This window comes from Triticum aestivum, chromosome 7D, assembly GCF_018294505.1.
Source record: "Triticum aestivum cultivar Chinese Spring chromosome 7D, IWGSC CS RefSeq v2.1, whole genome shotgun sequence".
In the NCBI taxonomy this organism is placed as follows: Eukaryota; Viridiplantae; Streptophyta; class Magnoliopsida; order Poales; family Poaceae; genus Triticum; species Triticum aestivum.
The window spans coordinates 625,151,347-625,223,435 of record NC_057814.1 but is presented as its reverse complement, the minus strand read 5'-3'; the positions used below and the strand labels follow the sequence as shown (position 1 = coordinate 625,223,435).

The 72,089-nt window shown below is 43.9% G+C and overlaps 3 protein-coding genes across 8 annotated transcripts in view; all 3 read right to left on the bottom strand.

Moving 5' to 3' along the window:
- LOC123163800 (disease resistance protein Pik-2) overlaps nt 1–5,817 on the bottom strand; it is a 6,898-nt gene extending 1,081 nt beyond the window's left edge. The window contains exons 1-4 of the mRNA XM_044581185.1: nt 4,513–5,817; nt 2,965–3,003; nt 2,267–2,851; nt 1–1,332 (exon numbers count right to left, since the gene is read on the bottom strand). The exon at nt 1–1,332 is cut by the window's left edge and continues 1,081 nt beyond it. Of these exons, the coding sequence (XP_044437120.1) occupies nt 1–1,332; nt 2,267–2,851; nt 2,965–3,003; nt 4,513–5,658 (3,102 nt within the window). The 5' untranslated portion in view covers nt 5,659–5,817. The remainder of the gene's footprint in view (nt 1,333–2,266; nt 2,852–2,964; nt 3,004–4,512) is intronic.
- A 26,633-nt stretch (nt 5,818–32,450) lies between these two features.
- LOC123170275 (putative receptor-like protein kinase At4g00960) lies at nt 32,451–34,762 on the bottom strand. Of its 3 annotated transcripts, none has more exons than XM_044588109.1 (6): nt 34,257–34,762; nt 33,941–34,088; nt 33,619–33,844; nt 33,245–33,491; nt 32,986–33,130; nt 32,451–32,865 (listed from the first exon to the last, which is right to left on the bottom strand). In XM_044588109.1, the coding sequence occupies exons 2-6, from the start codon at nt 34,076–34,078 to the stop codon at nt 32,695–32,697; spliced, it is 927 nt and encodes a 308-aa protein (XP_044444044.1). In that variant the 5' UTR covers nt 34,079–34,088; nt 34,257–34,762; the 3' UTR covers nt 32,451–32,694. The 3 variants fall into 3 exon arrangements, with proteins under 3 accessions (XP_044444044.1, XP_044444043.1, XP_044444042.1); XM_044588108.1 differs by having other exon boundaries at nt 32,986–33,133; nt 33,941–34,080; nt 34,257–34,738; XM_044588107.1 differs by having other exon boundaries at nt 32,986–33,133; nt 34,257–34,736.
- Nucleotides 34,763–43,727: 8,965 nt separating this feature from the next.
- On the bottom strand, nt 43,728–57,015 carry LOC123168506 (uncharacterized). 4 transcript variants are annotated; one of them, XM_044586389.1, is made up of 23 exons: nt 56,881–57,015; nt 56,205–56,413; nt 55,844–56,105; nt 55,278–55,503; nt 54,995–55,166; nt 54,755–54,928; nt 53,806–54,078; nt 53,243–53,506; nt 52,991–53,101; nt 52,198–52,620; nt 51,428–51,643; nt 50,792–51,070; nt 48,945–49,337; nt 48,403–48,825; nt 46,361–46,384; nt 46,214–46,275; nt 46,070–46,121; nt 45,571–45,610; nt 45,164–45,489; nt 44,939–45,070; nt 44,713–44,858; nt 44,449–44,520; nt 43,728–44,309 (listed from the first exon to the last, which is right to left on the bottom strand). In XM_044586389.1, the coding sequence occupies exons 1-23, from the start codon at nt 56,891–56,893 to the stop codon at nt 44,135–44,137; spliced, it is 4,467 nt and encodes a 1,488-aa protein (XP_044442324.1). In that variant the 5' UTR covers nt 56,894–57,015; the 3' UTR covers nt 43,728–44,134. The 4 variants fall into 4 exon arrangements, 3 of the variants coding, with proteins under 3 accessions (XP_044442324.1, XP_044442326.1, XP_044442325.1); XR_006484389.1 differs by having other exon boundaries at nt 44,140–44,309; nt 45,009–45,070; XM_044586391.1 differs by lacking the exon at nt 52,991–53,101.
- Nucleotides 57,016–72,089: the final 15,074 nt, after the last annotated feature.

Genomic DNA, 72,089 nt, shown 5'->3' with positions numbered 1-72,089 from the left:
CAGTTCACCAATCTCTGTGGGCACCTCAACACTGATTGTAGGACGATGACATCTGCAGAACTCAGGCAACAAGCTGCAGCAGCCGGGTGAAACTGGTGGTTTCAAGCCCGTGGACTCAATCAATTCACCAATCTGTGTGGGCACCTCAGCACTGATTGTAGGACGATGACATCTGTAGAACTGAGGAAACCAGCTGCAGCAGCCGGATGAAACTGGTGGTTTCAAGCCCGTGGACTCAATCACTTCATCAATCTCTGTGGGCACCTCAACACTGATTGTAGGACGACGACATCTGCAAAACTCAGGCAACCAGCTGCAGCAGCCGGATGAAACTGGTGATTTCAAGCCCGTGGTCCCCGCACGAATGTACTGCAGTTTTTGTAACTTGGCGATCTTCCGTGGCAGGGTGGTTATTGAGGTGCCTCTCACATCGAGTGTCTGGAGCTGCCTCAGATGATGTAATGAACCTGGTAAATGTTTGATCTCACTGTGACCTCGCAACGAGAGGAACTTGAGGCGACGCAACCACTCCAGTATCTTGTCAAGATCACCATCATTTAAAGCCTCTGAATTCTCTAGATCAAGCACCCGAAGCATCTTCATACTTTCACAGATGAAGAATGACTTCCACACTCCAAACACTGTTAGTGACCGTAGCCTAGAGAAATCCATGGTCGCGAACACAATGCCATCTCTTTCCCAGTTATCCAATATGACAAGGTGACGCCCGGTGCGTTGGGTGGTTAGAGCACATTTGCCACCCAGTTCAAACACCAGATTCTCTTCCAAACGCCGTGACACGACGTACTCTCGGATGAAACCATTCACCTGGCACATAACCATCCTAACGATGTCCACACTGAATGCAGAGCTGTTGACTGATGATGACGACGATCTCTGCTGGATTATGCTCAGTTCAAGGAGTTCAGAGAAGTGCTTCTCCCCATTCTCCTCGGCAGATTCATTCTGGCTATCCCTGGAGTAGCCCTCTGCAATCCACCGCCTTACCAGTCGCCTCCGCCGAATGATTTGATCTTGAGGAAAAATGGACAAGTAGAAGATACATGGCTTGAGTGCATCGGGACAAGTACGGAAGTAAGATTGCATCCAGGAAAATAGATCTTGTAGATTGTCATACTCAGGATCGGTCTCCAGATGATGCATAAATCTTTCATTCAAAGAATGTATAGTTTCCTTCCTTTTGTTTGTCTTCGTGGCCAGTAACACAGCTATAGCAGATATTACTTTGGGAAGACCGCCACACTTTGAAATAAGATATTTTACACGCGCCTCTGGATCCTTCAAAGGGTATGGTGAACTCTTCTTAAGTACCTACACATATTGTTCAAACTATTAATTAGCTATATTAAGTGCGTAGTTAACATTAGGTGCAGACAGTTAGCATCAGGAGTACATAAAAGTGTGAGCCCTCTGCAAATACTCATGCTTCTACTCCAGATACTGTTGAGTACACATATAGTTATTCAATATCATGTATCAATGCCCAACTTAAAAATGCTAAAATGCCAGTTAAACAAATAAACCAGTAAAACAAGGAAAACTATCATCACTTAACTACTACAAGGACCATTCATATGATAGCAAACAGCTAACATTACCAAGAATATCATATGAGACAAGACTTTCAACATCCGTGTGCCCCTACACCCTCTATGAGCAGTAAATATAAAAAGAAATAAAAATACAAAAAAATCTGAAACTTTCGAACATCAAACATAATGAAACACTCGACATTATTGCAATGTTTCAGCCTCAAATATCATTCGAGGAGCCCTCACCTAAAAAAAACAAAATCAGTGTTCAAAGTTTATGTGCACTTCCGAGGAGTAATTTTATTTGTGAGGGCTGCTCGAGTGCTATTTGTGGCTGAAATTTGCAAGAACATCAAAAGTTCTATCATCTTTGATTCCACAAAGTTTCAGAGTTTTTTATTTTGTTTCATTTTTTTAATTTACTGTTCATGAGGGTGTAGGGGCTCCCGGGAGCTGTCACACCTTTCTCATATCATATGCATGGCGTGTGCTCTTCACACCATCTCCAAAACACAAATGACTGAACACTACAGCTACAATTCTTTAAAATCAATAAAACAACATCAATTTTGTGAATATATCATGAAGGGAACATTCTCTGGAGGCTTGATTTATCCGCAAATTAAAAGCAAACTATGGGAGACATATTTAATAAGGCTGACATATGCAATTAAAAGTAGATGGTAACACACACAGACATCAAAACACCGTACCTGGTTTTTGAAGAGATGAAAGGCGGCATCAGCTTCTAGAGCCTTGACATTAAACACGAGATCTTTATTATTTGTGCAATATTCGGCGATGGTTCGATCAGTTGTAATGACAATGACAACGCTCTTAAGATGTTTCGATACCAAGGCAGCTTGTATCATGTCCCAATCCTTTGTGGACCGGAGATCGTCAATAACAATGAGGCACCAACCTTTCTTCAGAAGACGGTGACACTCTTCAATAGGTTCTTTGTCAGAATGAAAATCTGAAAGTAAGGTCAGATACAAGTCCCTCATATTAAATGGATGGGATATATCCACCCAATAATAATCGTCATACTTGCCACCCTGAAGCTGAAGCACTGTGTCATAGAACAATTTCTTGACAAGGGCTGATTTCCCAACTTGAGCTATCCCCCATACGGACATAACTGGACGAGAGTTGACACGTGCCTCAGTTAAACATTTAACGAGTTCAGTCATTTGTGACTCGCGTCCAACAAGGCCATCATTCTTGTCCTTCCATTCCTTTGCTTCCTCCTGAAGTGACATGATTTTCTTGCCTTTATCTTCACCCCCATCAAAACCCTGTATACATGTGTAGAATGATATAAGGTGCCTTGGTATCCAAACATGCAGGAGCAATAGAGAGCCAGGAAAGGGCACAGTGAAAGGTTGGAGTAATTTTCTTGCTAGCTTACCATTGGGTTCTTGTCTTTATCACCATCCCCTTGAGAAGCCTGCGTGTTGGGTGAGAGAGATTAGCACGCAAATACTTTAGAGAAGGAAAGGGAATGTTAACAAAATTTTGTAGGTCATAAAGGGTGTGTGCAATGGGGGCATCTATCGCTTGGAGTATTTTTTAGCTAACTGAAGGGAGGTTTTTTTAGGGGTAGGGTAAGGGAGTCTTTAAAAAAAATTGTAAGTCATAAAGATCGTGTGCAATGAGGTGAAGTCACCTTTTTAAGGTTGTCACGTATATAGGATAACTAATGACTAGTAAGAGAGAAAAATAAAGAAAGATATATAAGTTCTCTCAGATAAGAGATGATCTTGTGAATTCAACCTGTGGTTGGATAGTTAGGAGGACAGTGGCATCCTTAACCCACCAGAGTTTAAATTCTAAACTTGACATTGGTGCTCGCATTTTTTTGGATTTATTCCAGTGCTTTCGGCGATGTGCCTTCAACGGAAGAATACGTTCTCATTGACTGCCAAGACGTCTGTGGCGACTTCGTCAATCTCAAGATGATGTCTTAGTTCGGTCACTCGAAGGTGCTCATAGGGGTAAGGTGTACATGTGTGCGTCCATAAGGGTGAGTGTATGCTTGTGTTTATGAGTGACTTTGATCGTACCGTGTTAAAAAACTAAATAAGAGATGATCTCACGTTGCTTAAGATAAGACGTTTTTTCCCTCAAAAAAAGATAAGGCGTTTTTGTCCATTATACGTGATAGTACTGATTTTCCTAAGGAGTTTTGTAAATTGATGATAGTACTAGTTTTCGATAGCATAAGATAGTCATCCGAACAATGCACTTCTCCCCCGCTGCTGCCATGTAATTCTCCCAAGTATTATTCCTCAGGAATTTTGTAAGCTGATAATAATACCGTTTGCGTCCTCCCTCTCGCTAAGCTTTTCCCCTCTCCCTCCTGCGGCGCTCCCGTGAGTGCCCGGGGGAAACCCTAGCCGCCCCCTCCTCCCCCTCAAGTCTTGTCCCTAGCAGCCATGGAGGCGCTGCTGGACAAAGGCCGGAGGGCGTTGGCGGCAGCAGGGCCTCCCTTCCCCTTCACCTACTCTTCTGCGGCTGGCGCAGGACAACCCGACTGGTGGAGGAGCTGCTCGATGGTGCGGCGGCGTGTGTCTCCTATGGCAGCGCGAGGGTGACTAGGGCGCTCGCGTGCAGCCCGGCGGCGTGTGTCTCGAATGGCAGCACCACGGTGACTAGGGCGCTAGCATGCAGCCCGGCGGCTACGACTGGCCACCACTCGAGCGGTGGCATGTGTGCTGGTCTGGGGTCAGATCCGCCCGGATCTTGCCATGATCGGCGGGCACTTATTTTGGGACGGAAGAAGTACCGCTAGCTAGTTATGATTTGTTTAGATATAGTTATTGCAGATAAAAGGTATTGGTTTTCTTTACTTGAATATGTATCTAGCGCAGTTCAGGTGTGATTACTCCTACTTGAAAAGGTATAAACACATAAGATTTGCAGCAAGTAATTAAGATTGTGTTTGTGGCTTAATTACCTTGTAGAGGGCACAAACAGAGTGCTTGTCCGAGAACTTTCGGAGCTCCACCACCTGGTATGAGTGACCAATGCACAAGGTTGCTATTTCGGATTGCTGAGTTGACACGATGATCCAGCTGCCATTTGTCATCTCAGGAAGGAATGCTCTGATAGCATCCCAATCTGCCATGTGTGACAGGCCTTCCAAGACGATGAGGTACCTCTTATCTCTGATTAGCTCCTCGAACTCACTGAAGAGATCTTCCTGAGCGGCCTCCATCTTCTTAAAGACATCCTTGCCTATGGTTGCTCTTTGTTCCATGCAAGAGGTTGCATGAAACTGAGCCATCATGTTGCGCATGAATTGGTGGGGACTGAAAGGATGCATCATTTTCACCCAGGAGCGGCATGGGAAGTCTTGGCATATATCTGGGTGGTTGTAGGCCTTCCTGATGATGGATGTCGTCCCATGGTCGCCGGCTGCACCCCAAACCGATATCACATGGAGTCCATTGTTGTCCTGCTTCTTGGTGATCAGCCGGGTGAGATCACTGACTCTTTGCTGCCTCTTGGTGGCGCCCCTTGCCTCGGCGAGCATGTCAGCCGCGGTCGCAGCGGCGGCGGATGCCACCGGCTCCTGCTGCACGTTGAAGGGTTTGGAGCCAGTGTCGCCGATGAGTTTGTAGCGCGCGTTCCTGGTGCTCACGTCCTCCACCCTCGCCTTGAGCTGCTCGATCTCGCTTGCCGCCTCGTCAAGCGGCAGTGGCAGCGCCATGCACCAGGACGGCACCATGTGCCACCACCACCTGCTCTTTTTATCGAGGTGGATGACGAGCTCGATGCAGTCTTCCACATCGTACGCCAGCTCGCGGATCTGCCTCACCCATGTTATCACCACCTTGTTCTCTAGGCGCTCCTCGTCCGCCACCTTGAGGAACGAGTGCATCATTTCAAACTCGCCGGTGATGAACACTAGGTTGCGCTGCGCGCTCTGCCGAAGCTTGGCTTCTTCTTCGATGGCCGCCTGGGCCTTGGTCAATGCCCCCTCCACCACTGACTTGGCCAACCCAACAACCAGGTCCGCCATGTCTCTTTCTCTCCTCAATGGGTGGTTGTTTTCTTGTGCGTGATATGCTAGTGCTGGACTTCCACATCGACTGGGCATTCTCTTAAAGGGGATCACTCAGACCGATGGATCATCCATGTGCCAAACTAAGCTGACATTGGACATTTGTTTACAAAGACTTGGGACTAAATTTTGAGGGCAAGTCTTCTTCCGCACAAGAGGGGAACGTAGCAGAAATTCAGAATTTTCCTACGTGTCACCAAGATCAATCTAGGAGATGCTAGCAACGAGAGGGGAGGAGTGCATCTACATACCCTTGTAGATTGCGACCGGAAGCGTTCAAGAGAACGGGGTTGATGTAGTCGTACTCGTCGTGATCCAAATCACCGATGATCCTAGAACCGAACGGACGGCACCTCCGCGTTCAACACACGTACGGAGCGGGGACGTCTCCTCCTTCTTGATCCAGCAAGGGGGGAGGAGAAGTTGATGGAGATCCAGCAGCACGACGGCGTGGTGGTGGAAGTAGCGGGATCCCGGCAGGGCTTCGCCAAGCGCAAGCGGGGAGGAAGAGGTGTCACGGGAGGGAGGGAGGCGCCAGGGCTTGGGGTGCTGCTCCCATGCGCCTCCCCACTATATATAGGGGTGGAGGGGGCTGGTTTCTTGCCCTCCAAGTCCATTGGGGCGTTGGCAAAGGTGGGGGAAAGAAATCCCATCATTTCCCTTCCCCACCGATTGTTATCCCCCTTTTTTAGGGATCTTGATCTTATCCCTTCGGGATATGATCTTATTCCTTCTAAGGTGGGATCTTGGTGCGCCTTGACCAGGGGTGTGGGGCCTTGCCCCCACTACCCACGTTCATGTGGGTCCCCCCATGCAGGTGGGCCCCACTTCGGAACCTTCTAGAACCTTCCCGGTACAATACCGAAAAATCCCGAACATTTTCCGGTGGCCAAAATAGGACTTCCCATATATAAATCTTTACCTCCGGACCATTCCGGAACTCCTCGTGACGTCCGGGATCTCATCCGGGACTCCGAACGACTTTCGGATTTCCGCATACTAATATCTCTACAACCCTAGCGTCACCGAACCTTAAGTGTGTAGACCCTACGGGTTCGGGAGACATGCAGACATGACCGAGACGACTCTCCGGTCAATAACCAACAGCGGGATCTGGATACCCATGTTGGCTCCCACATGTTCCACGATGATCTCATCGGATGAACCACGATGTCGAGGATTCAATCAATCCCGTATACAATTCCCTTTGTCAATCGGTACGTTACTTGCCCGAGATTCGATCGTCGGTATCCCAATACCTTGTTCAATCTCGTTACCGGCAAGTCACTTTACTCGTACCGTAATGCATGATCCCGTGACCAAACACTTGGTCACATTGAGCTCATTATGATGATGCATTACCGAGTGGGCCCAGAGATACCTCTCCGTCATACGGAGTGACAAATCCCAGTCTCGATTCGTGCCAACCCAACAGACACTTTCGGAGATACCTGTAGTGCACCTTTATAGCCACCCAGTTACGTTGTGACGTTTGGTACACCCAAAGCATTCCTACGGTATCCGGGAGTTGCACAATCTCATGGTCTAAGGAAATGATACTTGACATTAGAAAAGCTCTAGCAAACGAACTACACGATCTTGTGCTATGCTTAGGATTGGGTCTTGTCCATCACATCATTCTCCTAATGATGTGATCCCGTTATCAATGACATCCAATGTCCATGGTCAGGAAACCATAACCATCTATTGATCAACGAGCTAGTCAACTAGAGGCTTACTAGGGACATGTTGTGGTCTATGTATTCACACATGTATTACGGTTTCCAGTTAATACAATTATAGCATGAACAACAGACAATTATCATGAACAAGGAAATACAATAATAACCATTTTATTATTGCCTCTAGGGCATATTTCCAACAGTCTCCCACTTGCACTAGAGTCAATAATCTAGTTCACATCACCATGTGATTAACACTCAAAGTTCACTAGAGTCAATAATCTAGTCCACATCACCATGTGATTAACACTCAATGAGTTCTAGGGTTTGATCATGTTATGCTTACGAGAGAGGTTTTAGTCAACGGGTCTGCAACATTCAGATCCGTGTGTGCTTTACAAATCTCTATGTCATCTTGTAGATGTAGCTACCACGCGCTACTTGGAGCTATTCCAAATAACTGCTCTACTATACGAATCCGGTTTACTACTCAGAGTCATCCGGATTAGTGTCAAAGTTTGCATCGACGTAACCCTTTACGACGAACTGTTTTACCACCTCCATAATCGAGAAAATTCCTTAGTCCACTAGATACTAAGGATAAGTTCGACCGCTGTCATGTGATCCATTCCCGGATCACTATTGTACCCCTTGACTAACTCATGGCAAGGCACACTTCAGGTGCGGTACACAGCATAGCATACTGTAGAGCCTACGTCTAAAGCATAGGGGACGACCTTCGTCCTTTCTCTCTCTTCTGCCGTGGTCAGGTCTTGAGTCTTACTCAATACTCACACCTTGTAACACAGCCAAGAACTCCTTCTTTGCTGATCTATTTTGAACTCCTTCAAAATCTTGTCACGGTATGTATTCATTTGAAAGTACTATTAAGCGTTTTTGATCTATCCTTATAGATCTTGATGCTCAATGTTCAAGTAGCTTAATCCAGGTTTTCCATTAAAAACACTTTTCAAATAACCCTGGATGCTTTCCAGAAATTCTACATCATTTCTGATCAACAATATGTTAACAACATATACTCATCAAAAATTCTATAGTGCTCCCACTCACTTCTTTGGAAATACAAGTTTCTCATGAACCTTGTATAAACCCAAAATCTTTGATCATCTCATCAAAGCGTTCATTCCAACTCCGAGATGCTTACTCCAATCCTTAGAAGGATTGCTGGAGCTTTGCATACTTGTTAGCATCTTTCAGGATTGACAAAACCTTCTGGTTGTATCACATACAACCTTTCCTCAAGAAAATCGTCGAGGAAACAATGTTTTGACATCCTATCTGCAAGATTTCATAAATAATGCAGTAACTGCTAATATAATTCTAACAGACTCTTAGCATCGCTACGAGTGAGAAAGTCTCATCGCAGTCAACTCCTTGAACTTGCCGGAAAACATCTTAACGACAAGTCGAGCTTTCTTAATGGTGACACTTACCATCATTGTCTGTCTTCCCTTTAAAATCCATCTGTACCCAACAGCCTTACGACCATCAAGTAGTTCTTTCAAAGTCTATACTTTGTTTTCATACATGGATCCTCTCGGATTTTATGGCCTCAAGCCATTCGTCGGAATCCGGGCCCACCATCGCTTCTCCATAGCTCGTAGGTTCATTGTTGTCTAGCAACATGACTTCCAAGACAGGATTACGTACCACTCTGAAGTAGTACGCATCCTTGTCGTCCTATGAGGTTTGGTAGTGACTTGATCTGAAGTTTCATGATCACTATCATAAGCTTCCACTTCAATTGGTGTAGGTGCCACAGGAACAACTTCCTGTGCCCTGCTACACATTAGTTGAAGTGACGGTTCAATGACCTCATCAAGTCTCCACCATCCTCCCACTCAATTCTTTCGAGAGAAACTTTTCCTCGAGAAAGGACCCGTTTCTAGAAACAATCACTTTTGCTTCCAGATCTGAAATAGGAGGTATACCCAACTGTTTTGGGTATTCTATGAAGATGCATTTATCCGCTTTGGGTTCGAGCTTATCAGCCTGAAACTTTTTCACATAAGCGTCGCAGCCCCAAACTTTTAAGAACGACAGCTTAGGTTTCTCTAAACCATAGTTCATACGGTGTCGTCTCAACGGAATTGCGTGGTGCCCTATTTAAAGTGAATGCGGTTGTCTCTAATGCCTAACCCATAAACGATAGTTGTAATTCGATAAGAGACATCATGGTATGCACCATATCCAATAGGGTGCAGTTATGATGTTCGGACACACCATCACAATATGGTGTTCCAGGCGGTATTAGTCGTGAAACAATTTCCACAATTTCTTAATTGTGTGCCAAACTCGTAACTCAGATATTCATCTCTATGATCATATCACAGACATTTTATCCTCTTGTCACGACGATCTTCAACTTCACTCTGAAATTACTTGAACCTTTCAATAATTCAGACTTGTGTTTCATCAAGTAAATATTCTCAGCATCTACTCAAATCATCTGTGAAGTAAGAACATAACGATATCCACTGCGTGCCTCAGCACTCATTGGACTGCACACATCAAATGTATTACTTCCAACAAGTTGCTCTCTTGTTCCATCTTACTGAAAACGAGGCCTTTCAGTCATCTTGCCCATGTGGTATGATTTGCATGTCTCAAGTGATTCAAAATCAAGTGAGTCCAAATGATCCATCTGTATGGACTTTCTTCATGCATATATACTAATAGACATGGTTCGCATGTCTCAATCTTTTCAAAAACGAGTGAGTCCAAAGATCCATCAACATGGAGCTTCTTCATGCGTTTTATACCAATATGACTCAAGTGGCAGTGCCACAAGTATGTGGTACTATCATTACTATCTTATATCTTTTGGCATGAACATGTGTATCACTACGATCGAGATTCAATAAACCATTCATTTTAGGTGCAAGACCATTGAAGGTATTATTCAAATAGACAGAGTAACCATTATTCTCCTTTAATGAATAACCGTATTGCGATAAACATAATCCAATCATGTCTATGCTCAACGCAAACACCAAATAACAATTATTCAGGTTTAACCCCAATCTCGATGGTAGAGGGAGCATGCGATGCTTGATCACATCAACCTTGGAAACACTTCCAACACATATCGTCATCTCACCTTTAGCTAGTCTCCGTTTATTCCGCAGCTTTTATTTCGAGTTACTAACACTTAGCAACCGAACCGGTATCTAATACCCTGGTGCTACTAGGAGTACTAGTAAAGTACACATTAATATAATGTATATCCAATATACTTCTGTCGACCTTGCCAGCCTTCTCATCTACGAAGTATCTAGGGTAGTTCTGCTTCAGTGACCGTTCCCCTCATTTCAGAAGCACTTAGTCTCGGGTTTGGGTTCAACCTTGGGTTTCTTCACTAGAGCAGCAACTGATTTGCCGTTTCATGAAGTATCCCTTCTTGCCCTTGCCCTTCTAGAAACTAGTGGTTTTACTAACCATCAACAATTGATGCTCCTACTTGATTTCTACTTTCGCGGTGTCAAACATCGCGAGTTGCTCAAGGATCATCATGTCTATCCCTGATATGTTATAGTTCATCACGAAGCTCTAATAGCTTGGTGGCAGTGACTATGGAGAACCATCACTATCTCATCTGGAAGATTAACTCCCACTCGATTCAAGTGATTGTAGTACTCAGACAATCTGAGCACATGCTCAACGATTGAGCTTTTCTCCCTTAGTTTGCAGGCTTAAGAAACTTGTCAGAGGTCTCATACCTCTTGACGTGGGCACTAGTCTGAAATCCCAATTTCAGTCTTTGGAACATCTCATATGTTCTGCGACGTTTCAAAACCGTCTTTGGTGCCACAATTTTAAACCGTTCAACATTACGCACTGAACTATCACGTAGTCATCAAAACGTGTATGTCAGATGTTCGCAACATCCACAAACGACGCTCGAGGTTCAGCACACCGAGCGGTGCATTAAGGACATAAGCCTTCTGTGCAGCAATGAGGACAATCCTCAGTTTACGGACCCAGTCCGCATAATTGCTACTATCAACTTTCAACTAAATTTTCTCTAGGAACATATCTTAGTAGAACTAAAGCGTAAGCTACGACATTATTTGCAAAGACCTTTTGACTATGTTCATGATAATTAAGTTCATCTGATTATTTAATGAACTCCCACTTAGATAGACATCCCTCTAGTCATCTAAGTGATACATGATCCGAATCGACTAGGCCGTGTCCGATCATCACGTGAGACGGACTAGTCATCATCGGTGAACATCTCCATGTTGATCGTATCTACTATACGACTCATGTTCGACCTTTCGGTCTCTTGTGTTCCGAGGCCATGTCTGTACATGCTAGGCTCGTCAAGTCAACCTAAGTGTTTTGCTTGTGTTCCGAGGCCATGTCTGTACATGCTAGGCTCGTCAACACCCGTTGTATGCGAACGTTAGAATCTATCACACCCGATCATCACGTGGTGCTTCGAAACAACGAACCTTCGCAACGGTGCACAGTTAGGGGGAACACATCTCTTGAAATTTTAGTGAGGGATCATCTTATTTATGCTACCGTCGTTCTAAGCAAATAAGATGTAAACATGACAAACATCACATGCAAATCATAAAGTGACATGATATGGCCAATATCATCTTGCGCCTTTGATCTCCATCTTCGAGGCGCGGCATGATCACCTTCGTCACCGGCATGACACCATGATCTCCATCATCATGATCTCCATCATCGTGTCTTCATGAAGTTGTCTCGCCAACTATTACTTCTACTACTATGGCTAACGGTTAGCAATAAAGTAAAGTAATTACATGGCGTTTTCATTGACACGCAGGTCATACAATAAATTAAGACAACTCCTATGGCTCCTGCCGGTTGTCATACTCATCGACATGCAAGTCGTGATTCCTATTACAAGAACATGATCAATCTCATACATCACATATATAATTCATCACATCCTTTTGGCCATATCACATCACATAGCATACCCTGCAAAAACAAGTTAGACGTCTTCTAATTGTTGTTGCATGTTTTACGTGGCTGCTATGGGTTTCTAGCAAGAACGTTTCTTACCTACGCAAAAGCCACAACGGTGATATGCCAATTGCTATTTACCCTTCATAAGGACCCTTTTCATCGAATCTGATCCAACTAAAGTGGGAGAGACAGACACCCGCTAGCCACCTTATGCATCAAGTGCATGTCAGTCGGTGGAACCTGTCTCACGTAAGAGTACGTGTAAGGTCGGTCCGGGCCGCTTCATCCCACAATGCCGCCGAATCAAGATAAGACTAGTAACGGCAAGCAAATTGAACAAATCATCGCCCACAACTACTTTGTGTTCTACTCGTGCATAGAATCTACGCATAGACCTGGCTCATGATGCCACTGTTGGGGAACGTAGCAGAAATTCAAAATTTTCCTACGTGTCACCAAGATCAATCTAGGAGATGCTAGCAACGAGAGGGGAGGAGTGCATCTACATACCCTTGTAGATCGCGAGCGGAAGCGTTCAAGAGAACGGGGTTGATGGAGTCGTACTCGTCGTGATCCAAATCACCGATGATCCTAGCGCCGAACGGACGGCACCTCCGCGTTCAACACACGTACGGAGCGGGGACGTCTCCTCCTTCTTGATCCAGCAAGGGGGGAGGAGAAGTTGATGGAGATCCAGCAGCACGACGGCGTGGTGGTGGAAGTAGCGGGATCCCGGCAGGGCTTCGCCAAGCGCAAGCGGGGAGGAAGAGGTGTCACGGGAGGGAGGGAGGCGCCAGGGCTTGGGGTGCTGCTCCCATGCGCCTCCCCACTATATATAGGGGTGGAGGGGGCTGGTTTCTTGCCCTCCAAGTCCATTGGGGCGTTGGCAAAGGTGGGGGAAAGAAATCCCATCATTTCCCTTCCCCACCGATTGTTATCCCCCTTTTTAGGGATCTTGATCTTATCCCTTCGGGATATGATCTTATTCCTTCTAAGGTGGGATCTTGGTGCGCCTTGACCAGGGGTGTGGGGCCTTGCCCCCACTACCCACGTTCATGTGGGTCCCCCCATGCAGGTGGGCCCCACTTCGGAACCTTCTAGAACCTTCCCGGTACAATACCGAAAAATCCCGAACATTTTCCGGTGGCCAAAATAGGACTTCCCATATATAAATCTTTACCTCCGGACCATTTCGGAACTCCTGGTGACGTCCGGGATCTCATCCGGGACTCCGAACGACTTTCGGATTTCCGCATACTAATATCTCTACAACCCTAGCGTCACCGAACCTTAAGTGTGTAGACCCTACGGGTTCGGGAGACATGCAGACATGACCAAGACGACTCTCCGGTCAATAACCAACAGCGGGATCTGGATACCCATGTTGGCTCCCATATGTTCCACGATGATCTCATCGGATGAACCACGATGTCGAGGATTCAATCAATCCCATATACAATTCCCTTTGTCAATCGGTACGTTACTTGCCCGAGATTCGATCGTCGGTATCCCAATACCTTGTTCAATGTCGTTACCGGCAATTCACTTTACTCGTACCGTAATGCATCATCCCGTGACCAAACACTTGGTCACATTGAGCTCATTATGATGATGCATTACCGAGTGGGACCAGAGATACCTCTCCGTCATACGGAGTGACAAATCCTAGTCTCGATTCGTGCCAACCCAACAGACACTTTCGGAGATACCTGTAGTGCACCTTTATAGCCACCCAGTTACGTTGTGACGTTTGGTACACCCAAAGCATTCCTACGGAAATGATACTTGAAATTAGAAAAGCTCTAGCAAACGAACTACACGATCTTGTGCTATGCTTAGGATTGGGTCTTGTCCATCACATCATTCTCCTAATGATGTGATCCCGTTATCAATGACATCCAATGTCCATGGTCAGGAAACCATAACCATCTATTGATCAACGAGCTAGTCAACTAGAGGCTTACTAGGGACATGTTGTGGTCTATGTATTCACACATGTATTACGGTTTCCAGTTAATACAATTATAGCATGAACAACAGAGAATTATCATGAACAAGGAAATACAACAATAACCATTTTATTATTGCCTCTAGGGCATATTTCCAACACAAGGGCCGTCGGCATAGTTTCGGGTCCGGCGACCCCGTTCGTGACGTGCGGCTAACGGCGTCCGATCTATGCTGACGGCCGAGACGGGCGGCCGTCAGCATAGATGAGCGTGCACATCATCGATCCGAGGCGCACCGACCATCATCTATGCCGATAGCCGCCGTCGGTATAGATGCCACGTCATTGATCCGCGGCTCGCTGTCCATCTACCCCTGGCCGCAGCTATGTCGACGGTTTGCATTTCACATAGAACTTTTTATGTTTTTTTACGTATTATTATTTGATAAACTTACATGTAGCATGCATTAATATAAGCATAAATACCTTACTTTTCGATTTTATACGGAGGGGTGTGACCCCCCTCACGGACGGCGCCTCCGCCGGCCGATACCTGGAGGGGGGAAACAGCCGCATCGGGTCTATACGAAGAGGACGTTGCTCCCGGGTATTGTGGTGGCATGTCTGAAGAGGCGGCACGTGTCTCCGGGGTGCGGCCCACCTCACGGACGGCGCCGCCGCCGGCACCTGGAGGGGGAAAACAGTCGCGTCAGGTCTACACGGAGGGGATCTTGCTGTGGGTTTGGCTCGGATGTTGCTCCCAAGTTTCCTATGGGCTGACCTAACACAACCGGGTGGAGAGGTCCACTAGTCAAAGCCCGTCCGTGGAAAGTCAAAGGGCTAGATCTCGTGGTCAACCGCTCCAGTGTTAGGCGGGACGGGGGTCCTAGGGGGGTAGCAATGCCACCGGAGCGTCGTACCGGACCCTCATACATACGGGGTGGTGTGGTGGCATGTCTGAAGAGGCGGCACGCGTCTCCGGGGTGTGGCCCCTTCACAGACGGCGCCGCCGCCGGCACCTGGAGGGGGGAAACGGACGTGTCGGGTCTACACGGAGGGGATCTTGCTGTGGCTTTGGCCCGGATGTTGCTCCAAAGTGTTCCTATGGGCTGACCTAACACGACCGGGTGGATAGGTCCATAAGTCAAAGCCCGTTACATGGAAAGTCAAAGGGCTAGATCTCGTGGTCAACAGCTCCAGGGTTACGCGGGACGGGGGCCCTGGGGGGGGGGGGTAGCAATGCCACCGGAGCGTCGCATCAGGCCCTCATACATGCGGGGTGGTGTGGTGGCATGTCTGAAGAGGCGGCACGCGTCTCCGTGGTGTGGCCACCCTCACGGACGGCGCCACCGCCGTCACCTGGAGGGGGGGACGGACGCGTCGGGTCTACATGGAGGAGATCTTGTTGTGGGTTTGGCCCGGATGTTGCTCCAAAGTGTTCCTATGGGCTGACCTAACACAACCTAGTGGAGAGGTCCACTGGTCAAAGCCCGTGCGTGGAAAGTCAAAGGGCTAGATCTCGTGGTCAACCGCTGCACGGTTAGGCGGGACGGGGATCCTGGGGGGGGGGGGGTAGCTATGCCACTGGAGCATCGCACCGGGCCCTCATACATGTCGGGTGGTGTAGTGGCATGTCTGAAGAGGCGGCACACGTCTCCGAGGTGTGGCCCCCTCACGGACGGCGATGACACAGTAGTAGACGTTCTGCGGTAACGGTGCGGCGTGAATATTATTAAATACTCGGAGTGCGAGAAAGTCATGAGTTTTTTACACAACGTGGGAACATGTGCTATAGGACTGATGGTAATTTTTCATAATTTTTGGTGATGGAGAAGTATCTAAACACTTCCCTCTACGCGGATTGCCCTTTGCATGTCTACGACTGTGGCCGGCGGCCTCCGGGGGCTAGCATGCCGCCAATCTTGCGTGCGCGTCCTCTCACAAGTCTGGAAGTGTTGTGGCGGTTGCAAACGCCCGGTACGCGTCTCCGTGGTGTGGCCCCCCTCACGGACGGCGCCGCCGCGGGCACCTCGAGGGGGGAAACGGACACGTCGGGTCTACACAGAGGGGATCTTGCTGTGGGTTTGGCCCGGATGTTGCTCCCAGGTGTCCCTATGGGCTGACCTAACACAATCGGGTGGAGAAGTCCACTGTTCAAAGCCCGTCCGTGGAAAGTCAAAGGGCTAGATCTCGTGGTCAACTACTCCAGGGTTAGGAGGGACGGGGGTCCTGGGGTGTAGCAATGCCACCGGAGCGTCGCACCGGGTCCTCATACATGTGGGTGGTGTGGTGGCATGTCTGAAGAGGCGGCATGCGTCTCCGGGGTGTGGCCCCCCTCACGGACGGCGATGACATAGTAGTAGACATGGTCCAAGCCCATCGGTGGAAAGTCAAAGGGCTAGATCTCGTGGTCAACCGCCCCAAGGTTAGGCGGGACGGGGGGCCCGGGGGGGGGGGGGGGGTGGGTAGCAATGCCACCGGAGCGTCACACCGGGCCCTCATACATGTCGGGTGGTGTGGTGGCATGTCTGAAGAGCTGGCACGCGTCTCCGAGGTGTGGTCCCCCTCACGGACGGCGCCACCGCCGGCACCTGGAGGGGGAAAACGGACGCGTCAGGTCTACACGGAGGGGATCTTGCTGTGGGTTTGGCCCGGATGTTGCTCCCAGGTGTTCCTATGGGCTGACCTAACAGAACTGGGTGCAGAGGTCCACTGGTCAAAGCCCGTACGTGGAAAGTAAAAGGGCTAGATCTCGTGGTCAACCGCTCCAGGGTTAGGCGGGACGGGGGCCCTGGGGGGTAGCATTTGGAGGATCTCCTACGCTCGATTGGCGACTATCCATCATCACCACCATCTTCTTCACCAGGAAAGGACAACTGAGTATCTGGTATGGGCACACCCCTTGGCAACTGCCAAGCTTGGGGGAGGTGCCCCGGTATCGTATCACCATCACACTCCTATCTTTACCGTTTTTCTTAGTTCGATCCTTTTGGTAATATCTTCATCTAGTAGAATAAAGTTTCAGTATGATCTAGTTTTGAGTTTTGTTTTATGATCCCTCTATGTAATCGAGTACGTGAGCTATATATAATAAAGATTAGTGTTGAGTCAAGGGCTTGATTATCTTGCTATGATCTTGAGGGAATAAAAGAAAAAGGGGAAAGAATAAAAAGAAACAAAGAGATCATATTGATCTTATGGAGAGTAATGACTTCACATATAAAGAGTATGATGAATAAAAGTTGTTGAGAGGTGACAAACATAGTTTTGGTCATCGTTGCAATTAATAGGAAGTAATAAAGAAATAGAGGTTTTCACATATAAATATAATATCTTGGACATCTTTTATGATTGTGAGCACTCATTAAAATATGACATGCTAAAAGTCGATGTTGGACAAGGAAGACAACGTAATGGGTTATGTTTTCTTATATCCGAGATAAAGTATATTGTCATGGATCATCCAACATATTGAGCTTGCCTTTCCCCCTCATGCTAGCCAAATTCTTTGCACCAAGTAGAGATGCTACTTGTGCTTCCGAATATCCTTAAACCCAGTTTTGCCATGAGAGTCCACCATAGGTGCCTATGGATTGAGTAAGACCCTTCAAGTAAGTTGTCATTGTTGCATGCAATAAAAATTGCTTTCTAAATATGTATGATTTATTAGTGTGAGAGAAAATAAGCTTTATACGATCTTGTGATGTGGAAGTAATAAAAGCGACGGACTGCATAATAAAGGTCCATATCACAAGTGGCAATATAAAGTGATGTTCTTTTGCATTAAGATTTTGTTAATCCAACCATAAAAGCACGTGACAACCTCTGCTTCCCTCTGCGAAGGGCCTATCTTTTATATTTGTCTTATACATTATACAAGAGTCATGGTGATCTTTACCTTTTCTTTTTACATTTTATCCTTTGGCAAGCACATTATGTTGGAAAGATCCTAATATATATATCCAATTGGATGTAAGTTATCGTGAACTATTATTGTTGACATTACCCTTGAGGTAAAAGGTTGGGAGGCAACACTATAAGTCCCTATCTTTCTCTGTGTCCGATTAAAACTCCATACCCATAAGTATTGCGTGAGTGTTAGCAATTATGAAAGACTAAATGATAGTTGAGTATGTGGACTTGCTGAAAAGCTCTTATATTGACTCTTTCCGATGTTATGATAAATTGCAATTGCTTCAATGACCTAGATCATAATTTGTTAGTTTTCAATAAAGTTTGTGATTCATACTTGACATTGTGAATAGATTATTACTTTAGCATAAGAAACCATATGACAATATATATATGTTGCTGTTATAAAAATGATCATGATGCCCTCATGTCCGTATTTTATTTTATCGACACCTCTATCTTTAAACATGTGGACATATTTTTCGATATCGGCTTCCGCTTGAGGACAAGCGAGGTCTAAGCTTGGGGGAGTTGATACGCCCATTTTGCATCATGCTCGTATATCGATATTTATTGCATTATGGGCTGTTATTACACATTATGTTACAATACTTATGCCTATTCTCTCTTATTTTAAAAGGTTTACATGAAGAGGGAGAATGCCGGCAGCTGGAATTCTGCGCTGGAAAAGGAGCAAATATTAGAGACCTATTCTTCACAACTCCAAAAGTCCTCAAACTTCATGGAGGCATGTTTTGGAATTAATAAAAAATACTGACGAAAGAATCCACCAGAGGGGGCCCACACCCTGGACACGAGGGTGCGGGGCGCGCCCCCCTGTCTCGTGGGCCCCCTGGCAGGCCCCCGGTGCCCATCTTCTGATATATGAAGTCTTTCGTCCGAGAAAAAAATAGGAAGGAAGCTTTCGGGAGGATGCGCCGCCGTCTCGAGGCGGAACCTTGGCGGAACCAATCTAGGGCTCCGGCGGAGCTGTCTGCCGGGGAAACATCCCTCCGGGAGGGGGAAATCATCACCATCGTCATCACCTTCGATCCTCTTGTCGGGAGGGGGTCAATCTCCATCAACATCTTCACCAGTACCATCTCATCTCAAACCCTAGTTCATCTCTTGTATCCAATCTTTGTCCCAAAGCCTCAGATTGGTACATGTGGATTGCTAGTAGTGTTGATTACTCCTTGTAGTTGATGCTAGTTGGTTTATTCGGTGGAAGATTATATGTTCAGATTCTTAATGCATATTAATACCCCTCTGATTATGAACATGAATATCATTTGTGAGTAGTTACGTTTGTTCCTGAGGACATGGGACAAGTCTTGCTATAAGTAGTCATGTGAATTTGGTAGTAGTTCGATATTTTGATGAGATGTATGTTGTCTCTCCTCTAGTGGTGTTATGTGAACGTTGACTACATGACGCTTCACCATTATTTGGGCGTAGAGGAAGGCATTGGGAAGTAATAAGTAGATGATGGGTTGCTAGAGTGACAGAAGCTTAAACCCTAATTTATGCGTTGCTTCGTAAGGGGCTGATTTGGATCCATATGTTTCATAATATGGTTAGTTTACCTTAATTCTTCTTTTGTAGATGCGGATGCTTGTGAGAGTAGTTAATCATAAGTGGGATGCTTGTCCAAGGAAGGGCAGCACCCAAGCACCGGTCCACCCACATATCAAAATATCAAAGTAACGAACGCGAATCATATGAGCGTGATGAAAACTAGCTTGATGATAATTCCCATGTGTCCTCGGGAGCGCTTTCCTTTATATAAGAGTTTGTCCAGGCTTGTCCTTTGCTACAAAAAGGATTGGGCCATCTTGCTGCACCTTGTTTACTTTTGTTACTTGTTACCCATTACAAATTACCTTATCACGAAACTACCTGTTACCGATAATTTCAGTGCTTGCAAAGAAATTACCTTACTGAAAACCGCTTGTCATTTTCTTCTGCTCCTCGTTGGGTTCGACACTCTTACTTATCGAAAGGACTACGATAGATCCCCTATACTTGTGGGTCATCAGTCATCGAGCTGAACATGTGCTGAACGCGGAGGTGTCGTACGTTCGGTGCTTGGATCGGTTGGATCGCGAAGACGTTCGACTACATCAACCGCGTTACAAAACGCTTCCGCTTTCGGTCTACGAGGGTACGTGGGCACACTCTCCCTGCTCGTTGCTATGCATATCCTAGATAGATCTTACGTGATCGTAGGTAAAAAATTTAAATACTGCGTTCCCCAACAATACTTCCCCCTTATCTCCTTTCTTTCTAACTTTCTCACTTTATTTTCAGCATTGTCCACTTAGAAACAACCTAAATTTTGTAGGCATATAAGGCCTTTGTCGAGCATAGGAATCTCGAGGTGCAGGAGTACTTGCAACACTTTCATTCCTTCTAACCTTCTAGTTTGCTCGTTTAACTAACATCCAGGCTATGTTGGCGTCTTGGACTAACCGCACGGATCCACCACAAATGGGACCCCCACCACCACCTGCCGGAGAACCCCCACACGTGCCCACGTTCGATGAATGGGTGGCACTATGCAATGAGATTCTGGTTAGTACATTTTCCTAACTACTGACAAACTAGTTCTCGTTCATTCAACACTATCATATCATATTTACCGTTAGAATCTCTTGTCAAACATGTAGGGGACCGGTGGCTCGACTCCTGCTTCGTCGACCCCAGTCACTCCGATCTGGCAGAGTGGTGCTGGTCTTGGCGGTGGCTTTCTTGGCTGATGTGTTTCGACGATGATGATGTTGAGGATCTTTAGATGATGAACTTTAGTATCTTTAGATGATGAACTTGAGTATCTTTAGATGATGATGATGATCTTGAGTATCTCTATGATGATGAACTTGATGATGATCTATAGATCTGTCTTATTTCTGTGTGTATATGGATATTGTCATATATTCTTGTTTTAAATGCTGTCAAATTGAATTAAAACAGAAAAACAGAGCAAATAAAAAAAATAACACAGATCTATGCCGACGGCCTTGCCGTCTGCATAGCCATGCCCAGGAGCACCCAGCGGCTGCCACGTAGCAAATGTATGCCAACGGCCAGGCCATCGGCATACCTCTGCTGCCAGGAGCGCCCAGCGGCTGCCACGTGGCAGTGGTATGCCGACGGCCAGGCCGTCGGCATACCTTTGCCACGTGGCAGCCGCTGGTTTGTCAGTGTGTTTGACGGCGCCGTTGGTTGCCGTCAGGCAATAATCTCTGCCGATGGTGTATATATGCCCACGGCCTTACTATGCCAACGGTCTGACACAACTACGCTGACGTGATCTACGCCGACGGGTGTGTGCCGACGGTGGCCGTCGGCATAGACCTAAGCCGACGGCGGAGGGCCTATTCCGACGGCCGGCGGCCGGCGGCTTATGGGGGCAGTCCGGTAGTGCCTGAACGTCACGTAATGTCATCATATTGCAAGGTTTATGACGTACACATTGGCTCTGTACATGGTCGCCACATTATGAGCTTGTTAAATTTTGGTGCATCAGATCGATCCTGCGATCCGCCTTACCAGTTACATGGAGTCGGAGTGAATAGATGCTGCATAAGCACACCCACTGTAGGTGTTGATGTGTTGTGATCAAAGTTTTAAATAACACGCTAAGCCTCTTAGTGGCGGACCTCTTCTAAATGATATAGCGTGCTATTTAAAATGCATGCTCATGTGTTTGGATTAAAAACCCTTATCGGTGGACCTCTTTTAAATGCTATAGTGGTGCTATAGCGAGAATGGCGTTTTGGAGCCCGAGCTCCATAGAGCCCTTTATTTTTGAAAAATTCAAATTCAATTTTTTATGTTTCAAAAAAATCTGAAAAAAAATATGCGTGTATGTAAGGATGTAACCCACATGTGTGTAAAAATTCATGATAAAATACCTTAAGTTGCGACCTGTATAAAAAAGACAAATCCATGAAATGGGATGATGAATAGTATCATGTGTTAAACAGCCTCAGATTTGTCTTTTTTACACAGCCATCATTTCAACATATTTTGCCCTGAAAATTTACACACATGTGTGTTATGCCTTCATCTATATCCTGTGTTTTTTTTCAGAATTTTTTTAAACGTAAAAATATGAATTTTGATGAATTTTGAATTTTGAATCTGGAGGCCTCATTGGAGCTTGGTCACCAAAAGGGATTTCCGTGCTATAGTGCACTATTTAAAACCATGGTTATGATCGTATGTCGATCCACATCCACAACGTCGACGACTATGAAATTTGAACCGAAGGTCAGATGATTCAGAAAACTAGTGCTACTCACAACGGCCATCGAGGACATTTGCAAGAACGGTAGAAAAGCTCGGTGAATTCAAGGCACCCGGTTCTGGAGTACGTAGCTCAATGATCTTGTGTAACTAGACTCTCTGGTATGTACATATGGTAAGCTAGCTAACCCAAGGATCCAAAAATATCAAAGAGATAAGCATGCATCCGTGAGGGTGGCCCGACTGATTGGACCAAACACAAGCATCAACTATCAGTACACACATGTGACGAACCATGCATTATTGCATCTATAGTGGAGTATAAATTAATATCGTGACCGTTCAGAGTCGTCATTGAAAATTAATGAGTCAAACAAGCTTGATACTAGTGCAGATGTAACGTGCAGATACATATTCATTGCAACCAACGAGGCATTAGCTGTTCCAGGCTTCACGGTCTTGATGGGATCAGCAGACGATTTTTTAAGTCTGCCATGAATTCAGATCTGATCGAGGCGAATCTCACCGATGACTTCCGTGGCTCCACTATCATCCGTTGCAAGTATACATCACGAGTCATCCATTAGGAGGAGCACACACGTGTTGCATAAGCACAGACACGCTCTGTGAGAATGCATATGTAGCTGTTCTTTTTTTTCTTGAGTTGGCACGTATGTAGGTGTCGATGTGTTGTAATGGTAGGTGTGTCGCTATCCACAGCGTCGACGACTATGATATTTGAACCGAAGGTGGAATGGTTTGTACTACTAGTGCTAGTCCCAAGAGTACTCCCAAGGGTACTTGAGGAGATTGGCAAGCAGGGTAGAAAAGTTTGCTGAATTCCAAGGCACTCGGTTCTCGTAAGCATTACTATACTCAGTGGCGAAGCCTTCACCACTTCAAGCTGTATGCAGTCACTTGACCACACGACATCAAAACTCTTCAACTACAAGTAAAAATTGTGCAAATGATGGTATAGATTTTGTAAATTAATATGTATGTGACATCACAAGTTTAAATTGACATCGTATACTTGAATTCCTAGCTCCACTGACTATACTATCTGGTCTGAACGTATGGTAATTAAAACTGGCTAAGCTAACCCAAGGATTGATAGATCTCAAACTGATAAGCATGCATACGTGAGGGTTGGCCAATTGATTGGACCAATCATATAAGCAACAACTATCAGTACACATGTGACCAACCTTGCATTATTGCATGTATAGTATATGAATAAATATCATGACTGTTCAGACTCGTCATTGAAAATTATGCGCCAAACAAGCTTCATACTATTGTACACGTAACATGTAGATACATATTCATTGTAAAAACGAGGCACTAGCTGTTCCATGATTCACGGTCTCGATGGGATCGGCAGCCGATTAAATAAGTTTGTGATCGATCGATTGAGATCTTTAAATTGTTTTGTGTCTACGTCTCTGATCGGGGTGCATCTCACAGACGACTTTCGTAGCTCAACCATCATCCGTTAGGAGTATACATCGCGAGTAATCCATTAGGGAGGGTCTCAGCTCATGTGTTGTGGCGAATCTTGTTTCGAATATCCGAACTCGTACAACTACATCCTAACTAGAACACAGTTAATTACTCCCTCCAGTATTATTATTATTGTTCGCCTTGCCGAAATCCGTTTCAAGATTTCTCGCCATCAAAAAATCAAGTGTGGTAGTTGACATGTCTCCAGTGTGTAACTGCCCTTGCCTCTTTCGAGTCACTGCTCATACTTAAATATGAGAAGAATAACAGACGAAAAAAGTCATTATCATTAGTGTACGTTCTTGCCCATCAGGAGAAAAAATATGCTAGAATCATAAAAAAGAAGAAGATTGCACTATGAATATTTCAATACACATGAAGTTATGCAAAGTCATGTCAAATTTGTATCAGAATGCTAGTCATCAATCGCTTTTATTTTGACAAAAGGTAGATTTGGGTGACTGAAAATGAAGCATCAAAGGTATACATGCAAACACAGCTTCACATGTGGTCAAATAGGAGGAAGACGTTACTGGAGTTAAAGTCGGGGACGCGGCCGTCGCGATTTAGTAGAGGCTGTCAGCGTGGTGGAAGCGGCTGAGACAAGACACTGGAGCCAGGGAGTCAGGGAGACTATGGAGGTAAGGTTGGTGAGATAGGCAAAATCGGCGAGGGTGGACGAAGGGGTGTCGGGTACTGGTGGATGGTGAGGCCGCCAAGTTCGTGACGCTGGCTATCTCAGCCAGCGGGGAGAGGCATTGGCAGAGAGAGCATGATGGTGAGTCAGGTGTTAGGATGCCATGATGTTACACAACTCATCCCAAGAAATCCATGCCGGCGGCCGCTGGCTCCCATAGCCATCCAAGGTAGGTGCGGTGGAGTGGGCGAGGTCAGGGGGGATGCGGTGCTCGGCTACCAGGGGGAGTGGCAGGGTGTCGCTCGACGGCCACGAGAGAGTCGACGCTTCTGGTGCATAGGAAGGATGGATCTCAACCAGAAAGAGGAAGGAGAGAAGAAGATTTGGTTGTGCCAGATAGATGCGAGAGGATAAAGCGATAGGGTGGGACTTGCACATGTTCTAAAGTCCATGAGAAACATCTAGTCTAGTCTAAACCAATGAATTAGCGCGCTATAGCGAAATAGCGTCACCTTTAAATACACTATATGTATGCTATAGCGAGACACTATACATTGATCTATTTAGCGAGGCATTGCCCAGAACACTATAGCATGCTATTAGCGGTGCTGTAGCATTGCTATTATTTCATATTTATTTACTGGAGGCATTGCTCAAAATGCTATAGCGTGCTATTAGTGGTGCTATAGCGTGCTATTTCTTCAGTGGTCTAAACACACTACAAAATCGTGAGTAAATGTGTAAGAAAACAAAGAGTGAACCAGAGAAAAAAGGGGCACACATGTTGCTCATGTACACTAATTTATTTAGCGATGCATTACTCAGAATGCCATAGCATGCTATTAACGGCGCAATAGCGTGCTATGTTTTTAGTGATCTAAACACACTATAAAACTATAAAACTAAAAGTGAACTATGTTTAGAAAATTAAAAGTGAACCAGAGAAAAAATGGGACACGCATGTCGATCATGGAAGAGCTCGCGGGTGGTGCGCAAGCTTAGGCGCTTTAATTCTCTTATATGATAATTAAGCTATCTAACCAAAGGATTGAGAGATCTCAAACTGATAAGCAAGCATACGTGTGAGGGTGGCCCAATTGATTGGACCAGTCGCAAGCATCAACTATCAGTAAACATGTGACGAACCTTGCATTATTGCACCTATAGTATAAATTAATATCGTGACTGTTGATAGTCGTCACTAAAAATTAATGAGTCAAACAAGCTTGATAGTACTACTACTACTCCCTCCGTCTAGCTGAATAAGTCATCTTAGGTTGTGCACCGCAACCAAGGTAGAAGAGAAAACAAGAAAACCTAATTTTTGTTTGCTAATTAATAGCATTGCATGCAATGAACTGACCACTGCATGTCATATTTGGTAGTCTCAAGTCTCTAAAAGCACACACGCCCCATATCTCTTATTGGTTGATTTCTTTATTCATATCAAAAGATAATAAACGAGGTGAGAGTTAATGCATCGCGCCTAAGTGTTTTGGGATTATTTGGTTTTCGTAAGGTGACTTATACACCTAGAAGGAGGGAGGAGTGCAGATGTAACATGCAGATACATATTCATTGCAACGAGCGATGCATTAGGCTGGTCATAATGGCAAGTATCATATACTAGTATCATGCATATGATACTAGTGTATAATACTAACTTCATAGTGCATAGTAGCATATGTTAGTATCATAGATCATTTCATTTATTACCATGCACGGCACATAGTAGCACAATATTTAATATGATACGGTATCATGATATGATACTCAACTCTCTTTTTTTTATTTAATTCTACGCCACCTCATCCAATTTGCCAACTAGTTGGCATTCATGATACTACCTATGATACTTCCATTACGACCAGCCTTAGCTGTTCCACGCTTCATGGTCACGATGGGATCAGCCGACGATTGATAGATCAAGATCTCATTGAGTCAAATCTCACAGACGACTTTCGTAGCTCAACTAGTAGTACTCGCAAGGGTGCTTGAGTACATACAAACCAGAGATAATAGTTATACTACACAGGTGGAGAATCAAGTGCCATGGAATTCACCGAGATTTTCTACCGTGCTTGCAGATGTCCTCACGCACTCTTGGGAGTAGCACTAGTTGTACAAACCATTTGACCTTCGGTTCAAATCTTATAGTGGTCGGTGCTGTGGACTGCAGTACAGCTTACCATCACAACACGTAACACCTACATATGTGCCAACTCAAGAAAATACCTACATATGTGTTCTCACAAAGCATGTGCATGCTTATGTAACATGTGTGTGCTCCTCCTAACGGATGACTCACTCGTATCGTAGTTGAGTAGCGAAAGTCCTCTGTGAGATTTCTGCTACTAACCCAATGAAGGATAGATCTCAAATTGATAAGCATGGATACGTGAGGCTTGCCCAATTGATTCGACCAATCACAAGCACTATTGCATTTATAGTACCGCATCTAGACAAATCTTATACAAGAATTTTGGGACGGAGAAAGTATAAATTAATATCATGACCATTCGGTGTCATCATTGAAATTTAATGAGTCAAACAAGCTTAATACTAGTTTAGAGGTAACATGAATATACATATTCATATCAACTAACAAGGCACTAGACTATCCATAGTGGGAGTAACATAGATGGTAACATCACACATATGTAGATAAAATAGATGATTTGGCAAATAATTAATGAAGAAAGAGAGGCATGTGGTGAGTGCGGCGTTTCTGCTCCCGGGCTCAGCTGCACTTGCGCTGACGAAAAAAATCAAAACAAATACTAGAAAAATTCAAAAAATTACAATTTTTTTGGGTGGTAGATAATTTGATGCGTGAGGTTCGCTGTAAATTTCAACTCATTTGGACATTTGAGCAGCTCTCTGCAAAAAAGACAAAATCTGGGTCTGTAAAAAAGTTTACTGTTCACGCACTGTTTTGACCCAATTTGTCTTTTTTGCTGAGAGCTGCTCAGATACCCAAATGAGTTGAAATTTGGAGCGACCCTCACGCATCAAATTATATACCACACACACAAAAATTGGATTTATTTGAATTTTTGTAGTATTTTTTTAAAAAAAATTCTGACCGGGAGCAGATGAGCCTGGGCACCGATTTGGATTTTCGGGCATGTGGTAACATAGCTAGTTACTCATAGTATGAGTAACATCACACATATTATGATAAGATGAGTTTACAACCTAATAAATGAAGTATTACATGACACCATACATATGTTACTCCACATTATAAAGGTAGTAACATAGAGTAGTAACAGATGCATTATTAGTCTAAGTTACCCACCACTGTGGCTAGTCTTAGCTGTTCCACGTTTCACGGTCTCGGTGGGATCAGTAGACAATTAATTAAGTCTGCAATCAATCAGATCTGATCGATGTGAATCTCACATACGACTTTCGTAGCTCAACTATCATCCGTTACGAGTATACAGTGCGAGTAATCCGTTAGCACGCAAATGTTGCATAAGCACACACACTCTATGTGACAACACATATGTAGGTGTTTTTCTTTCCTTTCTTGAGTTGGCGAATATGTAGCTGTTGACGTGTTGTGATGGTAGGTAGTACCACGAACCACAGCGTCAATGACTATGAGATTTGAACCGAAGGTCTGATTGTTCGTACAACTAGAGCCCCTCATTTGAATGCACGGTAGAAGAACTCGGTGAATTCCTGGCTGCTCAGTCCTCGAGTACGTATGCTTTAGCTCTTTATGTACTACGTCCCTAAGCTTCTTAGGGGTAAAAAGCCTCACAATAAATTGAGGTGTCCAATTGAAATTGGATCACCCGATTTTAACCAAGTCAATAATTTTTCAAAGCTTTCGTTCAATTATTTATATTATATATACTATGCTTCTTAATTTTTAAGTCCTCGCAATTAATTGAGATCTTCAGTTTAGAACTTCATCATCAGATTTTGGCCGGGTCAATAATTTCTCAAAGAGCTCTTTCATTTAATTATTTTAATTCATCATATTTCCTAATTTCGAAGCTCTTTTGTTCGATTGAAATATTTAATTTTGAATTTGGTTTACGATTTTGATTGGGCCAACGATTTTTCGAATCAATCAACACCAACCGGCTAGAAAAATATATCAATCTCGTGCACCCTCTTACCACCTAGAAAAAAGAAGCGCCACCATGTAATCACACTATAGCATCAATATAGTACCTATAACCACCAACGCAGAAATTTAGCCACAAAAATATGAGTTGATTCACGCATAACACAGAATCACACCATGAAAGGCCCATCAAATAATCGCATTATGAATAAACATGAAACACACCCATCGTCTCCCCCATCCGCCAAACTAAATATTCCATCAGTTTCAAAATACAATGGGTATTAGTCTTTGGAAATTTGACCAAGTTTAGAGCCAAAAATATCGACATCCACAATATTAAGCCAAAAAAAATATGAAATTTATTTCATGATGAATCTAATAACATCAATTGGATAATACAAATTTTGATATATTTCTTCATAAATTTGATCAAACCTAAAAAGATTAGACTTTTAAAAAAAAGTAATACACCTTATATTTTAAAACAAAATGAGTATTTTTTTAAATCTCAACAACACCAACGGCGCAGCAAAGCGCACCCATCCTTCTAGCTTGTAACTATACTATTTGGTCTGTATGTACGGTAATTAAGCTAGCTACCCCAAGAATCGATAGATCTCAAACCGATAAGCATGAATACATGAGGAGGGGGGTCGCCGGATCCACGCGTGTGGTTAGTTTTAGGCCAAAGTAGCGTAGTTAATAGACTGTTTATCGTCTTGGTTTCGGCAGCGGTGGCGACGCTGAATAAAATTTCTTCAGATCCTACTCCGATGAGACGATTGGTCCTATGGTTGGTGGTGGATTTGGAATCAAGTCTGTTCTATTAAGGATGGTGTGGCGGCGGCGGCATCCTCATGGTGGACATGTGTCCACGGGCTCCGCCATTGCGACGGATTTTGCTCCAGCGTCGGCGCGGAGCTTGGGAGGTAGTCCAAGAGCGGATGCAGATTGTGGTATGCATCGACGACATCTGGAAGATGGAACGAGTGTTGGGTTCATGGTTGATGGATGGTAGGTGTGATTTCATCCTTCGGCATCTTAGCCGTGGTGGGGTGTCAGATCTGGAGTTTGATGGCGTGTCCGGGGTGTTGCCCCGGTCTGTTTCGTTCAATGGCAATGGATTCACTTTTGGGGAGCCACCTTGAAGATCCTCAAAGGTGCATATCAGTGATGGAACCGTATCGAGCTCGGGTGAGAAGATAATTTATCATTATATTCTTCGGTGGCTGCTGTGGTGGTGCTGGAGACAGGTGATAGTTCTATCATGTTGGTCCTTACGTAACTTGTATTTTAATCTTTATTATATGAATGAGACACGTATTACCATGAAAAAAATTCTCAAACCGATAAGCATACATACGTGTGGGTGGCCCAATGATTGGACCAATCAGAAGAGCATCGGCTATCAGTACACATGTGACCTTGCATGATTGCATTTATACAATATAAATTAATATCATGACCGTTCAGAGTTGTCATTGAAATTAATGGGTGAATCAAGCTTGATACTACTCAGACCTTTTCCAATGCAATGATGCTTAGATAAGGTGCTAAGTGCATTAAATGGCTTAGCAACTCAAGTCCCCAGTGTATAGGTGCTTAGTTTTTTGTTGCTAAAGCTTGCTTCATTTAATTAGCTAGACTCAAAATTGTCTTTTCATCTAAGGCTGGTCATAGTGGGGAGTAACTTAGACTAGTAACATGCATATGTTACTAGTCTATGTTACTACCTCTATAGTGCATAGTATCATACATTAGTATCATAGGTGGTCTCATTTATTGCCATGCATGACACATAGTAGCACCACATTTATTATGTTACGGTATCTACCTATGTTACTATAACCATCTCTCTCTTCTTTAATTGCCTGCCACATAAGCATGTTCGCGAGTCCCAAGTACATGATACTACTTATGTTACCCCACTATGGCCAGCCTAAGTATACGCGCTTAGCACCATTTCTTTCTGGGGTCACCAAACTAGTCTCTCTCTTCTTAATTAACCTGCCACATCAGACTTTATACCTATGTGGCAGGCTTAGCACCTGTACATAGTGGAGTATTAGGAGAGGCCTCATAGTGAAGATGTAACATGCAGATTAATTATGTCTGTCATTAATCTCAATCTGTAGATTGTTGTTTTATTTCTATGTCTGACTGAGACACATATCACAGACAACTTGTGCAAATACATCCTAACTAAAACGTAAATAATTACTCCCCCAATATCATCACTCGCCTTGGCAAAATCCGTTTCAAGATCCCCCAACGTAGTTGTTGCCATGTCTCAAGTCTGTCTCATCCCTTATCTCTTTCATGTTGATTCTCTACACGCTATACTTCAATGTGAGTGAAATCACAGAAGAAAAAAGGCATATGATCATTAGAGGTACGTTCTTGCCCAGGAGTAAAAAGACGATAGAATCATTAAAAATATTGTTTTATAGACATTTCAACACACATCAAGTTATGCAAATTCATGTTAAATTTGTATCTAAATGTTTCAGTCATCGATCGCTTTTATTCTGATAAATGGTGAATTTTGTTGAGTTGAAATGAAGAATCAAGGGGTAAGAACACAAAAAGCACATATCTTGTCTCTTCATGAATAGGATGCACAAAACCAATGCCAACTCATGCACACGCACGCGCGCGCACACAAAGAATCACACCCACAAATTGTAGAGTCATAGAAAACCTGTAATTGCGCCTAAGCGACTGAAAAGGAAAAACTCTGAAGCGGATCAAAGCAAGGATCTAAGGATTACAACAATGACCATCCGCACAGACCATCTATTGACGTCACAAACACAACGAGAAAGGTTCTCCAGTAGCAACCTCTCCAACAAGGGGACGACGCTCAAGCGCCGCCGTCACCGGATCCAACCTGCAAAGGCCAGATCGTGGGATTTCACCCAGAAGATCTGGTCCAAGCAACTCTGAGAAATGCCTTAAGCACAGTAACCAACTAAGGTCAAATCTAGGTTTTTCACACTGAATATCAGGAACATTTACTCGAGAAGCACCACCAAATTGAAGTCATCCCTTGTTCTCATCATGACTTTCTGCTATCTGAAAAACTACATGTGTTGCATAATCTTGACATGAGATGCCATGCAAGTGAAGACCGCACTAGTGCGGAAACCCTTATAGAGGAACTGTCTTAGTGGTGTGCCCCAAAAAGGTCATGCCACTGATATTCGCCTAATGTACCAGTGGCATGCCAAGCTACTGACACGCCACCGATGGAGGGGAGAACAAAGAGGGGAGCAGTGAATTTGAAGTGGGGATCGAGTGTCTAACACCACTATCGCTAGAGGATCAGAGAGAATGAGAAGAGTTGGAGTGACGTACCTAATGCCAAGCAACATGGCACATAGTTGGAATGGAGGGACCATGTGCTTCGTGCCATAGTTCATGAATGTAGGTTAAGAAAAACACGTCTGATTTCACATCACATATACTTTTTTTTTCTGATCTTGTGCCATCTCTTGCATCGATCACGTTATGCTTTTGGGCCCTCGGTCCCTTCCACAAACCTGCAATTTTGGGTCCCCAAGTTGTTTGCGCATGATGTTTGTTGGTCCGTATGCAAAGAGGGGTCTTCATAGACCTGATCTGCAGTAGTGGGTGTTGTACAAGAGGATGTGTTCATTTATTTGAAGACCCCTCATTTATTTCAATTTAATATACACTTGATATATTAATAAAACTGCTCATTTCCGCAGCAAAATTAAACAGTATGGTAGTTATAGCTTCAACTATGCTCTGAAAACCGGCATCCTTATTCCAAACTCACGTTCAATGGGGAAATACTGAAACACACCATAGTCGTAGTTCAAATGTAAGTATGTGCCAGTTTGTTTTTTATAACTATAAAATGATACAAACATAACTGAACATGGCATGTTTTTTTTAGGGCATATACCAGTACAGATTTAATATACACAAGAGTCTATTCGATAAAGGATTTCTGAAATGTGGCCTTCAAATAATGTGCCAAGTGCCTTCTCCGCATTTTCCTGAAACAAAATCAACCCAAAACAGGCCTCTCTTTGCTTCAATACCTCTTGTTTTTTCAGATTGTGTTGAGCCTGTCAACAATTACATCTATGGAAGGCCTATTTTTCTGATCAATCTGCATGCACTCTAGCCCTGTTTTTATGCATGTATGTACTTGATGGAGGCATTCTGAATCAAGCGATGAGTACACGGATGCTATGTGCTCTGCTGTCCACCTTTTCCGTATCTGTGTACAGAATTAGAACTATGATTATTCATGGTGATAATATACAAACCATAAATGTACGTAACATAAGCCTCTAAGTTTCATCTTCAAAAGTAAACATTAAATAATTTATCTTCTTACATCTTTAATGTATATCCTTGAGGCCTTGTCCAGATTGTCGTTGTTCTCCTCTCTTGTGGTGATTTGGATCATCATTACCCCCAAACTATATATGTCTATTGAGACCGACATGCCAGTGCTGTTTAGATATTCTGGAGCCATGTATCTACTGAATGTCATTAACACGGAGAGTTAATATGAATTACTTAGGAGAGATGGAACTTTAATTTGCAGTAATAAAGGAACAAAGTAATAGTGTCAAAATTCATGATTAGCTTACGGTGATTCCTCTTTGTAGTATTTGATCCGATCTTCGCTAAAGATTCTGGAGAGTCCAAGATTGGCAATTTTGGGCACCATTGCTCTATCCAACCATATATTATTCAGGTTAAGATCCATATGGGTAATGGGATCCTCTAACTTGTGTAGATAAAGTAAACCCTGGCAAACCCCCTTGACTATTTTGAAACATGTGTCCCAGTTGGTACTGGGATCAGCCGAATTGGAGCCATCTGTTGCTTTGGGCCCTGTACATATGAGTGTAAAAGCTAAAGGAATTAGAAGATAAATAATGCAAACACGTCCAAATTCCAAACTCCAAGTTACGCAAACATCAAGGAATTAAGAAAAGTATTGACAGTGTGTGTTAGGTACCAAAAAGATGCTGTTGAAGGCTCTCATTAGGATCAAAGTCATAGCAGAGTAACCTTTCTGTAGTGATCTGTAGTGTTTGATTGCAGAACCCAATCAACTCTACGATATTTTCATGTTTAATCTCATAAACACTCTGAACCTTATTCTCAAAATCCTCAGGTGGGATTTCCGCGCTTTGCTCAAGTTTTTTCACCGCAATCTCTTTGTCAGTATCTGGCAGAGTTCCCTGTTTAATCTCGTAACAAATACTGCGTATTAGCATCTGTTCGATCATCATACTTTTGAAAAAACAAAAAAAAATATGAGAAAAAAAAGATCGAACCTTATAAACTGGTCCAAATGGATCTTTACAGAATATTCGGGAGAAGTTATTCGTAATTCCTTCCAGAGACTGAAATGAAAATATCTTTGGTAGTTCGGGGCTGGAGCTGCTCCCTTCGGTTATCTCTCCAGTTGCCATTTCTGATGATCTAAGAAAGTAAGGGAGATGTGAAGGAGCAGCCTACTATTGGATTTGCTACTTCTTCTCATTAGCAAAACACGGCAGTTGTTTTAAAACAGGATCCTAAAATAAGTATGGGATATTTTACGAATCAACATCTGAAAACAACCAGATCTTGGACAAACTAATCACGAACCTTGAGATCTAGGAAGAATGACCGTAACCAAGCTGGGAAGAGAAGACACCCGTCCGCGCCTGCCTGTGCAGCTTCTTAAAATTAGGGGCTAAACCATGTGTGTGTGTGTGTGTGTGTGTGTGTGCGCGCGCGCGTGAGAGAGAGAGAGAGAGAGAGAGAGAGAGCAAGAAGATTAGTGCCTCGAGGAGGGCTTAGAGAGAGAGAGAGAGAGAGAGAGAGAGAGAGAGAGAGAGAGAGAGAGGAAGAAGATTAAACTGCCTTGAGAGAGGAAGAAGATCACACACACACACACACACACAGAGGAGAGAGAGGGGCGGAAGAAGGGAGGGGGAGGAAATTTGGGTGCCTGTAGACATAAATACATACAGGTAGCAGCCCAAGGAAATGACCATCGACCGCGTGGATTAGTCGATCTATAGATAAAGAAAATATATACCCACAAGCTGGTGTCCATGTGTGATGAGGTACATGCGTATGGTTAACTATTAGCTCTTGATTTTTGCCAACTTGCCATCAACTGGGTGATGTACTGGAGGAGATAGAGGGGCATATATAAAGAACTAAATAAGCTGTCAATTAACCTGGTCACACCAATCAAAATTAAAGAAATAAACTAACGATTGCATTATTGCAGCAAGTTGTACGTATGCGAGTAGGAAATTAAGATGACCAGATGGATCGCAGATAATAAAACTCTCATAAAGTACTAATAGCACAAGGACGCTCTCTTAAACCTAATTCCAAGCCTAGATTGGATCGCGCTGGCAATCATGGAGACTAACTACGAAGACTTTTCCAGGAGAGAGGTGGCAAACCTGTCCATTATTTCATAAATCATATGAACTGGCAGTCATGTTGATTCATCTGTACTACTTGTTGTCTGCATGCGAGGTAATCTACCGGCACAGTACTTGACCAGCTTACTCTAACCTCACCGGAGCTGGTGGCTGCGGCGGCGGAAATTAGCCGAAGCACGCTGCACGCAGCTCGCCGAGTCTTCGTTTTCTTATTCACGCATGAGCAGGGGAGCAACGAACTGAAGGAAGTACATGGTAGCGAAAAAGATCGGTTGTGACCAGCTATGTCACGGATATCTAGCCGCAAGAAAAAAACACTTTCTGATTCATCTCACGGATGGAGACAAATAAATTTGCTTGACAGGAGGAACATATTGCCACTAAGTGGCAAGATTGACTGGCTCCAGCTGGTCAGCGGATCTGCCTCGAATATAGCATATAGATCCTTTGGTAACAACCTTAATTTGTTAGAAACATCACCAGGGGGAAGAGTTTCCCCACCTGAATTTTCATTGAATGAGGGCAGAGAGCAATCATTAATTAGTAGGAGAAAAAGAAACCGAGTTACTTTGTAAAGACTTGGTGAACAATTAATAAAATGGTTGTATGCATCGCCGTGATGCAGAGGTCAGGGATCATCCTCCTTTTCGCAAAAAAGCCTACGTCATGATACTTTTGCTCGGGTATTTTGAGTTTGTTTGACGACAGAGTGAGGTTCTATAGAGTGTTAATTATTACTCCCTCCGTCCCATAATATAAGAACGTTTTTGACACTAGTGTAGTGTTAAAAACGTTCTTATATTTTGGGACAGAGGGAGTACATCACTACAAGGAGCCTGTGTTGCATGATCACCGGTGAATTCATGGCATCCAAAAATTTTCAAGCCCATCCATCCGCCCCGTCCCTACCGTCGCTCCCTCAAGCAACATGAGGGAAAACCCAGCCACCGTCAGGGCCTCCCCTTCCCCATGCTCCTCCCTCGCCGCAGCCAGAGGGCGCGACCAGGCGGAGCCCGATCGGCGGGTAGCGGTGGCGTGGATCGATCGTCTCTTGTGTGGTGGACTTGGGACGTGGGTCGGGCCTGCTGGTCCGGAGTGCATTGGGCAACGTGGGGTGGAGCGTGCTCAGGGATCAACGGCGCCAACCTTCACGGCGGCCAGACGCGCGGGTGCCGCGGGCTACGGTCAGCCGGCTAGATCGTGGCTGTGGAGGCTGCTCCTCGCGGCAGTGGTGACGGCAATGTCTCTCTATCCGGCCTGGCCTTCCAACGACGCGATGGTGGATTCGTAGTACGTGATAGCTCCCCCGTCGTATAGAAGCCATCGATGCATCTGATGAAAGCAAGGGTGTCCACTCCATAGTGTGTCGCATTGGAATCATGGCCTGAAGTGTCGTATACATAGTACTCCCTCTGTCCGGAAATACTTGTCATAGATATGGATGTATATAGATGTATTTTAGTTTTATATATATCCATTTTCATTCATTTCGATGACAAGTAATTCCGGACGGAGGGAGTAGTTTCATATTAATATTTAGAAGAAGTTCCCAATAAGATTATTTTTGCATCATATGCCTTATATTTTGCTAGTCAACCCGGAAGGAGGAAGTACAAAGCATCACTAGGGAAGCCAGGCCAAACGGGGTCGCGACACCCCCTTGCAAAACTGCAAAAAGAATTTGACTACAAATATTTCTTTCCCAGCCCATCAATTGGTAATTCTCTTCTCCAACCTAGTTATTATGTATGTTGGTTTTAGAGGGGTGCCCTTATGTATGTCTCGCTGGAAGCAAGAAAGTGGGCAGCCTCGCGTCCGGGGAGCTTCACATGGCCCAGCCCAGCCGCGCGGGAAGCTCCAGCCAAGTTCTTATGTTTTTATCTTCTGTTTTCTGTTCTCCTGTTTTCTTTACTTTTTTACTTTTGTTTGTACTTCAAAATATTCTATATATATGTATTACAAAATACACTCTATAAAAACATTTGAAAAATATTTACCAAGCATTTGGAAAATGTTTAATATGTATAGAGAAAATATTTATCACGTATACAATTCTTTTTATAAAAATTTGATCTACTCAAAAAAAATATTAATCAAGCATACGAAAAAATGATGAACAAGTATTTGAAAAATATTAATCAAGCATTTGAAAAATGTTAAAGTGTTTATAAAACAATGTTGACCATGTATTAAAAAATGATGAATTTTTTATGATGTATATAAAAATGTTAATCAACCATTTGAAAAAAATGTTGAAAAAGTAATTTAAAATGTTAACCAAGCATTTAAAAAATGTTAAATGCGTATAGGGAGAGTGTTGACCATGTACTAAAGAAATGATGAATTTTTGGGATCATGTATATAAAAATGTTCATGCAGCATTTAAAAAAAATGTTGAACAAGTATTTTAAAAATCTTAATCAAGCATTTGGAAATGTTAAAAATGTATAAAAAAAATGTACACCATGTATTTAAAAATCTTAAATTTATATTGTAAGAATGTTAAATGTGTATTCAAAATATGTTGTTGGCATATAAGAAAAATGTAGAATGAAACCAAAAGAAAGAGAGAACACAAAAAATAAAACCCAAAAAGATACAAAATAATCCAAAGAAAAAATTAAAAAATAACGAAACAAATGCAAAAAAGAATGAAAAAAATGGAGAAAAAAGGAAACAAAATAAAAACAACGAAAAAGGAAGAAAAGAGAAAACTAATGAGAAGAGAGAAAAACGGAGAAAAAAAATACTGGAACAAGGAGAAGAAACAGTGGAAAACCCGGTTTGTTTTGACTTAAGAACCACCGCCCTACTTGTCCATCACAAACGCGATCCAAGCCCAGTGGTTAGTCGCACTTCCAGTCAACCAGGAGAGCTCGATTGTTGTACGAGCAGCTTCATGAACTTGATGCTTTGCTCTAGATTGATCTCTCTGTGCGAAAACTCTGCACAATTTGCAATCAATGAAAACAGATCGAATGTGTACTTACCCTCTTTTTTGCGGAAGTCTGAACTGCACCGGACTGTCTCGTGCTGATGCGCACAACCGCCAAGATGACAAGTCGACGACTGCTGGTGAGCCGAATTGTCAAAGGATGAAAGGAGCAGGATTTACTCTATTGCCATGTTGTATCATGTGAGTTGCGTCCATCTTCATGCATATTCTGCTTTTTATTTGAAAATTGCCCCCCCCCCCCCCCCCCCCCCCCCCCCCTCATTGCTTGTCAGGCTCTGCCACTCCTAAGCATTAACTGCGTATAATTGATTGGAACAAGTTTTCAAAAGTAGTTGAGCCGTGTAAGTCTGCACTTTGTAGACCTCGATCATAGACTAATTAGTTAGTCTTGACGCCATCAATGGATCGAAACCACAAACGTTTTGTTGTGGACCATCTTTTTTTTTTTAGAATGAAGGCTCGCGAAGAGCCCGGCTTTGAATTAACAAAGCTATCAACCGGCCAGGAATTACAAACAAACACCAAACCACATCAGCCCAACGATACAAGGGAGCACTCTAGGAAGCTTACAACTCAACGCAGCGCACAAGCACGAAAGGAAAATACAACCGAACCCATTGCTTGTACTAGCCGAAGACAGCAGCAAAACAGATAACAAAGGTAGCGACCGACAGAGCAGGATGAAGACCTGCTAGAACAGAGTGTGGGCATGAACTGGGCTGACTCCCAGGATGATGAAAACCAGGCGTCTTCCTCCTCTCGCGCCGCAGAGGGCCCCTTCCCTCTCGCCTTGGATCGAAAGGCATCGAACCAGCAGACCTGAGAAGCGCTCACCCTAGAGCAGAAGCGATGGCAACCTCGGGGCCAGGAGCAACCGCAGAGCACAACACCATGGACGATGGGCACACAACATCCACTATACCGCCGCTACCAAGGACACCAGTAGACTGCCGGAAAGCCACCGGGAGCAGCTGCTGAAGAAAGGCAGCAAGGACATCAAGGAAGACCGCAGAACGTCGAGGAGCAAGACCCGTCGGCCGTTGAAGAAGAGCACCGGGAGCCCACAGCCGGGGCCGTGTTGCTAATGCTGGGACGGGGAACCCCATCCCCTACCGCCGGATCGAAGGTGCCGTACCACCAGCCTTGAGGCAAACACGCCACAACCAGTGGGTACCACCCTTGAGGGGAACGGGGACAATGCCGGCCATGCAAATCCCGACGAAATCGCCGCCGCCGGACAACCAGAGCCGCCCAAAGCTCGGACCTTTGACACACCTCACCCGAACACGAGCCCTCCCCAGGCGGCACCTCCAAGGAGGAGCACGACACGAAACGTGCCGTTGCCGCCCAGTCCTAGCCGGATTTTGGGCTTTCATCCGGGAGGGGGAACGAGGGTGGAGAGGGGAGGACCTCGGCGGCACCTCCAGGGAGGAAGAACGGCGCCAAAGGCATCGCTGCCGCCGGGCCGGACAAACCAACCAAACGGTTTCCCGTGGTCCCACACCTCACCACCGAGCACACATCATCTCCAGATCCGGCGCACGAGACGCAAGCAACAGGGGACGACGGTGCAGAGGGAGTCAAGGAGGAGGGAGCCAAACCTCAGATCCGGCGAGGAGGGGAACAACTCCGCGCCGCAGCCAGCCCCCGCCGGCGGCTCACCACCCGCGTGGTCGAGCCATCCGGCCAGAAGCACCCGCAGCCGGCGCCAGCCGAGAGGACGCCGCTGCCTCGCCAAACAGGGCCGCCGCCCCAGATCCGAAGACCTCCGCCATGGACGAGGCGCCAGAGGCCTCGCCGCCACCTTCCCCGGCGTCCGCTGGCGATTTCCGGGCGAGACCCTCAGGTGGCGGCGAGGGAGAACGGGGAAAAGGGGTGGCGGCGTGGGGGGAACCCTAGTCGCCACCCGAGTCGCCCAGGACGACAACGCGGGGGCAGGTGGGGGGCAAGTGGACCATCTTTCGGAAAGGAGGATTATCCCTAGGCTCTGCATCAAGCGTTGCACACAGCCATCTATATATATCATAGTAATATCTTATGACAAACACAAGGTCAGGGGTGCGTGCTGTGCCCGGCAATCAGCTGGCTGGTCTACACTCTAAAGATTAAAATTAAGCAAGAGGATGCGTCGTGCAGATCTCTATGTTCTACGTGGCATCTGCAGGTTGACATCGATTGTTAAACTGATGTTTGAGTTGGCTGTGAAGTTCTAACCCTGATAATTCTCATATCAGGACGCCCTTCAATGAGCAAGCTAGATATTCAAACCCACAGTTGCTAAGCTGGTGGAGGACATGTTTGGTTTCAGCCTGTTTCGTGGCTTTTGGTTGGTTTGCCCCTGCGTGGGTAATAGACTCTCTTGCTCCTGCGCAAGCGATGAACAGTTGATAGGATAGATGTTGGTGTTGTCGGATATTTATCCTACAGTGGGTGTTTCGACGATGAGCACCAGCTGCAATGGGTTTTCTGATGCGTTGAACTCGCTTCCCCTTTCCCGTCTCCTTATTTCTGGTTTGGACAGTTGTATTTTCATTATTCAGTTAATAGAAAGGAGTTATGTCTGGTTCAAAAAGAATATTCAAACCCGGGACAGCGAAGGGAATGGCTCTGGTCTAATGGTACTTGGACGACAAAAACTATATATTTGAATATCCTGTTCTGCTCCTTTGGACAAACTGTAGCAAGCTGTCGATGATAAAAAAATGATTACTTATTTTGCTGTCAGGTTTAGCTAGCTGTAAACTACACAGGTAGATGGAAAATATCAAAAATGAAATTTTCCATGTCTACGGTCATCTACCAGAGAGCAATCGGTCATCTGCCAGAGAGGAATCCCTGGTACAGAGATGTTGGAATAAAACGCTAATCTAAGATATAGACGACACATTGAGGGACGATATTTGTTAATGAGATTCACTGATATGGCTACCTCCTCGGGACAATGACTACGGGTGCTTCTCCCCAACATACGCAATACCGGTCATCCGGACACCGGTACAAGCCGTCGGCTCCCCCGGGTACCTCTGCTATCAAGTTATCATGGGTTACAACGTGTGGTGCCCCTTGATATATAAGAGGTTTAGGATACGACATGTCCGATTTTACACGACTCGATGTTGGAATTAGGGTCGGACTAGGAGGAGTAGCCGATTAGGACTTGTAGTCTGCTAGGATAGCTAGCATGTAATCCTAAGTACCCCTGTAATCCTTGTAACCCAGATCTATAGAAGTGCATGCTCTAGCCAATGTAACCAAAAGATCGATCTGATGGAAGAGACTAAGCAGCACATTATAGGTCAACACTTCCGCTCCCTCAGGCCTAAATGTGGACCGAAAGTGAGCTACAATTTAATTGCGTCAGCCAGGTCTTGAACTCAAGACCTCTTGGCTCTGATACCATGTAGAAGTGCATGCTCTAACCAATGCAATCAAAAGACCGATCTTATGAAACAGGCTATGCAGCACATTATACGTCAATACTCCCCCTCATGTGTGACTCCCTCAAGCCTAAACGTGGACAGAAAGTCGGCTGCAATTTAACTGCGCTAGCTGGGTGTTGAGCTCAAGACCTTTTGCCTCCGATACCATATAGACGGAAAAGATTGCAATACAATAGACGTACCTATTGCTATCCATCGGCGCCTCGTATTGTTTCGTGTGTGTGTGAGTACCCAGCGAAATCAATCGATCAAGTACGTCTAGCTAGCTTCTACGTGAGCAAATCTCCTGTAGATCAATCAACCAGGCTGCTTGCTTGGTTAGCACGTGCGCGTCAACTCCTCAGCTAGCTCGTGTCATCTCGACGAATAAGTCTTCGTAGAGCATTTAACAAAAAACTACCACATTTTGAGAAACCTTGCCTACAAACTATCATTTTACAAAATTGTGCCGAAAACTGTTACTTTTTGACTAATCTTGACTAAAAACTATCATGTCGGCAAAATGCCTGATTCGCCTCTTCTAAACGCCTTTCTGACAGGATGGGCCCATCTGTCAGCATCAATCTTCTTCCTCCTCCTCCTCCTCCTCTCTCTCTGCCATTTCTTCGAACACCTCATATGCACTCCGCGCTTTTCTGCATTGCGACGCCCCGGCGAAGCACCTCTCCGGCACTGGTCTCCCAGTCCATGGCGTACACGAGGTGCAAAGGCGGGGGCGTCGGTCGGCAAGGCCGAGCGGGGGGTGGCGAGGCCTTGGCACGATGGCGGCCGCCATAGCCGTGGTGAGCAGGCGGCTCGGCTAGGAAGGAGGGCGGCGCAGGTGGCGGGGCTCGCCGGCCGGCGGGGCAGAACGGCGGGTGAGGTGGGCTGGGCGGAGCGGCGGGTGGCGCGGGCGGCGGACGGAGCACACGCTAGCGGCGGACGGCGCACACGCTCGCGGCGGCGGCGGCGGCTATGCGCACCGCTGCGCACGCGCACAAGCTAGCATGCAAAGCCCGCATGCTAGCACACCCGCAATGCTCCATTGGCCGGCTAGCTAGCACGCGACGCTGGCTTCGACTGATGGCGCGGTGGCGTTGCTCGCCGGCCGGCGGTGGGGCGGGCGCAGCGCGTGGCTCGCGTGCATCTCCCGCACGGCACGGCCTGGGAGTTTGACCACTGTGCCATGTCAGCGCCTACGTGTGGGTCAGCCCTGTCATAATCATGTTTAATTTCAGCAAACTACTATGAGGCAGAAATTAGTGTTTCAGGGAAAAAATTAGTCAAAAAGTGATAGTTTTTGGCACAAATTTATAAAATAGTACTCCCTTCGTCTCATAATGTAAAACGTTTTTTGACACTAGTGTAGTGGCATAAAACGTCTTACATTATGAGATGGAGGGAGTAGTTTATAGGCACTGTTTCACGAAATGTGGTAGTTTTTTGTTAAATACTCGTCTTCGTACGTACAGTCTACGTACAGCCGGAAAGTAGTGCTCCGGTTCGACAACTGTGTGATAGCTCTTAACGGAAAGTAATCGTTTACGAGCACGTATGAAGTTTGGGCCACCATCATACCTAATCACATCAATTATAATTTCAAGTCCACATAACCTTTTGCGTACATAATATTCGACGCAAATATAACAAGAGATGCATATTTCCCTCAAGAATAAAGAACCCAGAGAAGCCAATTTCAAAGATGAAAGCAACATAAAGAAAAGGACGGGTGAAACCATCGCAACTCTCATCACAGCCAATGGTGCAACTGCGGAACGGGCCGAGGGACCAAGCGGACCTAGGACGAACCCCGATTGTCCTCACTGAATGTGCAATATTCTCTCAAATAGCTTTTTATGTTTAGAATACCATTTGCTGGAATAGCTGCTACTCTTGCATCAATTTCAAAGTGTTTCCAATTGTTTTGGACCTTGCATCAGGTCTGGAGGATGTGCGGTGTCGTTGCGTGTGACCTGCAAAGATCTCAGTAGAACCTTAGAACACCAGTGCTTGGTTCATCAGCCCCCATACGGAGGATGAGAGGTCGAAGAACTTTAAAACTCCAAAAATGGAAGAGTAGTAGCCATTTAGTCGAGTAATGGCGAGTGATCGAACTTGCGAAAGTCCAATACCTTCTGGTCTAGTTGCATATGTTGCACTGTGGAATTGAATGGGACTGACGACTGACCTTGTTAGAAAACCATACTGCCCATTCAGAATGATCTATTACAGTGATAAAATTATCATCTCTGGACTTTGATGTAATAATAATATCATCCACTGTGTGATGCACTGCAAATTACAGTAATATACATCGTTACGATAGTCCAAAGAAATCAATGAAACTAATAATTTACACATTATACATTGGACTGTCGACTGTCGAGCAGCAGAGAGCAACTCTCAAGCAACAACACCACCTAGCCAGATCATTTTTCTGCTCTCAAGCTCTAACTACTCCCTGCAGCTTAGTCGTGCGTACCAAGAGTTAATCTTGGCGATAGAGTTGCCTTGTTGCGCTCCAAGCACTCAACCATCCAAATCTTCAGATCTCAGAATACCTGAGAATATCAGGTGCTATGGGAGGGAGCATTCTCCCATGCTCCAGGAGCTTATGACCCGTTGGATCTGAGGTCCAATGGTAATCTCAGGTGGTCCCACAAATTTGCAAAAAGACTGTCAGAAGTCCCGTACATCATGTTGGTGTCAGCATTTTTTAGCTTTTTCTTTCTTTCTTGCATGCATGCTCTCCACGTTTGTATCCAACAGGATTTCCCAATCTGCTGCTGATACAGACTCCTCACTCTTGCCCTCGCCACCACCATGTTCTTCATCGCCAATTTCAATCACTGATAGTGCATCGTTATGTGCAACCGCGACCCTAGCAGATAAAGGAGCATGCGCTTTAGTACTTGTCCGGCATCAGAGGGAACAAGAACATGGATATAGCTAGGCAGGCAGTATGTGATGATGATCTGTAGGCAGTAGAAATAATAACAAGAACAGCAAATGCTAGTTACCTTCGCGACCCTGCCAAACATGCCAGACCTTCGACCCTTTCACGGCCATGAATGTTCAGTACCCTCTTGAGCCTGGGGAATATGAAGCACTCACTAATTTACCATAAATGTTAACCAAATCACAAGGGAAACATGTTTGGTATGTGAGAGCTTGCCAAATAGTTGTCTATCGTAACATTTTGTAATACACAATCTATGATAGTATTAGTTGTAATGAGATGTAGGGCATGTGCTTGTTTCGTAAGGGCATACTTTGGTAATTACCTGAAATTAACGGAGCACCACAAATAAACATGACCGTCTTCTGTACCTGCTATTAGAACGGGAAGATTGGGATGGGAGACGACGGAAAGAACTGCGGATCTATGCGGTAGTGTACGAGCACACTCATTCTTCTGCATGTCCCATATCTTTATTTGAAAAACAAGGCATGCATATTAGAACGCTATGTGTGTATTGTATTAATCTACATCTCAAAGAAATAGCAGACTTTGGCGGTCTTGTCCAAAGAGCCAGTAACCAAATACTTCCGACTGTCACATGTGAAGAAATCTAGGCACCTCACGTTATGCGAATGCCCAGACAGACTATACTTGTATTTGGTAGAATCAAGACTCCAAACCTGAACACCAATCATAAGAGCCTTCAATCAAGGTATAGTAGAAAAGGAAACGTACTCCATCTTAGAAAGAATGAAGAGAGAGAGAAAGTAAACCTGTATTGTGTGATCCTTCAAACTATCAGTAAAACTAACAAAACTGTTGGGGTCCTCTGAGTTAAATGTGACTCCACAAACATAGCCCCAGTGTTCTTCAAATGTTCGTATGCACTTCCAGTCCCAGTCCCAAAGCCTTATTCGTGCACGAGATCCTGACAGCACATACGGCTGGGTCGGATGAATGGCTAGCGAACGAACACCAAGATTGTGAGCTTTGAAACTCGTGATTTTTTCCATTTTATTTTCATACTCGTACACATGAACAAAACCATCACTTGACCCAGCCAGAAACCATCTCTTTCGAGTAATGAATTTAACACAAACTGCAGTGAGAATGATCAACTAATTAGCATATCAGTGCACCGCAGGAGACACATGTGTTAACAAATAAGTCTGAAGGATACCTATTTGCGAGCTTGAGGCTTCAACCGAACCTACCGATTCCTGTTGATATATAAAATACAAATAAGCCATTTGTTAGTCTAAGGTGAATAAAAGAAGAGAAAAGAATGGTATATTTGCCAATACAAATTTGGGCTTTTTGTGAAGACCCTTTACATTTACCCAGGGTATTGAAATACTACCACGAGAAAAGAGATATATGGTGTAACGGTTTTTCTGGCTTTTGGTGAGAACTTTAATAATATGTTATGTTATGGCTTTCCCCACAAAATAAGGAAAAATGTTACGGCTCCTGTCGACCATCACCAAATTTAGGCAATGGTATTTGGTAATCTCTGTCCTGCGTATTCGAGAAAAAAAATCGGTATTTGGCAATCAACAGATGTTCATATGTACTAACTGCTGCATGTATCTTTTCGATGGAGATGCCAGGAGGCAATAAAACTCTTCTGTCATCTATAAAAGAAAACTACTAACTGATCACATAATACAGTAACATACCTGTAGGCCATAATTCTGCATGTGAACATACCCAAATGAACCTGTTACAATTCTGTATGAGAAGAAGATGAGAACGCATCCAATGCACTAACTTGAAAAATGAGGTTTAAACATTCAAATGCCCATATTATGATATGCACTCACAATGGTTCTGTCTGATTTGCATCCATGGAATGGAGCGAATCTGTATCCTCCACCGATATGATCTGACCAAATGAAGTTCTTGTCAGCACTACAGGAACCACCTTCAAAATGGATCTAGGGATGAGAAGTAAAAAAAAACCAACATACCTTTATTAGAGGGAGGGTTGCGTGCTGCATCATCAATGCATGAAAAAGAAGAGAAACAAAAGGAAGCATCAGTACAGTACAACTCATCAATGAAGGAGCATTATTCTAATGTCACAATGCAATTGGACCCATAAATGGATTTTGCTGGGATCTCTGCCCTGACCATTTTGAGTCATCTATGTGATATAATGTAACTAAGGACTTCTCTCAGTTAGCATGGCACAATTTGAAATAGTATGAGTCACTTCTGGTACAACAAGAATTGGTTATGTTATTTTGTTGTTGTAAAAGATTTATTCAAGAAGGACTTCAATATTTCAAGAAATTATATTTTTTATTACAAACTTCCCAGACCATTTTTTTTCATGGGCTCACGGCTCAGTAATTATTGCCCAGCCATTTAATCATAACCTATCCTTCACGTATGCATGCTATATATGTTCCATACGTACTGCTGAAACATTCCGTTTCAGTAGGTAAAACAGAATGTTTTTTTTTGGAACGAAGGCTCAAGGGGGAGCCCGGCTTTGAATTAACAAAGCCATCAACCGGCCAGGAATACAACCAAAGCAATACAAACTCGAACAAACAAAAAAAACAAGAACACGGCAAGATACAAGGGTGCTGGTAGGCAGCTCTCAAAACCTCACTCACTACAGCTAGTAAGATAGCACAAGATAAGCACAAGCTGAAGCACGCGAGGCCCTCATCCACACAAGAATCACCAGGGAAGAAGAAATGGGGCTCTGGGAAGCGCCCGCTGTCGAGGATAGGCTATGTCGGCACCAAACAACCAAGGCCCTGGAACAACATCTTCATCCATTCCCACTGTCGAAGGAGGCCCCTGCCTCCTCGCCTGGCTCGAAAGGCGCCGAACCGTCGACATATGGGGTTGCTCACCCTAGAACATGGACGGAAGGATGCAACCAGAAGGAGTAGGAACAGAGCACACCCTACATGACTAAGAAACTTCACCAGAGACACCGCATCACCGCTGCCCACTGACGACCTCTGGAGAGGAGAAAGATGCCGGTCCGACAACAACAGGGTGTCCAGGGAGGAAGGAGCAACGATGCTGCCGGCTTCGCCACTGGGGCCACACTGTCACCGCCGCCCGACAACCACCACGCCGCAGTGCCCATAGTCCAAAAAGCATCCAAGGCGACGACTTCACGAAGCAAACGGCGCCAGGAGCACCGTCGCCGCCCAACAAAGTTCGGGTTTTCACCCGGGATGCTAAGGGAAGGGGAGGGTGGAGCAAAAGACCTGAATGGCGCCTCCAAGAAGGGGAACGGCGTCCATGGACGTCGCCGCCATGGATTTCTCCCGGTCAAGGCTCCACACCACCAACACCGCATCCAGCTCCAGGCACCGGAGAACCAAGTCGACCCGGTCCAGATCTGACGCGGTGGAGCACGCAGGGCAGCAGAAGGGGAAAGGGGCGGCCAGATCTGGAGCCGCAAGAGGCCAGAAGCCCCACCGCCGGCGCCGCGGATCTCGTCCGTCGGAGAGCTTGCTGCCCGCGCAGCCAAGCCCACCGGACCACACCCGCGCCACCACCAGCCAAGGAGACGGTGGCGCCTCACCGAACGAGGCCGCCGCCCCGGATACCGACACCCCCCGCTGGAGAAACGGAGCAGCAGAGGCCCCGCCGCCACCTTCCTTGGCCACGCCCCGGGCATGCCCGGCGGATGCCTCTGGCGGCGGTGAGGAGGGAGGGGAGGAAGGGGGGAGGCGGCGGGGGCTAGGGTTGTCGCCCTCGAGCCGCCCGAGAGGGGCGACGCGAGGGGGGCGTAAAACAGAATGTAAGAGACCATGTTCTGTAGCATCCTAAATACCGATCAGTTTTGGTAGTCTGGCGACTGGCAGCATAGATGAGGCGATAAGACATAGACTCACAGCAGTAAAAATTCCAACCTTTCTAGTGCATTACATCACATGGTATGCACAGTTTCAGCCAAACAAGGTTGAACACCCCTAGTAATCCATACTTCACTTATCCCAACTGAGCAGAAAATAAGTGTTTACTTGAAAAAACTGACCTCGAATGTCGTCTCTCCTTGTGAGGCACAAACAGCTTTCAATGACACCTTGTGCACCGTATTCCCTAACTCGTTGACGTCCTTAAAACGTTCTTTGCAAATGTATTTGGCATCACTACATAATGAATCATCACCAATTGTACTGCTCTGCAGGATTAAATCTATGGTTCTTTCTTCTGGTAGGTTTTTGTGTTTATTGATTGTCACAACGAGAGTGTAAGTGGACCTCGGGGCAACAATTCCATACAAGGGCAGACATAAGAAAGATGACTTGTTATCGCTCTTCTCCTTGAGCACAAATACCAAATTTTCAACTGTGTTGTTTGTTAGTTCGAGTGAGCATGGGATCAACTTGTTGGGTTGGAAGCTAAAGTGGAGCTCAAGTGGGCAGACGTCAAGAATGGTGCTGGAGCCTGGGATTACCTGTAAGAAAAGAGATCATGTAGTTGCCCATTCTGACATTCGACTTGCTTAATTTGCTGCCATATTGTTACTGTTATTGCAACGTTATTTAGAACAGACAAGTCTTATTAGCATCTCACCTCAGTCTCAGTGGTTGTGTCATGTGCCGAGTGTGTCTCATTAGAATCCTTTGCCCCCTCTGGATAATTTCCATTGCCTATGTTTGATTCACACAAAATCACCGGGGCAACCGGCGACGATGGTGCTTGATGCCGCTGCACCTGCTGGTTGTTGGGCAGAGGACATACCCTGACCCACCGCCGGAGACCCGGGGCGCCCACCACCCCTGCTTGCCCCCATTGTAGGTCTGACAAAACCTCATCGGACGTCACCTCACCCACCAATTTACCATCTGTCTTGTTGATGAACAGGTCTTCAGTCACACTATGGGGTGCGAGATCCTTGCTCGCAGTACTTACAACCAACTTGTTTGTGCACTGCCTATCCAATGGAAACTCTTCACAGGCTTCCACCTATATACAAAAAAAAACATAAATGGAGAGACTTTAAATAAAATCACTTAATTAAATTTATTCTTGTTGATTTCACATTTCATGAATCTTGATCTTTTCATTAAGAAAAAGCATATAAGACAGTTTGATCTACATGCACCACGACTGCTATAGTGTATTAAGTTTGTATTTAAAATATTTTCAATTATATAGAACTTGTGTGGTTAACATCGGATGAAGTTCCTATTCATGCATGTTTAATTCTTGAGGTAATTGCTTTTCCTTACAAGTAACTTACTTGATTTTTCTTCAACTGCAAGTTGATTTGTTTTTTTTAAATTATAAGAAAAATGGATATGCTTGTATACACTACACCCGCACACACGCACAAACACCCTAAACATACCAAGAACTGAGGGAAACTAGGATACATTATGAATGACACAAATTGCAGAAGGTGCATAGAATAAAATGGAATACCTTTACAAGTTAGTATTTTTATTTGATAAAAGTATATTTTTCATCCCTCAAGTTTGCCAAAATTCTACATTGGGCTCGTCAAGAATTTTCGCGCGACAATCGGTCCCTCAAGTCTCAAAACCAGGCAAGTTTTGCCCAAAATCAGATTTGAGTAGAAAATTGGACATGTGGAAGCGGTTTTCTCTCTCTTCCATAATGACATGATGAGGCTGCCCCCGCCCACCGCCGCCACCTTGTCGGCGAAGCCGTTGGGGATCTTCAATGTCTCCAACACTCTCACGGCCCACGGGAATAGCACCGCTATTATAATGGCCCTCGACCACCTCGGACATCTACATCGGCCTCAGCACAACAATTCTGCAAAAGGAGACACGGGCGATGGAGCCGAACGACATGCATCCATGAAATGAACTCCACATGCATAACGACGGGTTCTTGTCGATGTAGTACACAGAGGGGGAGGTGAGGGTGACACAGTGAGTTCGCGCCAGTTGGAGCCTCGTCAGCGTCGTCGAGGGGAGGGGATGGGCGGCGGCTCTCTCCTCTGTCACCGGCAGTGTTGCATATCAAAGGGAGGGGCTGTGATGCGGCCCTCTCTAGGTTCGTCGGCGCCGACCAGCATGGCCACCTGCGCAGACAAATCTGAGGCGTGCTGGTGTCGGCTCACCACCACGGCGGATCTGCCACTGGCGAAAGGAGCGCGGCCAGCGGCACAAATGGATGGTTTGGTGGGGGTATGGTGCCGGCGGTGGCGCATGTAGGCGATCGGTTTTCCTCAGCTGTAGGCGCAGGTATGTGGTGCAGCAGGAGGAGAGAGAAAATCAGGGACACGTGGCCGGTTTTGCTCCCTAATTTGGTTATGGAATAATTGTGCCGGTTTTGAGACTTGAGGAGCCAAATGTAGCTCAAAAAATGTTGAGGGACCAGATATCGACCTTCAGTAAACTTGAGAGACGAAAATATACTTTTCCCTATTAAATAATTAGTGATCTCACCTCAGCTGTTGTGTCACTAGCTAGTTGTGGCTCACTGGTGGCCTTCACTTCCTCTTGATAATTCTGACTGACTGTGCTCGATTCCAATAAATGCGTCCTTGAACAAGTTTTCCGTGACAGTTGGGATGAAGTCTCATCCACCACTTTGCCATCTATCTCGTTCTTGAACAAGTCTTCCGTGACACTCGGCATTGTTAGATCCTTGCATTTAGTAGTGTTTAGTACCAGCAACTTGTCCGTGTACTGCATATCCGACGGCAACTCTTCAGGGGCTTCCATCTACACACACACACACATGTACGTAGACAACTGATGAGACTTGTCAACAAACCAAATGAAGTTTCGCCGGGTAAAGTTTCTTCGTGATGATTTGATACATGGAAAAAATTAAAAAAAAAAAGGAAAAGAGCATACATAAGTCACGCTCCAATCCACATACAGTAGGACTTGGTATAATTTAAAAAGGAAAAGAGCTCATGTAGTTGTGCATTCCAACATATGAATTGCTTAAGTTGCTGCCATATTGTAAATGTTACTTGAACAATTATTCAGTACACACAAGTTCAATTTGTGCTGGCTGCTGGTAATCAATTGGACATAGCTTTGCAAGACAGTATTCTTAGTTAGCGATCTCACCTCAATCTCAGTGGTTATGTCATGTGCTGATTGTGCCCCCTCTAGACAATTTTGATTGTGTATGCTTGACTCCCACAAGTGTGTTGGTGACAAACCCCTATCAGATTTCACCTCATCCACCAATTCACTATGGGGTGCAAGATCGTTGCTCAAAGTATTTACAACCAACTTGTCCGTGCACTGCATATCCAATGGCAACTCTTCACAGGCTTCCACCTATATACAAGTACATACAAATGGAAAGACTTTCAACAACAAAATTACTAATAACATAATTAAGTTAATTCTTTAAGTTGCATGAATCTTCATCTTTTCATTAAGGAAAAGAAGCACAAGACAGTTTGATCTACATGCACTGGTGTAACATGTTTATATTTAAGATATTCTTAATTTGACACGGCTCGGGCGAATAACATAATACATATCTATTGGTTTTTTCATTCAAATGTTATAGAAATGTTCTAAGATCTCTTTTATTTTGGCCAATATGAATTTGACTCCTCAATAACAGAAACACTTGACAGTTTTCCTAATTCTCAGTTTTCTGAATTTTTCATAAATCTCTGTCACATAGAATTGCACATCATTAATCCTAAAAATTTCTCATAGTCAAATATATGTGATCTTAGCAAAATGTTAGTGTAATTTGTAGGCTATAGGTTATAAGTGGAGTGAGGTGCAGATGAAAATGGTTGAAATGGACGATCCCATATGCTTCACTTGTATCTCTAAGTTGATAGAATATGTTTTGCTTACTGGAACAAACTCACCTCACAAGACATCTTCCCCTTCTGAGAATAAATAGCTTTCAAGGGGACCGTATGCACCACTTTCTCAACCTTTTTAGCTTTCTCAAAATAATTGTCCCACTCATGTCCTCTTTTATAAGGCGTGATATACTCATTACTTATAACAGTCTGCAGTATTAAATCAACCTCTCTTTCTGTTGGCAAGCTTCCCCTTTTATCAGTTGTCACAACAAGAGTGTAAGTTGACCTCGGGGGCACAATGCCATATAGTGGCAGCTTCAGAAAGCACATCCAGTTATATCTCTTCTCCATAAGCCTAAACACCACTTGATTATTATTTCTGTTAGTTAGATGCAGTGAACATGTGACCAACTTGTTGGGTTCGACGGGGAAGTTGAGCTCGGGTGGGTGGACATCGAGAAGTTTGCTACAGATTGCAATTATCTGCAATAGAACTTGTGTGGTTAATATCCAAAGAAGTTACTATCCATACATGATTAATTCTTGAGGTAATTGCTCTTCCTCACAAGTAATTTACTTATAAATTACAGGTTGATTATTTAATGATTATTACAAGAAAAATGAATATGTGTGCACACACCACAAGAGATTTGGCTTTCGGATTTTGTTTTTTGCCGGCCCTCACCAAAATGTGCAAATATCGCCCATCTCGAAAAATTTCGGTCAAATCTCGGATGAAAAGCAAAGAACAAAATTTGAATTTTTGGACGAAATGCGACAATGCAACCTAAATTTGAATATTTAACCTAATTTCCTGAAATTCAGAAGGTTTTGTCGCAGTAAATATTCTTACCGGCCCTGAACGAAATGGGTGTGTTTCGCCTGAAATTTGAAAATTTCGGGCGAAATCCAAACTTTGCACACCACAACCACCGCGCACGCACAAACACGTGGGTAGACCACCCTAAACATACCAAAAATTGATGGAAACAAGGATACATCCATGAATACCACAACTTGCTAGATGCACAAATAACTGAGGGTGCCTAGAATCAAGTAGAATACCCTTTGCAAGTTAGTATTCTTAAATAATTAGTGATCTCACCTTAGGTGTTGTACCACTAGCTACTTGTGGCTTGCTAGATTCCTTCTCTTCTTCTTGATAATTCTGATTGTTTGTACTCAACTCCAATAAAGGCGCTGGTGAAAAACCCTCACAAGTAGTCTCATCCACCACTTTGCCATCTATCCTGTAGTTGAACATATCTTCTGTGACACTCAGGGGTGTGAGATCTTTGCATGCAGTGTTTTGTACCAGCAGCTTGTCCGTGTACAGCGTATTGGATGTCAACTCTTCATGGGCCTCCATCTACACACAACCATGCACACAGGCACAACTGATAAGACTTGTCAACAAACAAAATGAAGGCTCACCGGGCAAAGTTTCTTCTTGATGATTTCATACATGGTTTTTTTAAAGGAAAAGAAGCATAAGTCAGTCGGATCCACATACAGTGGGACTAGTATAATGTAAACTATATTTAGAAGAACCAACTTAATCATAATGTTTATTAATTATCCGGCACTCAACTATAACCAAAGATCATTTGGGGTGACCCCTACTCAAATAGACATATCTTTGCAAGTTAGTATTTTTAGTTAGCTCACCTCATTGGTTTTCTCATTTGCTTGTTCTGGCGTACTAGACTCCTTCACTGCCTGTTTGTGATTCTGAGTGCATGTGCTTGACTCTGACAAGGGTGTTGTCGGTGACCAACCCTCCTGTTGTTTTTTCACGTCCCCCACTTTACCATCAGTCTCTTTGCCGAACATGTCTTCACTGTTACTGTGTGGTATCAGTTCCTTGCTTATAGTAGTGTGTAGAACCAGCAACCTGTCCTTGCACTGCATTTCAAAAGGCAACTCTTCGCGGGCTTCCATCTATGCTGACAGAAGTAGTTAGACTTACAATAATAAAATTAAGAATCACATGTGTAAGTTCTTGCTGATTTGATATTCATAAATCTAGGACACATTTATAAAAATGAAGAAAAGAAAGAATAGGAAACATAAGTCAATTTATGTGGGTATACAAGGACCGTTGTAGTGCAAATTATCTCTATTATTAAAGGCAAGCTGGTGTTAGTACATCACCAAATGTTGTTGCATCCCCCCTCCCCCTTGTTAGGAATAATCTAAACCAAATCGGTGTTTTCCTTTACTTGTCCTACTGGAGACCATGTTCTACATTAACTCAATCAAATCTTACCAAAATCATGTCCTGCATTAACTCAATCAAATAAAATAAAATCTTACCAAAACCTCAATTAAATCAAAATTTCCTTGCCTTCCCCTACCCATACCCAACCAAATCAGATCTTACCAAACCTCAACTAAACCAAAACTTTTTTGTCTTTCCCTACCCACTCTCAAATCAAATAAAATCTTAATAAAATCTTGAATATGATGGATGTAACGTATATGTTGAACACAATTGGTGTTTAACCACTAGAATATGTATTGCCTCCGTTGCAACACACGGTCAATTAGCTAGTTCATCTAATAGCTAGCTTTCATAATAATTAAGTTAGCACATCATATGCAATGCTGACCATACCTGGTCAGCTGCATTGAGCACTTGGACTATATCCTTTGCTGTAGGTCTTTTCTCCATAACAGGGTCCACACATGCTAGGGCTATAACGATGCATAGTTCTACTTGTTGGCTATATTTTTCCATTGATATATACTTCGATGCGGATTTGAATTTCTTTCTCCAACTTGTAAGTACCTACAAGTTTGCAACGGTGAGCTAAAATGATGATATAGATGCAAAGGTTAGAATAGTTCATCTTACTTTCTCTACGAAATGCTGACAAGATGTAGCAGTACTGTGGGGACTGTCTTGCTGGAAAAGTGGATAGTCTCTACGGCCTGTGATAATCTCTATAACTATGACACCCAGACTGAAGATATCTGCCTTGCTTGAGACTACACCTTGAAGTAAGTATTCTGGTGCCATATATCCACTGCAACATAATTAAAAGTAAGAAGCACTGGGCACTGCAAATGTAAATAAAGAAATGCGAACTACATGAAGAAAATAAGAACTACAGAGGTGTAAGAGCAATAGGGGTCACCGTGTTCCTGCAGGTTTAGCAGTGACAATTCGTGTTTGCTGCTCACCAAAGATCCTCGACAAACCGAAATCTGTGATTTTCGGCATCATCATAGAGTCCATCAATATATTTTCAGGCTTAAGATCCAGATGAACGATACGGCATTTGTCATGAAGGAACTGCAGACCGCTGCAAATTCCCTTGATTAGCTTGTATCTGATATTCCATTCAAGGCCCGAAGATTCATCTGCATAAATTGATAACAAAATGTTAGGTAGAAGAGAGAAAATTCTATACACATTCAGTGATTACACTTTTGGTACTATTCAACTTTGTTTTTGTGACATTATTGTTTTCTAACAATCATTTTCTCATATGCATTTATTTTATTTGCCATTTATAATAGTCATCCTTTTCTGCGACTGTGGTAAATGATATGTAGGATAGTTTCTATTGACACGGTGATATGTAGTTATCCATTTAGACTAGTCGTAGCTGATCAAATATAGCTTGAATGATGTTTTGAGTAAACTTAACAACAGAAAAAATAAAATATATAAACTATGTATAATGTTTTGTAATCATACCGGAAATATACTTGTCAAGGCTTTTGTTGCATACATACTCGAAGCAGAGCAACCTTTTTGGTATTTCAGCCCAAATAAAGTTCCCATTAGGTTGTTTCATCAATTCGAAAGTTGATTCAGCACAGTAACCAATAAATTGTACAATATTTTGGTGCCTGGTCTCCATAAGATAAGTGACTTCATTCTGGAACGTTTTATCGTCGAGTAGATGTATTTCAAAAAGCTTCTTCACGGCAATGATTTTCCCACTCTGAAGAACTCCCTGTGGTTTAAGTTACACCTCTTGTCATACTATGTACATGTATCTTTCATTAATTACCATTACTAACAATTGAAAATTTGGGTAAAGAAAATGGAATACCTTGTAAACCACTCCATACCCACCTCTGCCAAGTTCTGATTCAGTGGAAAAATTACATGTGATGGCTTTCAAAAATTCTAGACGAAGACACATCGGTGTTCCATTTGAATCTTGTAGCTTCTTCTCCAGTTCATCACGTAAGTCACACATCGGTGTTCCATTTGAATCTTGTAGCTTCTTCTCCGGTTCATCATGTGAGTTAGCCATTTCTGATCACACAAACGCTGTTTTAGAAAGAAAGAACAACTACAGACCTTTTAGATTGATACTATGATGTGAGTTATCTACATGTCATTGTCAGCCACTCAATCATCTCGTCTTCATGTTAACTTTGATTCTTCCTCCATTGCAAAATAAGTGTCGTGGTTTTAGTTCAAATTTGAACTAAAATCACGACATTTATATTGGAACGGAGGGAGTATTTACTATAATAAGTGTAGTCATCTACAGCGGGAACCGTGTTAGTTCTGATAAAACATCGAATCAATGTGACCATGTAATAATCCTTAGTCATGATCCGTTCGAAAATAAGCTAGCTACTTGTTGTGCATTTGTTTTGATTAATACCAAATATAAAAATCATACTTCATATACTTCTCGGTTCTGAACGCACAAAGTTAGAACTTAATCAAAAGGAGGCATACAAACTGTAACAGTGAAGAGCTGGAGCACTAACCTGGACAATTCATAGTGATGCACTTGCGAGCTCCTCAGAAAAGATGTATTGCCCAAGTAGAAGACTGAAGCGCATGAAGACCATCAGACTGTCGATCCGCCTTTAAAGGCTTCCAAATTTAGATCTAGACCAAACGGAGTAGACTTGACTTGGACACTCGGCATGGGTCCGGACAGTAACGACGTTAGGTAAGAGAGCCAGGTCCAGCCACAGTATCCATGGTAGATAAGGGTCCCAAATGGTCCAGTCAAGCATGAAAACACGGGAGATTTTGATAAATCCTCTCCAACTGCATCTTAACCACCAACCCCTGTTGTGAAAATTTCATGGGTTCAGGTCTTGCTTGATAAGCATTCCTAAACAGTATATGGAGGGGAACAGCAAATGCTCGCTTGATCTTATGCATGGCCCATGAAATGGTACAGCCAGGTGAACCTGTATGTAGAGCATCTATTGTCCACCAACTGCAATTTCGGCTTCTCAATCATCTCTGCAATTAATGGTCTCCCATATATTGTCCATCCAACTGCCATTTCGACAGGACCAGCCAGTATACATCCCATGTTAGTAGATGCATGAGAACAGCAAGCAGAGACAGCCAATATGGTCCACACCTAATGAAAATGGTAGAGCCAGGGGGCTCCATAGAGCATCTATTTTGTCCATCAAACTGTCCTTTCAGCTTCTCAATCATCTCTGAAATTAATGGACAATGGTTCCCTCGCCTCCTAGCTCAGTTAGTGACGTTCACATATGAGCTCATCCTATATTTAGGCGGCCATGACACATGACTAGAAGACAGTTAAACGACAGCAACATCCCATGTAATAGCCCATAGTTATGATCCAGTTGAAAACAACAAATCACAAGGATTGCAAAATAAATTGTATACGGGGTCAAAATTTCATGGATTCAGGGCCCGCGTGACAGGGATTCTGAAACTGTATATGGGAAACATCAAACGCTCACTTGATTTCAGGCGTGGCCCAGGAAATGGTACAGGCCAGGGGAGCTGTATGTAGATCATCTATTGCCAATCCAATTGCCCTTGCGGCTTATCAGTTATCTCCACAACTATGGTTAATGGTCTCCTCCTAGATCTACTGATGATGTCACATATAATACAATCTTATTTCTGCGGCAATGGCGGGGTGCGAAGACACAATGATTCCACTGACCACTTGGTAGGTAGAGTCGAGTGGCAGACTAGCAAAACAGTTAAACCATCAGCATCGATAGTAGAAGCAACCTGTGGTGAGGGGATCACACGCCAACTAATGGTCCATACAACATGTAATGTGATGGATCCCAGGAAATCGTGCAGCCAGGGGGGAGTCTGCCTGTAGAGCATCTATTGCCCACCCAACTGCCCGTACAACTTCTCAATCATCTCTGCAACTAATGGTCGGTTAATGGTCTCCTCGCCACCTACCTCTGCTTGCTAGTGACGTTCACATATGAGCTCATCTTATTTCAGCGGCAATGGCACATGATTTCACTGAAATATTTAATAGATTGATGAGATTTGAGCGGCGGACAAGAATGACAGTTAAACCATCGACATCGTTAACAACATGTGGGGAGGGAATCATGGGAAGAAGAGGCTGGCAGCTGCGGGTGAAGAACCCGAAATAGCACTACCTGCACTCACTGCCGCCGGAGAAACTCGCCGCCGCGACCGCGTGCACATAACATGTGTGGCTCCGCCATGGCTGCATCTACACCGCACTAGGTCCAAAATGGTCCACACTTAAGCATCAAAACATGGGAATTTTGATAGCATCCGTTCTAGTTGTGATCCTGATGTTAATAATCTACCACTGCGGTCAAAATTTCATGTGTTCAGATCCTGCATTATACAAGGATTCATAACAGTATATGGGGAACAGCAAATGCTCACTTGATTTCAGGCATGGGCCAGGAAATGCTACGGCCAGGGGACAGGGGAGCCTGCCTGTAAAGGATCTATTGTCCATGCAACTACTCTTTCGGCTTCTCAGTTATCTCTGACATTAATGATTAGGATGTGACTAACTTCCGGACGGCAGGAATTTAGCGATAGGTGTGGACGATCGATCGAGTATTGAGTATTGATGCATCGAGTGTACACAGCCTGGTTTTTTCACCTAAACTCCACCTCCCTTTTACCACATATATGCATGCATGCAGAAAAAGACAAAATTGGTGATGTCATCCTAGATTCCCTTTCATTCCGGAAATTAAAATGTTTTGTAGCTTAAACCGTCGCCCCGATTGAAAAATCGTCTTCACATAAAAGATTCATCACGACGAGACTTTCGAAACTAGATCTCATGTTTTTATGTTTCGTCGAAAAAAATTCAGGTCAAAAGTTACCAGACCCAGGCTAAATAAGTTAGCACATCTCTGGTACGTCAGTTACCAATTTGTTTACATAGAAATTACCGGGGCATAAAAAAAGTGTTGGAAATATGCCCTAGAGGCAATAATAAATTGGTTATTATTATATTTCCTTGTTCATGATAATCGTTTATTATCCATGCTAGAATTGTATTGATAGGAAACTCAGATACATGTGTGGATACATAGACAACACCATGTCCCTAGTAAGCCTCTAGTTGACTAGCTCGTTGATCAATAGATGGTTACAGTTTCCTAACCATGGACATTGGATGTCGTTGATAACGGGATCACATCATTAGGAGAATGATGTGATGGACAAGACCCAATCCTAAGCCTAGCACAAGATCGTGTAGTTCGTTTGCTCAGAGCTTTTCTAATGTCAAGTATCATTTCCTTAGACCATGAGATTGTGCAACTCCCGGATACCGTAGGAATGCTTTGGGTGTACCAAACGTCACAACGTAACTGGGTGGCTATAAAGGTGCACTACAGGTATCTCCGAAAGTGTCTGTTGGGTTGGCACGAATCGAGACTGGGATTTGTCACTCCGTGTAAACGGAGAGGTATCTCTGGGCCCACTCGGTAGGACATCATCATAATGTGCACAATGTGACCAAGGAGTTGATCACGGGATGATGTGAGTTACGGAACGAGTAAAGAGACTTGCCGGTAACGAGATTGAACAAGGTATAGGGATACTGACGATCGAATCTCAGGCAAGTAACATATCGATAGACAAAGGGAATTGAATACGGGATTGATTGAATCCCCGACATCGTGGTTCATCCGATGAGATCATCGTGGAACATGTGGGAGTCAACATGGGTATCCAGATCCCGCTGTTGGTTATTGATCGGAGAACGTCTCGGTCATGTCTGCATGGTTCCCGAACCCGTAGGGTCTACACGCTTAAGGTTCGATGACGCTAGGGTTATAGGGAAAGTTTGTACGTGGTTACCGAATGTTGTTCGGAGTCCCGGATGAGATCCCAGACGTCACGAGGAGTTCCGGAATGGTCCGGAGGTAAAGATTTATATATGGGAAGTCCTGTTTTGGTCACCGGAAAAGTTTCGGGTGATATCGGTAATGTACCGGGACCACCGGGAGGGTCCCGGGGGTCCACCAAATGGGGCCACCGGCCCCAGAGGGCAGCATGGGCCAAGTGTGGGAGGGGACCAGCCCCAGGTGGGCTGGTGCGCCCCCCACCAGGGCCCAAGGCGCCTAGGGTTTGGGGAGGGGGCGCCTCCACCTTGCTTGGGGGGCAAGTTTCCCCCTCTCCCCCCTTGGCCGCCGCCCTAGATGGGTTTTGGGGCTGCCGCACCCCTTGGGGTGGAAACCCTAGAGGGGGCGCAGCCCCCTCCCTCTCCCCTATATATAGTTGAGGTATTGGGGGCTGCAAACACATGAGTTTTCCTCTCCCTGGCGCAGCCCTACCTCCTCCTCCTCCTCTCCCGCGGTGCTTGGCGAAGCCCTGCGGGATTGCCACGCTCCTCCACCACCACCACGCCGTCGTGCTGCTGCTGGATGGAGTCTTCCCCAACCTCTCCCTCTCTCCTTGCTGGATCAAGGCGTGGGAGACGTCACCGGGCTGCACGTGTGTTGAACGCGGAGGCACCGTTCTTCGGTGCTTAGATCGGAATCAACCGCGATCTGAATCGCTACGAGTACGACTCCTTCATCCGCGTTCTTGCAACGCTTCCGCATCGCGATCTACAATGGTATGTAGATGCACTCCCCTTCCCCTCGTTGCTAGATTACTTCATAGATTGACCTTGGTAATGCGTAGAAAATTTTGAATTTCTGCTACGTTCCCCAACAAAAAGCTCCTCCAACTTTCTCTCCACATGCAAATGCACGATAGCACAAGAAAGCTGATGTCATTGTAGATTCTCACTATTTCGAAACTATAAAATGTTTTATAGCTCAAACTGTTGTTTCTGACTGAAAATCGTTTTCACATAAAAAATCCATCGTGACAACAACTTCGAAACCAGATCTCATGTTGGTATGTTTTGATCACTTTTTTCGTCAAAAGTTACCTAAGTTATCATTTATGTTATATGTATGTTAACATGTTACTTATGCACAGGCCCGGTCCTGCTGGTGGGTGGGGGGGGGGGGGGGGGGGGGGGGGCGGCCGCCCCGGGCGTCGGACTGGAGGGGCCCCCACCCAGGGACGTGTCCTGCTGCTAAGTTCAAACCCTGCATGGGCTGAAAAGACGTGCTGCTGAGTTGGCCCATGTTATTACGTTGTTGGCAACTAATTACGGACGAGCGTCGATCATGGATCGAGTCAGCAATCTTGAAGAGGGGGCGTCAGTTACGACTTCACGCACGCACGCGAGTCATGGTGTCGGCGGCCGCCGCCGTACGGATTTTCGCCTCTTCGCCTCGTGCCCATTGGAAATCACTTGAACGACGGCGGACGAGGGACCGTCGCCGACCATACGTGATGCTGCGCTACTGCTCTAGCCGGCTCTTCCCGTCAATGGGATGAAAAGCTGATTCTGGATAAGGTATTGTTCCCTAACAATTTTGCTTTTCCCATGATAATTAATAAAAAGTTGATGATAATCAAGATTCGATCTTCATTGATAACTGATTGATGCGTGTTTACTGTAGAAATTATAAGGCTTTGTCATTTGTGAAATCAATGTTATAATTAATAAGTTTTTTATCAAGTTAATATAGTATTTTAAAGCATTTCGCTAATATTCACATACTAATTAAGGGCAGGTCCAATGTAGAGACCTTGATGTAATGCTTAGGGAAAACATATAAATAATTATAATTATGTGTCATCTGTCTAAGAGTCATCACGTCTGGTGCTAATTGCACTGTATATATGCTTTTTCATCAAATTGATTCAATTGCCCCATAATTGTTCTTGATTGGATTGCGTCTGTTCTTTGCAATGTTCTATGGAACACACAGACGCGGGCACTAGACAGGTAAAAGAAACTAGTCCATGATTGTAGTTCATTTATAGTATTTCATAATCAATTTATATTTCTCTAAAAAGGCACTGGATGTGATAGTTCTTCCTATTCAACCTGCTAGGAAGTAAAGCAAATTTGTCGGGTGTTGGGTGCAAGATTAACCCTTTAGGTCGAATAGAAAGCATGAAAGACGTCTAAGAAATCAGTCCATGATTATACTCTCGCCCCGGGCCCCTAAAATCCCAGGACCGGCCCTGCTTATGCAGAAGTGACCGGGGGTGTGTTTTCAACGAATCCTTTCCCCCGGGTCAACGTTACTATGGTATTTGTACCTAAGTTATCAGGTCCGCGATGCATATATTACCATACTATTTGCATAGAAGTAACCAGGCCATGTTTCAACAACTTCTTATTCGGGTCTAAAGTTACCGTGTTGTTTGTACCTAAGTTATCAGGTCTAGACTTCTTATATTACCATGATAACTTTACAGGAATTACCGTCGGGGGGGGGGGGGGGGGGGCATTCAACTTTTTTTTTCAACATCCCCCCCCCCCCCTCATCATCGTCGCCAAAGTTACCAGAAGTGGGAAACATAAGTTATCAGGTCTGCGATGTGTGAGTTATCATGCTATTCACACAAAAAATTACTGGGGATATATTTCAACAAGCGCCCTCCCCCCACCCACTCGCCAAATGTACTGAGACTGGGGTACATAATTTATCAGGTTTGCGATGTGTGAGTTGCCGTGCTATTCACATAAAAGTTACCGAGGGTATATTTCATCACGCCTCGTCGCTAAAAGTTACCATGAACGGGGTGCATAAGTTATCAGGTCTCCTATGTGTGAGTTACCATACTATTCACATATTCACATCAAAGTTATCGGAGAATATTTCATCAACCCCCCCCCCCTCCCGCGTCGAAGTTATCAGCATCGGGGTACATAAGTTATCAGGTTTATGATGTGTGAGTTGCCATGATATTCACACAAAAGTGACCGGGGGATATTTCAACAACACCCCCCCCCCCCCCCCCGCCCCCCGGGTCGCCAAAGTTATCAGGACTGAGGTACATAAGTTGTCGGGTTTCTGATGTGTGAGTTACCATGATATTCACACAAAAGTGACAGGGGGATATTTCATCAACACCCCTCCCCCGCCAAAGTTATCAGGACGGGGGTACATAAGTTATCAGGTCTGTGATGTGTGAGTTACCATGTTGTACACAAAAAAACCGACGGTATATTTTCATCAAGCCCCCCTCCCTCCATGTCGCCCAAATTACCATGGTGTCATCAACTCGAGACGAGCTGGTAAAATAATCTACTTAAGTGCGGAAAAGATCAGACATCACATTAACTTTTGTGCAAACCTAGAAGGGAACGTAGGTGAGGTGGTTGGCTAGTAGAGTTACCTCATAAAGTCATAAGAGGTACAAATGATCGAAATATCTTATGCATATAACCATACTAATAGAGTAGATGAGTCATTCGACTAGAAAACAACAAGAAAACAAATGCCAAAATGGTAAGAAAAAAGGCGAGCACCGGAAAACACAAGCTTAGTGTAGGGCATGTAGGTAACCACATGCCCTACACTAAGCTTATGTTTACAAAATGACTATCTGACCTGATTATAAACACAAGCTTAGTGTAGGGCATGTGGTTACCTGCCATAGTTATCTACCAGGAGGTATGGGGACCGCGCGCACACCGTGCGATTAAAAATTAACGGCGTCGCCTGCGTTCAGATCTATTGCGAGTTAGTCGACTGGAAGTTAGCTTTCTCGTATTTACACAGAAAATATCGGTTACGTTTCAACATACATTTTTCACTGGGTCAAAATGTAAGTTATCAGGTCTACTATGTGTAAACTGCTATGATATTTGCACATAATTTATTGGGATATGGTTGAACAAAAAAATATTAGCGGGTAAAAAATTACCACAGTGTTTCTAGGCTTAAGTTATCTAGACTTTTAGAGTGTCTTCTAACTAGAAAAAAGGAAAGAAAATCTTCAGGCAATGGGAAAGAAATTTGGTTCACAAAAAAGAAAAGAAATAAAATATTTTTGTCACGTTACATGTAGTGTGGTAAAATAACTACCTAACTAATCATATAAGAAAGATCTGAACCCTGTTGACAACAACTAATCGTGTGTGAGTTGGCTAGCTTGATGCACTATATTGCAAGAGGTCATGGCTTCGATCCTCATCCTCAAGCAATTCTTCTTCTCGCCGATCGCGACGTGCTAGTAAGGTTTGCCGAAAAATCAGGAAAGAAATTGAGGCCCAGGCGTGTGCAGCGGACGGCGATGGGATCGTTCGGATCTGTTGCGAAATTCCGGTCGACTGTAATTTAGCTTTATTGTAATGATTAATGGTCTCCTCCTAGGTCTGTTTACATTCTAGCCAACCTGATTTCTGTGGCAATGGCGGGATGCGAAAACACAGTGATTCCGGTGACCACCTGGTAGGGACTAGATGGTTAAACCATTGGCATCGATCACTAGCAACATGTGGGAATCGCTGCTAGAAGAAGGCGGAGGACGGCTACCTGCAGTCGGAGCCACCGGAGAAGCTCGCGACCGTGTGCGACCGACGCGCGTGGCTCCACCACGCTGGCGCCGTGGCCAGCGCACTGGATGGTGGAGGCATGTCGTACGGCGGCGGCCCATTGCCGCCGCCACCCCGCAGCCATCGCTAGCGCGAGTGTCGTCGAATTGGGGGAGGAAGAAGCAGCACCTCCAGGGGAATGGGGCTAGGGTGTGGGCCGGCTGAGGTAAGGATACGGCAGGCTTGGTGTATGAAATCGGTCTGATTAGAGGGTAATGGCCCAGCCCGGCATCTGACCCTTTCACCGGCCCATGAACACCGTAGGCTACTAGTTGCGTCAAATCTATTATATATAAAAAATGCTTGACGGGTTAATTAGGAAAAAGATAAATAAGCTAGAAATTATCACAATAATTAGAAACATCTGATCGTTGATTTGGTGGACCCATAACTTAAAAGCTGTAATTAATGGATTAGATCTAACAGCTCCCCGTCACAAAAAAAAAACTACACCTATCGTAAGCTTGCACGTACTTAGCTCCCTATCTCAAAAGGAAAAAAAAACTACATCCACCGTAAGCTTGTACATACTTAATTAATGGGCTTTTTTGGACACACTATTAATGGTTTATTAGATGTAAAGAGCGCTCCATCTCAAAACGAAAAAGCCTGCAGATAAACCCTTTAGCTATCCTTGGCCTGTGCGTTAGATCAAAAGACAAAAAAACTGCAGCTGTCCATAGCCTCTACGTATGTAAATAATGGATTATTAGACCCAAGAGAGCTTCACCTCAAAAAGAAAAGAAATAACTGTAGCTCAATTTTTTCTACATGGAACCTTGAAACGTTTATACTCCTTAAAAAGATGCTTCACGATTTTAGGCATTGTCCTAGATCAATCGGTCTCCACTCCCTTAAAAAAATAGATTGGTCACGTCAAATAGAAAGTTGATCAGCCGCCAAGCCATTTCATAAAAAAAGACCGAGCAGCCTCAACGTAAAAACAAAGGCCCATCAGCCCCAACTGTAATCAAGTTAGCTTCATGTACACCCATAAAAAAAAGTTAGCTTCATGTACTTGTAAAAAAATACCACAATAATTAGAAGCAATCGGTCGTTTATTTGGTGGACCCATAACTTAAAAGACATAATTAATAGATCAGATCAGATGTAAGACCGCTCCATCTCAACAAGAAAAAAAAAAGAAAAGAAAGAAAAAAACCGGAGCCATCCTTAGCCTATACGCGTGGCCCAAAATCCTGCCGAATTATTTGGAACAAAAGTCATGTACCCTGCCTGATTTTTTGAAACAAAAGTCACGTACACATCCATCATGTACGTGTGGCTCAATGCTGCCTACTTTTTGAAATAAAAGACACGTATAGAGCCATGTCCATTGATAAATAGAAGGATGATTCTCAAAAAAGAAAAAAAATTAGAGGGAGGATTTTTTTTATTCACGTACACATCCATCATTGACATGTCTATTAAGAAATAGAGGGACCTCTCAAATAGATATTAAGAAATAGATGGAGGAAAAAAAAAGCTAACTACGTCTAAAAAAGCAAACTACATAAAGTTCTGTCCGGAACAAAAATAAAACAGGCTCACGTCCAAGTTGAGTTCAATTTGGATACCACATATAGAACTAGATTGTGCATCTATCTATTACATACAAAAAAATTGCTCGGCGGATTAATCATAAAAAAAGAGAAATAAGCTCAAAATTACCATAATAATTTGAAACATCGGGTCGTTAATTCGATGGACCTGTAACTTAAAAGACATAATTAATGGGTTAGATCTAAGATGGCTCGATCTGAAAAAGAAAAAAAATTGCAGCTATCCTTAGCCTGTACGTGTGGGTCAATCCCAAAATAAAGATTACCTGCACTTAAAGAAAAAGATTACGTGAAAACCTTCCTTTATAAGAAAAAAACTAAAGCTGTCCAACCATATGTGTGACTCAACCCTAGAATACAGATGGTAGTTGCCGCCCCTCAGAAAATAAAAACACACGCAACTGCCGTCCCCAATGTCCTCGACCTCACGTAGTGGCCATCATAATGAGTCTCTGCACTATCGCTGCCAGTATTGCTTAGGGATCCCAGTTCTCTTCGCTGACGCCTAGCTACAAAGAAAAACTATCAATTCCCAATCTATTTTTGTAGAAAGAAAAACCTATGTTCAAGGGATCTCTAGATCTGCTTCTTCAGGCTGAACTCAATCCGGATATAAGCTGGCTACGGGAGATGACATCCATGCACAACGAATCAGCAACAGCACCAAAGTTGCTCTTTGTGTAGCTGGATATTAGCAGGTGGTATCCATCTGGGAGTCAACGGATAAAACAAGGGTGTCCTTGCTCTATGAATTTGGACATCAATCGACGGCAGCAACCCAGGAGTCAACCGAGAAAGTAAGGAAAGGAGAAATGTGGCAATGGGGATCCGGCAAGACCAGCGTCTGTGTGAAGGTGTGAGAGATACCTGAACGTTGTGTGTATCCGCGTGAGTCTATTGGGCTAAAAGCTCAACTAATCATTCAAGTATGGAAAAATATTTTACAACAAACAACAGAAATAATCAGGTATGAATTGTTCTAAAAAATCAGCTATGAATTATTAAAAAACACCTATGATTAGTGTACACATCTAAGGAAAACAGTATACTGCATATGCGGTACATTTAGCGTAAATTGTGTAATTTTTGGTGATGCAATTTTTTTTTAAAAATAAATCAATGCCAACATATAATGGATGGGAATATGAACAAAAATATATAATCATTACAAAATCACCCATATTGATGCAAATTTGTTGCACATGATACTTCTCGCGAAAACACTATATACTAAAAATAAGAAACTTTAATACACCTCAACGGTATTGTCAAGCCAGCCGCACACCATGTATACATCACTGCAGCCGCATTAGTTAAACCAATGGTTAAGAGCACGTAGCACTACAGAAATCAGCTGCAGCCGCATTAGGTAAACCAGTGGTTTAGAGCACTAGCACTAAAAAAACCAGCAACACCATAGCCTTTAGATATTTCCCCGAAGCATTAAGGGGGTTATATCCTTAAAATCACCACTTCACGGCCAAGCCAAAGAACTGGCAAATATGAACTAATTTGAATCTAACTGTATTGAGTACTAGCCCGCGCGAAGAGCGGGCCACTTTACTAGTTGGAGGCGAAAAGCAAATGGTGCGTGCGTAGCTAGCACGTGAAAACTTAAAAACACTAAATGCTGAACATTTTTTGTAAAAAATATTTTTTAGAATGTGAACGTTTCCTGAGAACATGAACATATTTTGTAAAATCTGTTTTTTTTCAAAAGCAGGAACATTTTTTTAATCAGAATATTACAAAACAAGAACATTTTCTTATTTTTTGAACATTTTAGAAGAAAGAAAAATAAAAAACCATGACAAAGCGGAAGAAAAGAAAAAGGAAACTGAAAAAAAAAACAGAAAAACAGTGAAAAAACGTGAGAAAAATATAAACTAGTTCATGAACCTTCCAGAAGGTTTCAAACCAGATTAAAACTGAATCCGATTACTATGTTCTGTTTTGCAAATAGGTCGGCCCGCTCACTTGGTCGCTTGTGCAGTTCGGCGCCTATTTGAGGCAAAGCATGTCAAACTAGGGTATTCCGCTGAAAGAAGACATCAGGCTGCTCAGACTAAAAATAAAAAAAAGCAGCCGAGGAGAGCTAAAAAAAGATGGAGAGCTCAGACTCCTAGCATGTTCCTTGTCTCCGGCGGCCGATCCAGCACCAGAAGGCGGGGGAAGCTCGGACCAACGCTCGGAGTCGGTGGCACCATTCTCGCAGTGGTTGCTGCGTAGTGGGATAAAATCCTCTATGCTCGTCGCTTGTAGCAGGTTTGTTTTGTTGTCTTGTTTATTCCAACCATTTTGTGGTTATGGCCTTCTTCACGAAGAATTGAACTATCCATGAGATTCAAAGTTGCATTACTTATAACTTGGGAAAACTTTATTTTTGCCACTCTAGTTTTTGCCAACTTTACTTATGCCACTATAGAATTTCATCTCTCACTTCTGCCCCTCTTAGATTTTGATAATATATCACAAATGCCATTCGTTACACATCCGTTAGTTGACCGTTTATTCTAGCTAGTTGACCAAGAAAAGAGCTGTCAATATTTGTAAGAATGACATAAGGCGAAGCCCTAACCTCGATGCATGGCGCAACTCCGCCCTCCCCTCCGCGGTGCCCCTCACCGACGCAGTCCGCCACAGGGAGCTTGGTTTCTCCGCTCCACCCTCCCTCCTCGATGCGGTCCGCAGCAGCGGGCTTCGTTCCTCCAGTCAGGCCTCCCTCCCCGACGTGGTCCGGACCAGCGATGACCCATCCTCTACTCCGGCCTTCCTCCCCACGCCTTCAGCCATGGCGGCAGGGGCGGCACCAAAGACCTCGAACCTGCTGGTTCCTCTTCCTGATGGGCAAGTTTTCAACTCCTCACATTGATGTGTAGCATCTGGTCTGCTAGAAATAAACATCTTTTTATGCTAGAAATAGAATTCCTTTTATGCTCATGCTGGTTCGTTTGTGCTCTATTCATGGGGCATATTGGCTGGTGTGCCTAATAACTATACACATGTATGTGAGATGCCAGTGCTAGTTTGTTTGCTAGTATGGTTCGTAAACGCTGATTGCATAGTGTTCTTCATGTCTGTAAACACCTACGTTCTGGCGACATATAAGTAAATCACTAGAACAGTAGATTATCTTAGTAAATCACCTATGTTCACATAACCAAAGCACTAGATCAGCAGTAATGTCCCTCACTTTTCATTTTTGTAAATCACCTATGCTGTGGCAGCATTCAAGTTTTTTCAATGTGGTTGCATTCACCGATGTCAAAATTGTGTCAATGTAGGCCAAACATGCCACCTTATAAGTTGATTGTGGCATATGGGGCACGTTCTACAAGAATTACTAGGGCGAGCAGTGCACTGTGTCTTCTTGGAGTTGGCACATTCATGTAGAGAGGTAGACTAGTTACGATCAACTTGTGAGGCTCATCCGGAGTAAATATCTATGGGGAAATGATAAGGGTGTGGTGTTTTGAAAGTGGAATACTTGCAACCAATATTTTGTGCTAATTCGCAATGATGAAGATGTGGTGAGCATGTATGATGAGAATGAGGAAGAAAATATTATTAAGATACTTGTCCAGTTTTGCAAGAATGGTGAGGGGGATGGTTTTCTCTTAGTGTGCTTCGACCAATCCCACCTCCAGAAAAGGACATACCCAACCTCATACTCGAAGATTTAACTCAAAATTCTCAATATGAGTATGAGATACCTGAGGAGAACTTGGGAAGGAAACAAAGATCTGAAATTTCCTCTTTACTGTGCTACGTGTCATGATCTTATTAATGTGCATACTTCTCATCTAAATATTATGTAACTATGTGTGATGGTTAGATTTTAAAATAGTTCATGCCAAAATTTCCTTTTTACTGTGTTGTTGGTCATGATCTCTAAATATTGTGCAATTATGTGTGATGGTTAGATTTTCAAATATGTCATACCAAAATGTCTTGTTTAGTACGCTGACCATGACGTTGGTCATGACGTTGCTATAATGGGGAAAGCAATATTTGAAAAAAAAATGAGAGTGGCAAAAGCAAATCAAAATAACTGAGGGCAATCTGGTCTTTTCCCTGCTCTATTTTTGTCAAAATGTCCATTGACCTAACAGAATGGCATTTGTGATATATTATCATAAGCTAAGAGTGGCAAAGTGAGAGATGAAATTCTAGAGTGGCATACGCAAAGTTGGCAAAAGCTAGAGTGGCAAAGACAAAGTTTTCCCTTATAACTTTCCTATTCGTAGACAAACAGGATTCAGAATTGGAGTTCTCCATTTCTCCCTGACGGTCTGGTGAAGGCAACTGGATGTATGAAACATGAATAATTTCTACAATCAACCCGAAGGATAAGCTCATGTTTGGGTAAGCCTATCTTACCATGCTTCAGTGACCATTTGAGTACCAATGTCTTACCCAGCTTCTATTGACGATGGATCAAGGTAAAACCTCAACCATGGCTTGAAGTTCTTTTGATTCCTCTACAACCCCTACTTCAAGATCTAGAATTACGGGATTAGGTTTCCGTCACTCTTGCATCCCATCCATCTATCATCAACATATATATTTCAAACCATGTTGCATTTATCTAATGCACATGTGCACTCATGCACCAGCACAGAGCAGGGCGAAGCTAGCTAAATTTATTAATATGGTCATCTTCATATATCATATGGGTTCAACACTAATTAATATTTTATTATCATCAATTTAATACATGATTTACATAAATCGATTGTGGTCAGTTGACTCAAATTCTATAGTGCTAGCTCCTCCCCTCGCACGAAGGACTGCATCTATTAAAGCATAAAAAATTTACACCAATCTCACACTGATCACCAACGCCACAAGGACAGGCGAAACTACTCAAACATGAATAGAGAGATGACACATATGATATGTAGTCCATCCATCTGAAAATAAGTGTCGGTGATTCAGTACAACTGGTCGTTGGGAGTATATGATATGTTGACATCAACATCACAACTGGTCGTTGGGAGTATATGATATGTTGACATCAACATCATATCTTAGTAGGGAATTTCACCATGAGTAAAATAGGATGTTCGCAAAATAGTGTGATTGCTGTTAAGATCTCCAATACACATGACTTTTCTGATAAGCTATTCATGGGTGAGAACTACATAAAAAGAGGAAATCACAAGAATATAGTGAGAAAAGTTGAATCTTGCCCCTTTCTTTAGATTTTAAATTTCTACTAAAATAACAAGACATAAATTCTGTAACAGCACTCAAAGAAAAAAATAAATGGGTAGCCAGTAATCAACAAGACCAGAACAAATTCATTCTTAATGTAATTCAAATGTTAATTCCGAGAAATATGCATCGCTTAAACTCCTTTTGGAATGAACAATCAATCTATTGCATGTTTAAAACACACAACACGACATAAAATGGAAATTGTGTTAACATATCCTATATCCTATATACGTAAAAGAGTGACCTCCACTAACTTATTTATCTCAACATGCAAATGTGCCACATCACCATACAATTATGGATGCGTTAAGGCACACCTCAACATGCAACCATGCATGGGAAAAGACCCACCCCCACATGCAATCATTCGTGCAAAAATATTTTTCATTCAATTATTCTACTCATTTTCAATAATTATTTTACAACTATATATAATCAAATATAATAATTTCATATGCATTTTCAGTTTTGGCTCACATGTTATTAATCT

What these genes read in the sequence shown, in the direction of transcription:
- LOC123168506 (XM_044586389.1), bottom strand. An exon ending in TGCTCAATGCAGCTGACCAG is followed by an intron (nt 54,079 to 54,754) that starts GTATGGTCAGCA and finishes CTGTCAGCATAG; the next exon opens with ATGGAAGCCCGCGAAGAGTT. An exon ending in CTAGTGACACAACAGCTGAG is followed by an intron (nt 49,338 to 50,791) that starts GTGAGATCACTA and finishes TTTTGTATATAG; the next exon opens with GTGGAAGCCTGTGAAGAGTT.
- LOC123170275 (XM_044588108.1), bottom strand. Translation starts at nt 34,078, where the DNA reads ATGGCAACTGGAGAGATAACCGAAGGGAGCAGCTCCAGCCCCGAACTA. An exon ending in CCTTCAACAGCATCTTTTTG is followed by an intron (nt 33,492 to 33,618) that starts GTACCTAACACA and finishes TCATATGTACAG; the next exon opens with GGCCCAAAGCAACAGATGGC. An exon ending in TACTACAAAGAGGAATCACC is followed by an intron (nt 33,134 to 33,244) that starts GTAAGCTAATCA and finishes AATGACATTCAG; the next exon opens with TAGATACATGGCTCCAGAAT.